The 67860-nt window shown below is 53.9% G+C and overlaps 4 protein-coding genes across 6 annotated transcripts; 2 read left to right on the forward strand and 2 right to left on the reverse strand.

Annotated features, from left to right (window-relative positions):
- Positions 1-3247: 3247 nt before the first annotated feature.
- Positions 3248-14971, forward strand: LRRC59 (leucine rich repeat containing 59). Its single transcript, XM_035026872.1, has 7 exons — positions 3248-3555; positions 4691-4750; positions 6469-6627; positions 6832-6936; positions 10130-10202; positions 12202-12375; positions 13924-14971. Exons 1-7 carry the CDS (start codon positions 3451-3453, stop codon positions 14166-14168), a joined length of 921 nt encoding a protein of 306 aa, XP_034882763.1. The 5' UTR covers positions 3248-3450; the 3' UTR covers positions 14169-14971.
- Positions 14972-15391: 420 nt separating this feature from the next.
- Positions 15392-21584, reverse strand: EME1 (essential meiotic structure-specific endonuclease 1). 2 transcript variants are annotated; one of them, XM_035026870.1, is made up of 8 exons: positions 20793-21584; positions 20576-20703; positions 18414-18503; positions 18205-18326; positions 17899-18022; positions 17547-17662; positions 16595-16784; positions 15392-16376 (listed from the first exon to the last, which is right to left on the reverse strand). In XM_035026870.1, the coding sequence occupies exons 1-8, from the start codon at positions 21541-21543 to the stop codon at positions 16200-16202; spliced, it is 1698 nt and encodes a 565-aa protein (XP_034882761.1). In that variant the 5' UTR covers positions 21544-21584; the 3' UTR covers positions 15392-16199. The 2 variants fall into 2 exon arrangements, with proteins under 2 accessions (XP_034882761.1, XP_034882762.1); XM_035026871.1 differs by having other exon boundaries at positions 17899-18061.
- Positions 21585-22905: 1321 nt separating this feature from the next.
- Positions 22906-28302, forward strand: MRPL27 (mitochondrial ribosomal protein L27). The gene is made up of 4 exons (XM_035026874.1): positions 22906-22972; positions 25259-25390; positions 25843-25910; positions 27897-28302. Exons 1-4 carry the CDS (start codon positions 22933-22935, stop codon positions 28101-28103), a joined length of 447 nt encoding a protein of 148 aa, XP_034882765.1. The 5' UTR covers positions 22906-22932; the 3' UTR covers positions 28104-28302.
- A 5879-nt stretch (positions 28303-34181) lies between these two features.
- On the reverse strand, positions 34182-47757 carry XYLT2 (xylosyltransferase 2). Of its 2 annotated transcripts, none has more exons than XM_035026875.1 (11): positions 47623-47757; positions 40871-41363; positions 40415-40590; positions 39986-40188; positions 39522-39602; positions 39037-39253; positions 38772-38948; positions 38292-38554; positions 37817-38012; positions 36866-37199; positions 34182-35373 (listed from the first exon to the last, which is right to left on the reverse strand). In XM_035026875.1, the coding sequence occupies exons 1-11, from the start codon at positions 47755-47757 to the stop codon at positions 35051-35053; spliced, it is 2598 nt and encodes an 865-aa protein (XP_034882766.1). In that variant the 3' UTR covers positions 34182-35050. The 2 variants fall into 2 exon arrangements, with proteins under 2 accessions (XP_034882766.1, XP_034882767.1); XM_035026876.1 differs by lacking the exon at positions 47623-47757 and adding an exon at positions 46994-47215.
- Positions 47758-67860: the final 20103 nt, after the last annotated feature.

The raw sequence follows: 67860 nt of genomic DNA on the forward strand, positions 1-67860 counted from the left end.
AATCACAATTTGCTGGCAACTCAAAACTGAAAAACTTTATTTATTTATTTATTTATTTATTTATTTAATTTAAGGTTTTATTTATTTATTTGAGAGAGAGAGAGAGACAGTTTGAGAGGGAACACAAGCAGGAGGAGTGGGAGAGGGAGAAGCAGGTTCTCTTTAGGGAGCCCATTGTGGGGCTCCATCATCCCAGGACCCCGGGATCACGACCTGATTGGCCCTGCAGCCCAGGGCCAGTCTATTGTTCCCAAGGAAAACCTGCCCACAGATGACAGGCTCCACTTTCTCATCAAGCTGCCTTAGGGATGTAAGACAACAACAACAGCAGCAGCAACAACCAAAAACCTTTCTCAGAGTGAACAGCTGCTGTCAATTGCTCACTCTTCCACCCCACTTCCTGGGCTGTGACTCTGCCCATCTGCATCTGACCCATTCTTCCAAGCCCGACTTAAATGCCGCCTCCTCCATGGTGCCTTACTGCTCCCTTCCTTCCTCCAGGCTCTTTTTCTCCACCATGCTGGGTATGACCCACGTGTCGTGAAATACATTCACCTACTTACCACGACTGTCTTTAAATAGCTAAGTAGTTGACCTCTCTGAGCCTCAGTTACTTTCTTTGAAAAACCGAAATAATGTCTGCCTTATAAGGCTGTTGTGAGTTAAAAGAAATAACATATGTAAATCATAGCCCTGGACAGAATGCTCTTAAATATGTAAGTCTGATGTTATCATTCTCAAACACGTACCCACCCCGCAGCCCTGTACATTTACACAGGTTTTGTCTGTATGTGGTAGGGCCCTTATCCTTTCTACTTTATATAATAATTACTTGTGTTGATTGTAGGTCCCTTGGAGGCAGGGATGAGAGGGTGTAGTGAGAACAAACCGGATTTGGAATCAAAAGATTTGGGTCTGCCCCTATGGGACTGAGGACAAGTTACTTCTCCCTGAGTTTCTTCCTTAATAAAAAAGAAACAACAGGGGCCTCTGGCAGGCTCAGTCAGTTAAGGGGTTAAGCGTCGGGCTCTTGATTTTGGCTCAGGTCAGTCATGATCTCAGGGTCGTGAGATCCAGCCCCCCCTTCAGATTCTCTGCCCCCACCAACTCACATGAGTGCATGTTCTCTCTAAAAAAGGGAGAGAGAGAACAATAAAATGAGCTGTATAGTCTTTTTGTGTACTTTATCACAGTGAGATAATGGATGCTCAAGGGCTTTAGAGATTGCCAAGTGCTAATGTGTAATTATACAATTGCCTTGTCTGGTTCCCAGAAGCCTGGCACAGTGCCTTGTTGGGGGTGGGAGGGGTGTGCACAAGGATTTGTGAAATGAATATGTCATGGCACTGACTTCATTTGGTCTTCACAGTTGCTCTCTGAGATAAGCTTTGATGTGCCCATTTTAAAGATGAGCAAACTGAGGTGTGAAGTGTGTAAAGTGCTTCACTTGTTCGTTCATTCATTCATTCAGCAGACTTTTGAATGAGAACCACCATGCTTCAGACACTCAGACCCTGGGGATACAAAGACAAAACCTCTCCCTCACAGTCCGAGGACAGACACATAAAGATAAGTATAACACAAGGCAAGTTGTGAATTATGGCTAATATTTATCAGGTACTTACTAAATGCCAGTCACTACAGTAAGCTCGGTAAGCTCATTCAGTCCTCCCCAGACTCTCCCAGCTAGGTACCATTACTATGCACATTTCTCATCTATCCATGCCTAAATACGGCATGGTGATTGCTTAAGCTTTCGTAAACAGCAACTGGCAGAGCCAGAGGCCCCACCTTAGCCACCTAGCTCTAGCACCTCTGAGAGTAAGGTAGCGTGTGGGACATTATCAGAGTCCCAAGGAGGGAGCCCTAACTAGCTCTGGGTTTTCTGCTGGGGAGGTTTCCTGAAGGACTAGAAATGAGCTAAACAGAGGTGCATTGGGAAGCAAGGCCATCCCAGAAGAGAGAAAGGTGTGGAGGCTGATGTAGGAAAGACCTTCGGTTCAAAGCCAGCGGCCAAGAAAGAATCCTTGAGACATCTCTGGCACAAAAAGGTGGTTTTATTAAAGCACAGGGGCAAGACCCGTGGGCAGGAAGAGCTGCCCCGGGGTCACGAGGACTGGCCCATTATATACTTTCAAGTTGGGAGGGGGGTTAAGGATAGCCTAAGTCTCTAAGGAATTTTGGAAGCAAGGTTTCCAGGACCTTGAGGGGGCTAGCTATTGTTGGGAAAAGGTCATTTATTACTGTCTAATAAAACCTTAGTCATGAGACCCTTCAGATGTATATCAGTGAGTCATATGCTTGGGGGATGATTGCCAACATGTATCTTATAGGGGTAGAGATAAAGTTTCCAAAAGGAATTTTTATATGTCGAAGTAGACTTACAGGATCCTGGGGCGGCGGCGGGATCAGGCTTGCTTTGCCCTTAGCAAGGTATTAACATGGAGGCAGCTGAGTTCCAAGAGCAATGTCACTCTGCCTGTTTTAAGGACTTATCAGTGGGTTGTAGGTAGTAAGGAAATTTAATAATTTTTCTTCTGCCTTTGTTTCCTACATCAGAGGCCACCTAATGGAAGTCTACGCAGCATCCCAGGCTGGGAGGGACTGGGGTTTGTGAGGAGACTGCAGAAGCAGGCATGGACCAGTCTAGAAAGGAGAGTGGTCCATATTCTAGAGGTAGCCAGAAGTTGAAGGGTTTGAAGCAGAGGAAAGACTTGGTTAGATTTTTAGAACGGTCATTCGGGCAGCTGGGTAGAGATGGATGGCAGGGAGAGAGACTCAGAGTAATCCAGGCGCGAGGTGATGGCCACCTGGACAAGGGCTGGAGCAGGGAAGAGGAGATAAGATTCAGAGGCTGAATTTTCGGGGTGATGATCATTTGGGGATTAAGTAAAGAGGACCGGAGCAATTTTGAAAGACGTGCAGTTTTGGCTCCTAATCAACGAGAATGGGGGTGATCTGATGAAGTCAGTTTGGGATGCAATCCAGGACTCCTGGCGCCCAGTCCCGTGCCCTTTCCCCTCCTGGCGCTGCCAGCGACGGTGACGCACCCCGGCGCCACTGGGGAAAAACGGCCGCTCAGCCGGGTGACCGAACTCGCAACTTTGAACCCCACCCTTCCGGAGGTGGCGGCCACTGCAGTGTGCCCTCCTCGGCGCCAGATGGCGCTCCCCTACACGCCCTGGACGCTCTGGCCCCGCCCTTCTCAGTGGCCGCGGAAGGTGACGTGGACACGGAAGTGGTCGTCGTCGCGGCGGCACCAGTGGGAGCTGGGCGCGGGGCTCAGAGTGCAGCGGGCGGTCGGGCAGACGGCGGCGTCTTGCACCTGCGGCGGCGGCGGACGCGGGCGTTGTCGGTTGGGTGCGAGTCCACTGAGCCGACGAGCGGCTTCTCCGCCCCTCTCCTGCCCGTCGGAGGCCCCGGAGCCGGGACCGCTCGGCCGGCGTCACCATGACCAAGGCCGGTAGCAAGGGCGGGAACCTCCGCGACAAGCTGGACGGCAACGAGCTGGACCTGAGCCTCAGCGACCTGAACGAGGTCCCGGTCAAGGAGCTGGTCAGTAGAGCCCCACGAGGCCCAGGTCCTCGCCCCAGACTGGCGCAGGCCCTTGTGCGGGCCGCCTCCTTTCGCACGCCTCAGTTTCCAGAGCTTAAAACTGGGTGGGAGGAGTGGGACTAAGTTCGCGGGAAGCCCACCTCTGCCCCCAGTTTTCTTCCGGGGATGTACACGTGTCACTTTGGCGCAGTTCCAGCAGATGAGAAGGTGCTGCTTGTTCGACCCTGAGCTTTTTACGAGTCAGGAGTGAATCTCCCCTCCTATCTGGGGGGGGGGGCTTTCACAGCGCTCACCTCCGTGTTTGACTCAAAGTAGGCGCCCGCGGAGTGGTTGCTGGCTGTTTGGAGAATGAATGAGTAAATGAATGAATGACTCCCCTGAGAAGTAGGCCTCTGGGCAGACCTGGGTGTGGCCCGGAACCTTGCATTTCTTGGAAGCTGGCAGTCCCAGCCAGCTGTCCTGGCCCCTGGGGCGTCCTTCCGTGAAGACTGTGCAGTGTCACTGCTTGGTTGGCAAGGGCTCTTCCCAACTCAGCTTAAACTGGCTGGAATCCAGTTGCTGCTGCCCACCGCCCCCTCGCCCCAACCATTCCCAAACTCCCAGCCAGGAAACAGGCCTGAGGTCCCAGGAAGATTACACAACTAGTTTGTTGCCAAAGTGGAGTTAGATCATAGCCCCTGCTTTTCCCACCAGGTTTCCTACCGGCACACTAGGGTCACTTTGGGTGCCCTACCTTTTCCTGCCTTTAATGGATTACATTTGCCTTTGGCACTTGGCTCTGTAGTGCGGAGGTTAGAACAGACTTCCAGTTCATATTCCAGTTCCATTGCTGAAGAGCTGTGTCCCTGCCCTTGGCAAGCCAGTTAACCTTTATACCCATAGATTTCCTCATTTATAAAATGGTGATAATAGTTCCCATTTTACAGGGCTGTGAGGATTAAGATTGTAATGTAATATACTTGGTAGGTAGTAAATGTTGGTGCATGCAGCTGTTATATTATTATTACTACTATTATATTCCAGTGCTAATTTTTAAAGGCCTTCCTAATTGTGGGAATTCTCTCTGGAAAATGCTTCATGTCACTGAATCATTCCATGTGTTGATTTGACATTTTGTTCTCATTCCTTTTCCTAGGCTGCCCTCCCGAAGGCCACCATACTGGATCTGTCCTGCAATAAACTGACTAGTCTACCGGTAAGATTGGCAGGCGAGCACACTTCCTTCTAGAGCCCTGATCCTTCTTGTTTAAGGGAGTTATGTCTTAAGAGCCGTGATTTCAGGACAGGCCGCAGACAAGCTATAACTGAATGGGAGTATGCTGGGGGAGGGGTGGGGTGGTTTATCTCAGCAAGAAGGGAAGCACAGTAGAGGCTTCATTCTTTAGAACAGTGGGAAAGTCAGGCCATGAAAAACTAAAGTCGGGGCACCTGGGTGGCTCAGTCGTTAAGCGTCTGCCTTCGGCTCAGGTCATGATCCCAGGGTCTTGGGATTGAGCCCAGCATCAGGCTCCCTGCTCAGCAGGGATCCTGCTTCTCTGTCTCGCTCTGCCTCTCCCATACGCTGTTCTTTCTCTCAATAAAATCTTTGGAAAAAAAAAAAGTCAACAGAATGCTGGCTGAATCACTTATTGGGGTCATCTTTTTTTCTGCCTTATTTCATTCCTTTGGAAAAATAGTTTACCTCCTTATCGTGTAGAGGAGAGTAGAGGCCATTCTGTACGTTCCTCTGCATTCCAGGGAGAAAGCTGTTTATGAACAGCTTCCTTGTGTATCTTTTGATGAGGAACAGGAAAAAAAATGTGGCTTTTGGGGACTACTGTATCATTGTTCTCCCAACCCTTGAATTACTTTGCGACACTTTTTTGTTCACATCCGGCCTGTGGTCAGATCCTTTTGATTTTTCTTCCATAACTTCTCCCAGTTCTCCTTCTCCATTATATGCTTTGCTATGTCTTCAGTCTGCAGTCCTTTACCTTCGTAGGCCCCGGAGTGGTTCAGCCCTTCAGCCCCTTCTGGGTGATGGCAGGTCTGGGCTCCAGAGCAGCGCGCCTTCACTGTCAGGCCTGAGTCTGTTGCTGCCGTTGTGTTTACCAGCGATCACTCTGGCCGTGTCACTCCCTGCCCGGCTCCCCTGGGCTCTGCTCGGGGATCGGGTCTCAGAAGTTGGCAGTTTCTTCATTGGGTCATTAGTCTGTTCCCCTGTCAGTATTCCCCTGGACCTCATTCTCTCTAGCATCTTCTCGAAGCTCAGCAAGAACCGTTTCTCATTATGAAAAAGCATCCGAGATCCCACTGCTTCTAGGAGGCATTTCATGTCTAGTGAAAGTGTGGTGGCAGGTGCTTGCCGCCCGCCGTGCGTGCTGTCGGTAGTCATGCAGCGGCCTTCAGTGCGCTTTTCAGTCTGAATGTGTTCAGTTGTTCGTGCCTTCCTCGGCAGTGCCGGTCCGCTGGCGGTTACAGGTCCCCTGAGAGCGTGAGCAGGGCCTCTGCGCTGAGGTGGGAGCAACACTATAGACGGGTGCTGTGCTAGGTGCTGCAAAGAACAGAGAAGAAGACTGAGTACTTGAGGGGCGTTCGACCTTTTTAGGGAAGCGGATGGTCATGCTGCGCTTTGAGCGCTCCTGAGAAGGGAGAGCCTGGGGTGCCATGGGGGGGCCGGACGGGCCCCTAGTCCCTGCAGGAGCAATGTGGAGGTCGGGTTGGAGGGCGCACAGAGCATGAGGGAACACACACACACTTTGTGCCTCCTTTGCGCCACTCCGGACGCATCTCACTACGTAGAGCGGAAGTGCTGGGGGTCGGTTGCATCTCCTTCCAGGTGGAAGAGCAGGTGGCGGGTAGGGTCAGGGTTAACCTGCATCATCACTCCGAGCTGTGAGCCCGGGGTTTAGGTGTTCCCTGTCTTGGTCCCAGGCGGATTTCTGCGGCCTCACACACCTGGTGAAGCTGGACCTGAGTAAGAATAAACTGCAGCAACTGCCGGCCGACTTTGGCCGTCTGGTCAACCTCCAGCACCTGGATCTCCTCAACAACAGGCTGGTGACCCTGCCCGTCAGCTTTGCTCAGCTCAAGGTAACGGTTCAGGAACTAGTGTTTCGTGTCAGGCGAGGCCGAGGGCCCAGGGACGGGTGGAGCACGGCCGTGAGTGGCTGGCACGAACACCACCTTGGGGGTGCTGCCTCGGAAGGCTGGGGCTTTCTTCCCACTCATTTGGTTCACCTTGAGGGCCTCTGTGTGAACCTGGGCTTGACCAGCCTCTCTGTCCTCTCTCTTCAGAGCCTGAAGTGGCTGGACCTAAAGGATAACCCGCTGGATCCTGCCCTGGCCAAAGTGGCAGGGGATTGCCTGGACGAGAAGCAGTGTAAGCAGTGTGCCAACAAGGTAAGCACGAAGTTCCCCGGGGTCTCCTCCACACGGTCACACGGTCCTCTGGGACTCGCCTCTGCGTCCTCTTGTTTTTCCCTCCCAGGGCACACACCTCACCTGTTTGAGGTTTCCAGCACTAGGGTCTCAGTGGAATATGGCTGCTATTAGCCTGTCAGGCAGAGGGACCTTTGTTTCTGTGCTGACTTTACAAGTAGGAGAACGGTACTAGCTTCTCTACTGCGGAACTTCTGTTCTTAAGAAACCGGGATCTCGGGGTGCCTGCGCGGCTCAGTCAGTTAAGCGGCAGCCTTCGGCTCAGGTCATGATCCCAGGGTCCTGGGATCGAGTCCCGCATCGGGCTCCCTGCTCCTTGGGGAGCTTCTCCCCTGCTTGTTCGCTCTTTCTCACTCGAATAAATAAATAAATAAAATCTTAAAGAAAGAAACCGGGACCTTGCTTAATCCAGCATTACACCATTGACAGTTCTTTAAATGGGACAGGATTATCTGAGTCACAGTTATTGTAGGAATTTTGATAATAAGTGTCGTTAATATTCATAAGCTTATATACCTATAAGCAGACACATCCTGGGCAGATCTGACATTTGATTTCAGTCAAGTCATCTGATGTAGGAGCGAGGAACTAAAGGCAGAATGGAAGGCAGGCGTTGCCAACAGCCCTGAAGATGCCTCGCACTGCTTTATTTTTTTTTTTTTCTTAAGGATTTCTATTTTATTTTTAGAGAATGTGTGTGAGAGGGGAGGGGCAGAGGCAGAGAGAGAGAATCCCAAGCAGGCTCCACACTGAGTGCAGAGTCCAATGTAAGGCTCAGCCTCACGACCCTGAGCTCACGACCTGAGCCAAAATCAAGAGTCGGACGCTTAACCAGTTGAGCCCCCCCCAGGTGCCCCATGCCTCGCACTGCATCTCTCCAGCGCCAGCCATGGTCACTTTTTCCCTCCAGCTTTAGAACAGCTGAGCGCCAGATGGCTTACTTGGCCATGTTTAGGAGGCATGATGAACAGAAAGGACTCGAAATGCTTTAACTTCAAATGCTAGAATTACTGGAAGTGAAATGTGGGCATGGTGGGTCTCTATGTGAATCTCGGGGATAATGGCTTTTCTTATCATTAGTTCTGAGCTTCTTAGAAAGTCTCATCATGTGTCTCACCTGTTGTCACAGGAGACCAGGGACAGGGTCACTGCAGCCCGGTAGCCACGGCAACAGCTTACCCTTAGCTGCGAACAGTACAAATGATGAGTGAAGGCCCCGTGCTCTAGGTGTGCTGTCTGTTCTGAAGAATGGCAGGAGTTCTGACCAACCACCCTTCCTTTGTCCTGCGTGCTTTATGCCTCACCTCATGATCCTCATAACCCTGGGAAGTAGAGCTCCCTTCTATGTCTCTGACACAAGAAACGCTCACCATGCACACACTTTTCATTTATCCATGTATTCATTCAACTAATAATATGTTAAACCATGTGAAATTGCTGATATCCCACAAAGATCATTTTTAATTGAGCACCAAGATCTTTAGTATTAGCATATAGCTTCCAGACAGAGCTCCAGGTAGCCCACAGCATTGTGGGTGTGGTCACTGAAGCCATGCTCCCTGACTCTGTGGCCCAACGTGGTCTCCTGAGTGCAGCGTGCAGCACACCGTTAGGCGTCGTAGTGGAGTGGCTTGGGCCAGCCAGGATGAGGTCACTTGTCTCCAGGAGTTAGCTTAGACCTCACCAGCTCTGACCTTGTGTGGGTGCATAGGTCAGTTGCAGTAACTGATAAGCTTGGTACAGAGTACAGCCCCTTTTAAAAATAATTTGTTAGCTGGACAGTATTAAGTGCTTACTGTAGGCTGTGGCCTGGCACAGGTGGACAAAATCTGCCCTCCGGGGCTCCCAGTCCAGATTAGACGAGTCACTCCCATTTCTGAGCTTGCTGTGTTATCACGTAACTCCTGATGTATTGGAGCCCGGGTGAAAAGGGATGTCTCTTAAACCTCTCGGCTCTTTATTTAGCCACCTGTACACCCCTTAAAATCACCGGAATGGTTGGTGTTTATTTAGTATTTGGAGTTCAGAGTGAGATGGGGACTTCGAACTTGGACTGCCTCCCAACATCAGGCTTGACCTTCCAACAGATCCTGCACTCCTTGTTGAGTGGCCGTTGTTTAGTGAGCTTGACTCCCTTCCAAGAGGTTGCAGCAGGTTCAAGGCCCAGGACAGGGTTCCTCGTGCCTTCAAAGCAGGCTCTTGCAGGGAGCCCGAGAGGTTAAGTCACTTGCTAAGGTCACACACTTAGGAAGTGGTAGAGTCAGGATTGTGCTGGGCTCTAAGCTCTCACTCTGTCCTCTACATCCAAGGGATACCAGCTTCTAAAGGTACAAACAAACCTAAAAAATAAAAGTCTTTTACCTTCTCCCCTCACTGTGCCCATAGTGAGAATCTCTGGGGCTCTCGGAGTCAGAGGCCATCCGTGACTGAGTGGATGAGGATTGAGGGGCTCTGGGCGCCAGGCTTTGTCTGCTGGGTGGGCCGAAGGCTGCTTCCCTTCCTCCTAGAGGCTACCTTGCTCTGTGTGCTGATGTGAGTGGGACAGGCTCTGGCCCCGGAGCTCAGAAGACCGTAGCTCTGAGCTGTGCTACTTTGGAGCCATGTGATGGGGACAAATCAACCCCCCCGCCCCCAGCCTTGGCTTTTTGCCTCTTGAGATGGGGAGCCAGGCAGTCGTTCATCAAAAATGTATTGAGTGTCTAGCCGGCAGATGGGACAGCCGTCTCCCCCCTTAGGGAACCTAGTGTTGTGACCGAGAGAGTAAGCCGCCTCCTGAGGACAGAGAGGGGCGGCACTTGCATAAGGTAGCCAAGGGAGCGAGGGCGGGGAGCCTTGGGGGACAATGCTGTCCCTGCTCGTCATCAGAGCTGCTGGGGATGGCGCGTGTGATGGTAACTTACACACTCCAGTTGGCAGCACGTTTCACAGATGTGTCTGCTCACAGCTTTACTGACCTGGGCTCGAATGACCCATCTCCCACTAAGGCCGGCGTCGTGAGTTAAGAGACAGGGACGGGATTGCCTCCCTTAACTGTGCGTTGCGTGGGGCTGCACCAGCCTGAAAAGAGCAGGGGGAGCCTTGGAGCCTCCCTAGTGGACGTGCGCCCCGTGGCGCCCCCTGCTCCGGGCACTTCAGCACCCTTCTCCCTCCGCAGGTGTTACAGCACATGAAAGCCATGCAGGCCGATCAGGAGCGAGAGAGGCAGCGGCGGCTGGAAGTAGAACGAGGTACGTGCCATCCCTCCTCCCGCCGTCTTCCCATCCTTCCCAGGCCGCTGACTCCCATGTGGCAGGAGCTGGGGTCCGTGGAAGCAGCGGGGAGCCGTGGGGCGGTGTATGGCCTCATCTCTGTCCGACGGGTTTGTCTCTGATCCCCAGCTCCAGAGGCCTACAGCCTGCTGGGAGGGTTAAGAGGCATCGGAATTTAAGCATGGCCAAGACAGTCCCCTTCAAGCCCTCCCAGGGGCCCCCAGTAATAGGCAGTCCCCATTCCTGCACTTACTCAAGCCTGAAATTGGAAAGATGGCCAGCAAGTCCTGTGTGTGATGCTCCCTCCCCTCCGGGCCGCCCCGTGACTCAGCCTCCATGCTGTAGCCGGCCCTGGCGCCTCCCCGCTCCGTGGCCTGTCTCCACACTCATGCCCCCTCCACGGCAGCCATGGACATGTTCTTAAAACAGAAGTCAGTTATGCTGCTATTTACTTAAAACACTCTAATGGCTTCTGATGGAACTTAGGATGAAATTCAGACTTCATTCGGTCGCCGACAAGGCCCGCCGTGGCCCCAGCCTGCTTGCTTCCTCCGCTCTGTCCCACACGCCGGGGAGAGAATGCTGGTAACTCCAGCCGCATGAGCCTCTGCTGTTGCTCGAGCACACCAAGGCCGCTCTCGCTTCAGGGGCTGTGCCTGGTTGCTTTTCCCTCAGGTCCTTACACGGCTGGGTTCGTGTGCTTCCTCATGTCTGCTCACATGTTGCCTTAGCGTTACCATAACCCCTTCAGAACCACCCTGACTTGGGTTGCCGTCTCGCCTGTCACTCCATCACAACCTCTCTTACTCTCTCCATGGCACACATCATTGTCTTCTTTACTCTTTGTTCATTTGTCTCTAGAAAGCTTTAGGCGCTGGAACCTGACTTGTCTTCACCGCTGGATCCCGAGCACTTAGAACAAGGCTTGGTGCACAGCAGGCGCTTGTTGGGGGCTGACTTCTGAGCCCCCAATGCTGGAGGACTCCCGGGGTTGGGGAGGGATGGGCATAGTCCTGGTCCTGGGCGAACCCTGAGATGGAGCCTAGTGACACCAGGCCCTTATACATGTGTGTCCCCTGTGATGCCGTGTTTCCTTGGACCACGGCTGCTTGACTTCCTGCTGCCACGGGCTCTCTCCAGGCTGGGTGTAATGCGCCCTTGGCGTTCTCAGTGCCCAGCTGGAACTTGGAGCTTGTTTGTGCATAGAAAAACAGTGGAAAGCTCCAGTACTTAGCGTACTGCTCTTCAGCTACATTATGGGTCAGATAGGGTTTTAAGCCCTAAAAGGACGTTTAACTCCCTAATTTGTGGCATTCTGGCTTTGGAAAAATATACTTCATGCTTCCAGATATCTCATTTGGAAGTGCATTTTTGGAAGCCAGTGATTTGTAAGTTGGGTACTGGATGTGAATGCACTTGAACTGTGACTCCTCGCAGATTCCTGAGGTGAAGTGTAGAGATTACCCTCTGACAAATTATTAGTCTTGCTTTCTCAGGAAAACATTTCCATCTTCTCTCACTGTGAACTTGAGCACTCACTTCCTCTTCTTCCTTGCCCTTCCCATGCCACGTTCCTTTCTGAGTCTTGGGAAGGTAGGAATCCCATAGAATCCACACCCCCGCTGTCTCTTCTCTCGACAGCCTAGTTGTAGAAGGTGGTCACTCGCTGTGCTTTCTGAATCCTGCGGCTCATCACCTGTGCCCCTTATTACATCACCCTAATCTCTGCTGCCCGGGGCTCGGGACCCTTTAATCCATTCAGCACACCCTGAGAGCAGCTTATTGTGTCTGAGGGAGGGCTTACCTCTCCGAGAGCAGAGAGACCGCCGTTTCCTCTTAATACAGCTTACATGACCTGTGGCATAAGGGAAGGGAGGCCAAACCCAAGCTTTTAGTTCCTTGGGGAAGCCCTCTTGCAGGTTGGCGGGGGGGGGGTGGTGTGCGGTGAGAAGTCATTTTGGGGTGCATTTTCCTGCAGAGGCCGAGAAGAAGCGGGAGGCCAAGCAGCGAGCTAAGGAGGCTCAGGAGCGGGAGCTGCGGAAGCGGGAGAAGGCGGAAGAGAAGGAGCGCCGGAGGAAGGAGTACGACGCCCTCAAATCAGCCAGGCGGGAGCAGGAGAAGAAGCCCAGGAAGGAGACGAATCAGGCCCCGAGTACGTGTTGGCAGCCGCAGGGTTCCAGCTGGGGTGCAGCGGGGGCCGCTGTGGTCACATACAGCTCCCTAGGGCCCGGGAGGAGCTTGGAGGGTGCGTAGGGACTGGGGGGCCGTCCTGGGGAGCGGGCGCGGGGCTGCTCTGTCGCTCCAGAGCCGCGAAGGGGCGTGCCGCCGTTCAGGCAGATGCAGCTGGGAGCGCTCCTGCAGGAGGGAGCTGCCCTTCTTGTCAGGGTCAGATGCTAAAATCGCGACAAGGCGGAGACATTGCCCTTAAAAGTCCCTCAGTCGCCTGTGCCGCGCACGTGGGCTTTCTGAGCGCCCGGCACCGTCCCAGGGACGCTGGCACTGCCTCTCCTGCTCTCTCTAGGTCGGAACAGAGCGCGCGCCCCTTGCTTGAATGCCAGAGGAATCCTCTGGCCGCAGGCTGTATAAAAGCCACACCAGTGTCCAGCTGTTTGTGTGGTGAGGCGGCTCCGTGTGCAGGGGCGGGTCGCCTGGCCTCTGGGTCAGCAGGGGCCCCCGGGGGAGAGGCAGCTGGGAGGCCAAGGAGCTCCGTTGGGTGGGCGGACGCCTGGGGCCCTGCTGCTCGCGCTTGCTGGCCTTGAGCCAGCCGCCTACCACCTTTTTGTTTCCTTGTGTAAAACGAGGATCGGACCTCCTTATGGGGTAGCATTAAGCGAGAAAATCTACGTGACGGGATCGTGCAGTTCTTGGCGTGTGGGCACTCCGTCAAGTTTTTTTTAAAGTTTTGTCTAAAAAGATCCCAGAAACAATTTTTAAAAAAAATTAGGAACGTAACATATATATTCATTCCCGAGAACAAGCAGAGTTCCGTATATGTATCAGAAAATGGTGGTCACCTGTGAACCCCCCCGCCCCCGCCCCCCAGCGGCAGTCACTGTTGACAGGATGCTAGCTTACCTTCCCGGGTTGTCTTTAAGATTGATTTACCTGAGAGAGTGGGTGAGTGAGCGCACGCACAAGCAGGAGGGGCAGAGGGGGAGAGAGAAACTCAAGCAGCCTCCGCACTGAGGGTGGACCCGATGCGAGGCTCGATCCCATGACCCCGAGATCATGACCTGAGCAGAAACCAAGAGCCGGACGCTAAACTGACTGCGCCGCCCGGGTGGCCCTGGGGTTTCTGTTACGTGCATCTTCTATGATAATAAGAACACAAACAACAGTAGCAGAGCTCCGGCCTGTTTTGCCAAATGGGCAGCACGCTCCCTGTGCTCCGTGCCCCCTGAACAGCCTGTCCCCTGCCCCCGAGGGGCCCTGGGGCCCGCGAGCTGCGTGAGGCACCTGAGTGAGTCCCCGTTCCGAGCGCGCTCCCTGGAGACCCACTGGGGAGGCTTTCGGCTTTGGTCTGTGCATCATCGGGGCGTATGAGCGCCCGGGTATTCTTAAAACGTTCCGGGGCCTGGGGGTCTTCGTTCGAGAAGGGGGTGTGAGCAGGTGTGCACAGGGAGGCGAGCACCCGCCGGGTAGAGCGTGCGCCACCTCAGACCGAGCGAACCTCTCTGTGCGTCGTGCCCTGTCCCCGCAGAACCGAAGGCCGGGCCGCGGCCCCGCAAGCCGCCCCCGCGGAGGCCCAGCAGGACGTGGGCCGTGCTGAAGCTGCTGCTGCTGTTGCTGCTGTGCGCGGCGGGCGGGCTGCTGGCCTGTCGGGTGCCCGAGCTGCGGCGGCAGCCCCTCTGCGCCGGCGTCAACGCCGTCTACGACAGCGCGCTCCGCGGCCTGCGCGGCCACCACATCCTGCAGTGGGTGCTGCGGGCCGACTCGCAGCAGTGAGCTTGTCCTCGACGCCCGCCGCCTCCCGGCCCTGGAGCCTGGATTCCTATGGAATTGGGTTCTGCGGGACACAGCCTGTTTGCGGCGCCAGACCTGCCTGCCATCCTCAAGCGGCTGCCGACCGGTACTTGAGATCCCCTCTTCTGGGACTGCTTTGTTCCTTAGCCAGGGCTCCCGGGCGGGGGAAGGCGAAGCGGGAGGTGGGCCGGTTACCTGCATGCCTAAAGGAACAGGCTTGGGGTGGGCAGAGGGAAAAACAGCCTTTTCCAGTCGTTACACAAAGCTGTGTAAAGGCAAGGCTCGTTCCTACTAAACGGTCAGGTCAGCTGTCACTACATTTATACTTTTGTATGTCACAAACCCTTTCTTTCATTCCTCCCTGCGTAGCCAGGGCAGATCAGGAGGCAGTGTGGTATTGGGGACTAAGGGAACACCATACTCAGCAAATCTAGCCTAAATTGGGGGGTGGGGGGGTATACCTATTTTCTTAAGGACCTCAGACATTTTAATGACCATATAAAATCTTAGGCTGTGAAAGGGACTTCAGGACCATACAGTCCAATATAATACGTGCAGACAGGGAAACTGAGGCCTTCCATGACTTGCCTACGGTCTCCCAGCTAGTTTGAGGCACAACTAGACTCTCACTCCAGTGTCCTCTTTCCATCATTTTTGCTTCTTTAACAACGTCTGGAGAGACCAGAACTCACAGCGGAACTGAGCGTCTCTCAGCTGGGGTGCAGACTCTTGGACGGTAGGCAGCTTCGTGTCCCACAGATAGAATTCCCCCAGCCATGAGGGTCCGGGGCAACTCCTGCAGAGTCCTGCCCCCGCTCACGTGGCTGTCACCAAACGGGCCGGGCTCCTCGGCTGTGTTAGAGCATTCACTCCCTGATTGCCAGTAAACGAGGTGGACTGTTGCGAAGCTGTTCTGTCTGTGACAGCTGTCAGTCGGTGTGACAAACTCAGAGGCAGCCTGCAAACTCAGGTTTCGTAGAACCGGTGGTTTGGCATTGTTTGGGTCTAGACCCAGAACCACCCCCGCAATGAAGGAAAACAAGTAGCACCATGGAGTTTAAGCATTGCGTTTATGAACGGCTAGCACGGACGGGGGCAGGACTGTCTGTTCTGTCTGCCAGATGAAGCCACTTCTTGCTCTGTGGCCTCCCGTGGCCTCCTGCTTTCACAGAAGCCAGAGGAAGGGATAAGACATGGTCGTCATGGTGCTCCTTCACTGAAAACTCCCCATTGCAAGCTTCTTGTCTCTCCCTTAGGAGAGCAAGAACCTGTCACGATTCAGAGACAGAGTGGGGTCCAGCTTTCAGCCTTAGTGGCTCATTTGGATAGGACAGCCACTCGTGACTGTCCTCATACTAGAAGAGCGACCTGTTCCTTTCTCCCCCACAGACAGCTCTGCTGCTAAGGCCCACACCTTACTCAGAATCACTACATATTCCTTCGTCTTCCTCCAAGTTCCAGAGCCATTGGTACAAATGCTTTATTGAAACTAAATACATAGTATGTGAGATGAGATTAAGAGGATAGGGAAGTCAGCACAGGGATCAGACCCACATGCAGGGGGCTGGCTGAGGCGGCCTCCGTGGGTGAGAGGGAGGCAGGGCACGGCCAGCCCCATCTGGCCAGCCCGCTGAGGGAAGTTCACTCCTGATCTCGAGATCTGAAGCTGAGGTTCTTCTGGATTTCTACAATTATTAAATATGTGTCTGAGTGGTCTGTCTTTGTTGCTTCGTGTTTTGAGGGCTGCTGGGGTAGGGCGATTTGTGCACGGCAGCGGAGTTTCGCTGGGAGAGGGACACTGAATGCTTGTGCAGGTGAACGCAAGTATCTCAGCTGTCTGTCCCAAGTTGGCAGGGAGACTTCTACAGATACTGACACCCAGGAAGGAGTCTGTGGTGAGCCCGACCCAGGCTTGTGCTTCGGGAGGCGCTCCCAGCCTCTTCCTGTGGTCCTCTTCCGAGCTGGGTGAGGTGGAAATCTCCAGCTTTTCATCCTGGTCCCCCAGGGCTGGCATCAGTCTGCACTGTCTAAAGAGAGATCTGGCTGCAGAGCAGTCATCTGAAGGTAGATGCGCCTGGAGAGCTCTGGTCCGACCCGGCGGGAGGTGGCGGTCACGCCTTCCCCACGACGCACCTGTATGTCTGCAAGCAGATTCTGGCGTTCTTGCTCCGAGAGACACCGTCTGTAAGCCTGAAAGTGGCAGATGACCTCTCAATACTGTACTACCCAGGGTCACCCCTGTCCATCAATAAGGGGGCAGTGAGCTTGGGTGGGGGGGTGAGAACCCGTGTCCTCTGTTCACTGATCTCGGCAGGCCTGTACTGCTGACTACCAGTGCCCTCGCGGAAACTGCCTGGGAGCCCACTAAAGCCACAGGGTGCTGGGGGATGACTGCTGGAGCAGCCTACCTGGACCAGAAGTTGGGGGGAGGGATAGGTGTCCACAATGGCGCTGGCCATTTCCAGGCTGACTCGGTTCAGCTGCTGAATCTGTCTCCTCCAGACCAGCGCGAGTCCCCTGCCCGCGCGGTCCACCTTTGCCCCTCCAGCCCAGTCACTCTCCAGGCAGAAGGAGAAACTAGTTTGGTCTCGAAGCTTCCTGTGAACAGCAGTTGAAGAGCTGTGAGTCACTCGTCACTCCCATCTGTCCCCTTCCCTGGGAACTTAAAAACCCTCCCTCCACAGACCTCACGGGCGCCTATTTGGGTGCTCACTTTGTCCCCAAGCAGTGCTAGTTGCTAGTTCCCTTAAAAATGATATCTAGTCCTTCTCATTAAGAGAGAAGTTGCCAGAAAAGTACCAGATTGCTTCCGATGTTGACATTGGGTTGTATGGACCAGAGAGGCAGTGTGCATGGGGATAGCCACTAGGGACTGGCTGTCAGGCAATCTGGGAGGAGTCTGGTTCCACTTTTAACTTGCTAGGAGCTCAGACAAGGCAGTCTTCAGGCCTCTGTTCCCTTGGGTAGAAAATGAGGGACTTGGACTGGACTGAGGTCCCCTACTATTTTAAATTCAGACCACGAACACTCCCAAAGCTAAGTAGCCTAAAAGTTTGTTTTATGAGGGCTTATGACATCGTGACCTGACCTGGGACGGATCTTGGTAACCTGGCTCACTGGTGACCCAGCACCAGCCTGGAGAACATGAACTTACAGAGCAGCTACTGCAGAACGTTTTAAAGGGACTGGGGTTGAGGGCTCCTCACGAGCATCCCCAGCATGAGGTTGGCTCCGTCCACCACCAGCCTCACAGACAAGGGGCTGGCGGCAGAGTTCAGGGGAAAAGGACACGTGTGGGGACCAGAGCCACCACACGGCACAAGGCCCAGCAGTGGAGCCGAGACTTGCTGGGGCACTCACTTGAAGGGCGCCTCAGCCACAGCCTTCGTAAACGCGCATGCGAAGTCGGCCAGCTCTTTCCAGCTCTGCACCGTTCGGGCCTGGGCTTGTGTGTACAGCTGCAGATCCACCAAGGCCTAGAGACCCAAAGGCAGGACGGGTTGGAGGGGTGGAGGGAGACTTGGCTGAGGTTCCTCTCTCATGCCCGCCAAACCTGCACCCCAGCCCCTTGACTCCCTGTTTAGCCCCTTCTTTTTTACTCAGTGCCAAGGCAGAAAGGCGTGTCCGGCGGGCACTTTGCTCCTGATCTAGAGCAAATCGGGTTCAATGAGAGTGGGAGCCCAGCCTGACTCAGGCAACACGAAGTTCTTACCTCTTCCACGTCTACCCTGGACACCATGCACCCTGTGTTGGCCTCTGGTCGTCTCTGCTTCTTCTCCTTGGCCTGTTCCCTATCTGCCACTCCCTGCTTCCTTCTTCTTGGAGGGTTCGGAGCACTGGAACCGGGGAGGAAATCAGACAGCAGCAGCTCCAGGCTGAGCTCGGGCAGAACAGGGGTGAGAAGACCCGACCAGAGCATAGGGCTTGTAAGGGGGGGGGGACCCAGATGTGGGATGAGTAAGGTCACCTCTGGTGGAGCTGCCCCTTTTCATGCTAAGTCTTGAGGACCAATTCAAACCTGAAGCGTTTCTCCTGATCCACAATCACCAGTGACAGAGCTTTCCCAGCTGCCCTTGCTGTGGCGTCAGTCACAAAGCTCCGCAGCGTCTCCTTCCCCTTCTCAGTGCCGCCCACACTTCCCTGTGTGAAGGGCAGACACTGCGTTAACGTTCGTTCCCTAGGCTCGGCCCCCGTCCCATGCCTTAGCGCCCAGCCTGCTCTGCCCACCTGCTTGAAGTTCTGGACCATGGACACAAACGCCTCTGCCGGGAGCAGCGCCAGGACCGTTGGTTCCTCCACCCAGTCTTCCTGTCCATCCTGCCAAAGGACCCGGAACCCAGCACAGGGAGGCAGGTCAGCAGGTGCTCAGCACCTGTGAGAGAGACCCAGGCCTTCGGGGTGAATGAACGCACCCACACCAGCCGAGCCCATTTTTGCATTATTTTTTTCTTCTGGAATGAAGCCAGGTGGCAAGAAACGATAACCCATGACCCCTTCCCTCCCCAGTCCTCAACTGTTCAACCTTGGTGAACCACGTCTCAGAGGCGGTGAAGAAGAGGAGTTGAAATGGGCTGAGAACTGCCAATGTTTCTGTACGCTCTGGATAGGGGAATGGAGGGAAAGGAAAATTCCAGAGGGTTTTGTGCAAATAAGTACTTGGCCTTTGAGGGCAGGGGCTGACTGGGAGCTGAGTGGCTCTTACAGACAGATGGGAGCCACGAGGGGAGCTGCCGCCTGGGAGGGCCCATCCTCTGCACCATCGCCACAGGGCGGCCTCCCGCGAGACACTCCTGCAGCGGTCGGAGTGACGGAGCCCTGGGAGCAGTGCTCGTGGGGAGGCTTTTCTCACTGGGTCCCTGTAAGCCAACGCCAAGACCCATAACACAGCCAAGTGTAGCGGGAGGAGCGCTGGCCTCTAGTTCCTGCTCCGCCACCAATCGGCTGTGACCCTTCACAAAGCTTTCAACTTCTCCCGCCCGGCTCCCCGCCTGTGACGTGGGGTGACAGCTCCCTCTGTGTAGGGGGCCTGCCACGGGCATGGGAGTGAGAATGTGGAAGCACCTTGAAAAGTCACTGCAATTTGAATATAAAGATTTGCTAATCCCCTGAATTAAAAAGTGTGCAGTTGCCATAAATTACTGAGAAAATTATGAGATCCAAATGAGAGGGGAACAATTTTGTTTTAAGCAGGCTCCATGCCCAACGTGGGGCTTGAACTCATGACCCTGAGGTCACGAGTCTCACACTCTACCAAATGAACCAGCCAGGCGCCCCAAGAGAGGAAAAAATCTTAATGTTTCTGCAAATGTGGACTATTTTGGATTCGCAGATAAGAGGAGCGGAAGGCACAGGAGCTGTAGAAACCTCAGGAGCCTGGGCCAAGGAAGGAACATTTGCTGTGTGCCCTACTGTGTGCTTGGGGCTTGGTTATCTCAGTCCCCATGACACAGGGCACCCAAAGGGATACAACAGTGTCAGTGTTTCACAGATGAGGCACAAAGAAATGAAATAATTTGCCCAGGGTCATAGCAATAAAGCTCTGGGGCCTGAAATTCAAGCACAAGCCCACCTATTCCCAAAGCCCAGTGTCAGAAATCCCATGCAGATATCTTCCTTCTGCCCCGCGGGTCCACTCTCCCCCTTCCCGCTCTGCTCTCTGCAGAAGACCACATCACCAGGCCCTCTGGTGCAAATGGCCAAATGGGAATGGTGGGTGGGAAACCCAACAGGAGACTGGAGAAGGGAAGGGAAGGAGGGAGGGAGGAGTGAAGTCGAGCTATTTCCCTGGCTCCCTCGAAATGGGTCACTTAGGGTTTGCTATGTTCCTCTATGGGAGGGCAAGCTTCTCTCAAGGGGGTCCTCTCTACATTTCTCTCTCCTTCTGGATTCTGGGAACGACTTCCTCCCCTCATCCCTTCAGGCCTAGGCATGGTAACAAATATGCAGGGGTCCTCAAGCAGGACCGATTTTTCCCCACAAGGGACGTGTGGCAACATCTGGACATTTTCGATTGTCAGGACTGGAGAGGGGGGTGCTACCGGCATTAAGTGGGCAGAGGCTAGGGAGGCTGCTCGACCTTCTACAGTGCACAGGACAGCCCCTCACAACAGAGAACTCTCCGATTTGAAATGCCGACTACACCCGAGGTGGAGAATCCCTGAGTTAGTGGTGTCATTACCGTGAGGTGCTGTGTCATCCCTTGTAGTTGCCCTGTACCCTGCCCACGCTTTAGAACACTGTTCTTTTCTTACATCTTCCTCAAAATTATCCTCAGTTGAGCGTGCCAGCTGATTTCCTGCTGGGACCCTGATTAAAATTCTTTAGAATGAAAGCGCATTTATCGGGGAGCTCGAAGCGGGGAGGAGAGACATCAGCCAGAAAACCGCTACCTCGGATGGTGCAGCCCTTCTCCTCCAGGTGATGCTGCAGGGCACGGCCTGTGCCTCGATCACACAGCGGCACTCCATGGACTGCAGGGCTCCGAGGAGCTGGCCTCCCCCTTCCGTCTGCAAAAGCACTGCAACAGATGACGAGAGAGGGGCGGTCAGGGGCTGGCCCAGAAAGCGGGCACCCCAGCTCGGGAAGAAGACACAATGCTAGGAGGACCTGGATCCAGCCCCACGACGACGTGCTTTAAGCATTCCTCGGGCCTCTGAGCTTTCAGCCTATTAACCGGGGCTGCCTTCTCCGTCCTCTCCTGTTGTCTCCGCGGCTGGCATCCCTGCAAGCCTCTCTGGACCTTCTGGCTATGCTTGGTTCTCTTCTGAAGTGGGGGGACCTCAGCATTTGTTTTGGTTACGGTCCAGCTGCCGTTCGGGACAGGGCAGGTAGCTTTGAAGGCAGGAAGCTGATGGCGTGGATTGTCTCCCACAGGGTCCTTGTTAGTTGATGCATGTCTCTCTGAGGTTTCATGGAGGGGAAGATCAGGGACCTTTGGAAAGGGTTGGTTTTCCCAGTCACGTGATGCTCCTGCACTATTTTGGTGATCCCATAGACTTTTAACTGGGGAGCTAGAATCCTCAGGGCTCAGTTGCTTGCGGGTCAAAAACTTACAGGTAAGCCTCTCAGCCAGGGGAGCTAATTCTTCCTCATCCTCACTTTCACTGCTTAGCACCCTGACTGGCTCTGTTTGTGTGACCGGTTCAGCCGTGTCTCGGATAGGTGGTACATCTTTCAACCTTGGTGATGGACGACAGGAGGCCTCAGAATCTGAGGTGTCAACCACAATGATTTTTGCCTCCCTCTGAGGCTGCCTCCTCTTTGTTGAAGATGGTTCCTTCTTCAGGAAGGCAAATGTTGGCAACTCTTCCGACTCACTCTCACTGGAATCCAGTGCCAGTGATGACTTTAGAGCCATCAATACGTGCTGTCAAATTAATCCCCTGAAAGGAAAAGAGATGAGATGCAGACTGTAGCACTGAACTCAGTCCATTAGACATGTTCTGTGGCCAAACTATGGAAATACATACAATATAGAAACAGAAAAACAGGATACTGTCCCAACACATTCAATCTGGAACTCAGCTGTCTGTAGTCTAACAGGACTCCTCAAATCCCTTCTAGGTCATGGTGACCTAGAAACAAAGTGGAGATTACTATCGGAAAATGTTAATGCAGTAGTAACAAGACTCAACACCACCCCCTTGTTGATCTCTGCATTTGAAATGCAGATGTCAAGTCATCCTTTCTCTAAAATTTGAGATAACATTCACATACCATAAACTTCTCTTTCAAGTGTACAGTTCAGTAGTTTTTAGTATATTCACAAAACTGTGCATCACTAATTCCAGAATATTCTCATCACCCCAAAAAGAAATCCCATAGCCATTAAGCAGTCACTGTTCACTTCCCCGTCCCCCAGCTCCTGACAACCACAAATCTACTTGTTTTTTATGGATTTGCCTGTTCTGGATAGTTAGTACAAACAATCATACAGCATGTGGTCCTTTGTGACTGCCTCCTTTCACTTAGCATGTTTCTTAGGGTTCGTTTATGTTGTGGCGCGTGTCAGTATTTCATGGCTTTTTATGGCTGAATAACATTCCACTGCATAGATCTGCCACAATTTGTTTCTCTGTTGAGCACTGACGGATATTTGGTTTCCGGGTTTTGCCCATTATGAATAATGCTGCCATGAACATTCACGTCCAGGTTTTTGTGGGGACAGGTTTTCAATTCTGTTGCATGTATACCTGGAAGTGCAACTGCTGGGTCGTGTACAAGAATCACTCTTCGAATAAAGGTTCACTAACACTGTAGGTGTGACCCCGGATGGGCCGCGTAACCTCCCTGAGCCTCGCTTTCCAACATAGTAAAACAGAGATGATAACAACACCTACTTCATAAGATTGTGCGAAGTAACTGAAATCGTGCCTCTACAGCGCTTAGCACAGCACGCAGCCGATAGTAAGCCCTCTCGGTAAAGGACGCTGAAAGTCTAGGGAGGGACCTCCTCTGAGTCCGCTCCCTGCACCTCGCCAGAGTCCGGCAAACCGAGGTTGCCTGCCAGGCCGGTCCGGCGCGTCCTCACCGCGCGGCGGAGCCCCGGACACCCTGGTTACCGAGGCCCTGCCGGGCGGCGCTCAAAACTCCGGCCCCAACCCGCCGCCCGCCGCCCGCCGCCCGCCGCGCCAGCTCTCACCTGTGACTCTTCGCGCCACTCTTTCAACTGCAGCGCAGGCCCCGGAAGCAGATCGCCCGGTAGCGGAAGCAGATTTCTGAGACCGGAAGCGAGTGGACGGCAAACATGGCGTCGGTGGCGCTGGCGCTAAGGACGCGGGCGGCTGGTAACGGGACGCCGTGGCTGTTGCGGGGCGAGGGGTGCAGGCGGAGCGGGGACCCTGCCGGGAGCCTGAGGGTGGAGGCCGTTCCCCGCGGAGGCCCCTAGGCGCCGAGCCGGGAGAGCGCGGGGGGCCCTCGAGCTTTGAGGGGCAGCTGTCACTGACCACGTCGGGCGCCCGGCCTTGGGTGGTGGTTCGAGGAGCATGTGTCCTTCCTTTGCCCCGCGCGCAGGTACAGCTTCCCTAGCTTTTGGTGACGTGGGCACGCCGCTTCCACTCCGTGGATCCTTTCATCTATAAATACTGGCACGCTGGAGCTCAGAAAGTTAACAGATTAAAGTCTTTGTGCCAGACAGTGCAGTTAGGTGTTGGGGATCTCAGCAGAGATGAAGACAGTCTCTATCTCTCGGGCCGGTTCTTTCTAGTGGAAAAGCCAAAAATAAGCACAGAAACAACATGGTTGTAAATTGTGCTGTTAAAGAAAGCAAAAATGTGTGTTTGCTGTCTTTTGGGGGGTTGGTGGTCAGGGAAGCCCTTCAAGGAGGTAACATCTAAGTTAAGACCTAAAGGATGACGGGAGGCCTAGCCCTGGTAGAGAATGAGGGGCAAGAGAGTGACATAAGCCAGTTTTCCATGTTGAGAAGCAAACCATTGCGCTTAGGTGAATTTAAAAGGGGGTAGGAGTGGAAAGGAGGAAAACAGATGGGAAGCTGTAATAGTAGTCCTGATGAGACATGATTTAGCCAAGATGCTAGTGTCAGTGAACTTGGGGGAAATGGGTGGTTTTAAGATCAGTTTTGGAGATAAAACTCAGAGTTTGCTCGTGAGCTGGGTATGTGAGATGAGCAAAGGAAAGTGATCTGCAATGACTCTGATTTCTGCCCAAGCAACTGCATAGTTGGTAGCATCCTTTACTCTGAGGTGGAGGATGGGGAGTAGGCTGAAGGGCAAAGATTTGTGAAAGAGATAGTGTAGATAAAACAAAAGCCCCACTCCTCAGCTTAATAAGTTAGAGGATGAACAAATGAATAGATTTAAAGGTAGATAGATCTTGGTGCTGGGCATTTAACATGTCTTTCTAAGCATTTATTTCTGGTCCTTTGTCCCAGCTACTCTCTATCATTAAAACTTCAGAAACCTGGGGGCGCCTGGGTGGCTCAGTCGTTGGGCGTCTGCCTTCGGCTCGGGTCATGATCTCAGGGTCCTGGGATCAATCCCCGCATCGGGCTCCCTGCTCCATGGGGAGCCTGCTTCTCCCTCTCCCACTCCCCCTGCTTGTGTTCCCTCTCTCGCTGTGTCTCTCTCTCTGTCAAATAAATAAATAAAATCTTAAAACAAGACAAAAAACAAAAAAAAACTTCAGAAACCTGGTTTCAGGAACTCTGAACTTGTAGGCTCTGGAGACTCACAGGGCTTCTCTAAAGATTCTGGCATAACCCTGATTAACCAGGGCTGTGTCTGGAGACCTGAAAGCAAGGACTGCCAGCCCTGTGCTTGTCATATAGCAAGTGGCTTCCAACTTAGTTAGATGAATTTTAGTTCACTCTCCTTTTGAAAAGAAATGCCATTGAGCATTTTGGAATGAGTATGGAGAGGTCAGGTTGTCAAGGGCAGGGCGTCAGTCTTCTTGGTCAGGACACGTACTGGGTGGGCTTGCTGATGAAAGAGTCCAGCCTTCTGAAATAGCTAAGAGCCTGTGGGAGCTACCCTCCGAGAAGCTGCCCTTTTTGTTTACGAGTATTTGGTGTGCAGGGGATGGGTGAATGGTTGAGAACGTGGTGGATGACGCCAAAGCAGGACCCTCTCTCTGGGTGTCCTATTGCTGGGCTCTGTGGTCCAGCCCCTCCACAGTGTCTGGAGCCTTGAGGACATGTGGTGAGTGAGGCTGAAACCAGCAGCTCTGTGGTGTCCTCTCGCTGGCTTATATTTCCTGTGGTGTTTGTTTCTCTTCAACAGGACTGAATGTGTCAGGACCCAGGGCACATGGTGTTTATTTTCTTTCCGTGAATATTTCACTGCCCACCGCCTCCCCAGGCCACACACACACTTCTCATGCAGGGCATACGCCCTGGACAATACAAGGAATGACTTGTCCCCTGCCTTGGAGAAGGCCAAGGACTTTCAGACACTCCCTGAAAACCACCAACACAGTCAGGTGGCATTTCTGCTCACGTATCTTCCTCACCTCCCCCGCCACTACCCCCGCCACCTCTCAGCTTACCAAATGGCCCATCGAGGCAGAGAAAGAGTGATTGGGAGCCTCTCTGAACAACATTTCTGTTCCGTCTGCAGGTACAGCCCTGCTGAGCCCCCCTCAGGCTGCGTCTCTTGCCATCAGATATGCATCCAAGAAGACAGGTGGCAGCTCCAAAAACCTGGGTGGAAAGTCACCAGGCAAACGCTTTGGCCTCAAGAAAATGGAGGGTGAGCGTGTGCCTTGGCTTCCATTTTCCAGCTGCACCCTCCCTTGCTGTCCCTGGCATCCTTTGCAGAACAGGAAGACTGTGCCCCCTCCTGGGCCTGTACTCTCCGCTTAGCTCGCCAGAGCACTTGGCTCCAGATTACAGATGCAGAGAAGACCTGAGGCAGGGAGGGGGTCCTGAGGAAGAGCAGATAGGTGTGAACCTGGGCCATGTGATTGGAGAGAAGAGTGTGGAGACTGGGGGGGGGGGGGGCAGGGGGGGGGACTGGCAGAGGGAGATGGGGGCTGCTTGTGTCCGAGCATGTAGGAATTGGCTTTGTCCAGGGTCAGGCTTAGAGGTTGGTGTGCAGCGTCTGGGCCAGGAAATCGAGGGCCGGTATGTTTTTTCAGCAGTTTGCTGTGCTGCCCCATCACTGGGGCCCACAGTCAGTGTGCTTATGGACTTTTCTTCTAGGTCACTATGTCCATGCTGGCAACATCCTTGCGACTCAGCGCCACTTCCGTTGGCACCCAGGCGCCCATGTGAGTTCCTCTGTGGCCCTTTCCCCTTTTTTCTTTCCCAGGACCACCTCTCTCTGTTCCTAAGCATGGTAGTGATCATAAAACAGTTGTGTTTATGGGATGCTTAGCAAATGCCAAGCATCATTTTGCTTCCTGGGCCTGCATTGTCTCGTTTCATCCTTAGCCCATCCCCATGATGCACTAGGTATCACTAGGTATCCATTTTCGAGGTAGGATGCCAGAGACTTAGGGAGTGGAGGGGGCCACATGGCAGAGCTGGGGTTCGTGCTGGGGCTGCCTGCCTCCCAGTCACTGTGCTTTGCCTTGTGGAGCATCAGCCTGGTTCTCTTGGGTCTCCTTTCTAACCCCACCTGTTAGAGGAGGAGATGCCTAGTGATTTGAGATACTTTTTGAATCTTGGGAAACTAATTTCAGTGTATTCCTTTTTCCTTCTTGCTAATCCTCTTTTGCATAAAATTGTTATCAGATGGCTGAAAGATAGTTTGAATTTAATAAAATAGAATTCAGTGTATGTGCCAGAAACTAGGTCCATATCAGGCAGGGATTTCAGTTTTCGGCAAGTTGGGATTACTTTCTGAGGTAGGAAGGTTCTTTGTTAACACAGATCTGTACCGTACTCTTTTTTTTTTTTTTAAGATTTATTTATTAGAGAGAGTCTGAGCTCCCAGCTGAGCTTGGAGCCTGTCTTGGAGGCCCGATCTCACAACCCCAAGACCATGACCTGAGCCAGAAATAAGAGTGGGATGCTTAACTGACTGAGCCACCCAGGCACCCCCGTACTGTACTCTTCACATTATCTTAAATGTTAGTTTAGTTTCGTTTGTAATCAGTCCCCTCACCGCCCCTTTTTTGGCCATTTTAGTAGGCATATAAAGACTGATACTAGCCAATAATTAGGTCAGAAATGCTAGTTTACATGCGAATGGATTGCATTCGTGGTAGCTTTGTCTCTTAGGACTTGAGGCCCTGGCTGTGTGCCTGTGGTAACCCTGGGCACTAACTCAAATAGCGGCTGCAGTAGTAAAAGCTGACGTGTTTTGAGCTAAGCAGTATTCTAAGCTCTTTATGATTAACTCACTTAATCTTTGAGGGGGGCCCCATAAAAGTAGTTAATATTATCCCCATTTTGCAGATGAGAAAACGGAGACACAGTGAAGTAATGCAGCTTGCCCAGGCCACACGACAGTAGGCAGTGGTGCTGGGATTTGAACCCGGCATCCTGGCTCCAGAGCCCGTTCCTTTAATCAGAGAAATATTGAATAATGCTCTATTGCCTGGGTAAAAGTTGCCCCACATCCAATCTCAAGTTCTAAAGGAAAAATGCTAAAATATATGCAGTTCACAAACTGTATGCGCAACATGTAGTTTATTCTCCGCTCATAGTTTTCATCGAGAGCAGTTAGAAATGGTAGCTGCTTCACAGGGTGAGGACTAAAGGGGTCAGGGGAGCACTGCCTGCACAGGCAGGCGCTGTGAAAGGACTGGTGCCTGTCACTATGATTGCTGTTCTGTTAGATGATGTATTACCATAGGGCTTTGGTCCATACTTTCCTTAGAGCCTAAACTTCAGAGGTCACTATGTAGGACGAAACTATGTCAAGCTCATGTTTACTATGACAACTCCAGTGTTTTTTAATTTTAAGTGAGGCCGGCTCCCAGGGGGCAGTGCTTAGGGGCATCTTCCTGGGCCTGGTTTGGGGATCTGTCCGGTGTGGTGCCCGGCCAGCCGCACAGACATGGGTCTAGAGACCAGCCTTCAGGGACTGAGCACCCGCGAGGATTGGCTGTTGGAGTTTTCTTTTCCCTCTTCTGTTACAGAGTCCTAGATGCCAAGGAGGTGCCAGGCAGCAGGAAAGGGAACCCGAGATAGAGCTTTCTGATCCCCCCCTTGGTCCCAGAGCCTGAATCCTTATGAGAAGTTTATCCCAAAGCCCTGGGATGGACCTCCCGGCTGTGGGTCCAGCTGACCAGGTCTTTGTGTTGCAGGTGGGGCTGGGGAAGAAGAAGTACCTGTATGCTCTGGAGGAAGGGGTAGTCCGCTACACAAAGGAGGTCTACGTGCCCAGTCCCAGCAACGCAGAGGATGTGGATCTGGTCACCAGGCTGCCCAAGGGTGCTGTGCTCTATAAGACTTTTGTCCACGTGGTTCCTGCCAAGCCTGAGGGCACCTTCAAACTGGTAGCTATGCTGTGAACTCCTGGTTGAGGCCATTGGTTGGAGCCTGGAGCCCAGGTGACAGGAGAGGGTGACAGCAGAAGTCAAGGGTCGGGACAACAGGGCCTCCTGAGGAAGTCTGCTTGGCGGTGATTGTGGAAGTCTCTGAAGTGACTGGCTGGGAAGCCTTTTGGGAGACTTGACCTGGGGCCAGAAATAAAGTTTGCTGGAGTCATGAGCCTGTGCTGTGTGGGGATAAACCTGGCCGGGGCTCCTTACACGTTTATTGGTCCTTAGCCACGTTCGGTGGTGCACACGAGGAACAACCGCAGAGCAGGAAAGAGAGCTGTCAGAGTGAGGAAATGACAGGAAGGGAGTGTGTGTGAGGAGGGGATTGCTTTAACACCATCTCCCCGAGGGGAAGGAAGAGGAGAACCACCCCCCCACCCCCCATCCCTTGTCCGGAGGGGTCCTGGGAGGAGTGGATGGGAGGGGCTACAGAGGAAGCAACAAGGTCATGTCCTCTCCTGGAGCCACATTTGGAGGGAGCTGGGGCTGTAGCCGCTGGAATGGCCACATGGTGGACCCCCCCATGGATCCGGCCTAGAGAGGCCAGGTGGACCCAGGTCCTTTCATTGATGTGGCAAAATGAGTGACAAACGGGCTTCTTTCCGCACACCCACCTCACATCCTTTTCTGGTTCTTGGTTTATCTCAAACCATAAAGAGCCTCCGAGGATCTGGCTTTAGGAATACTCAGTCTGGGCCTAGAGTGGGCTGGGACAGGCCTTCATTGTCAATCCAGCCCAAGACCTTCAAGCTTAGCTTCCAGTGGAAGGGCCAGGAAGAAAGCCTCAGCTGGGGCAGAGGGCCGCCTGGCCTTTGGAGGTAGGCGGTTTGGGCTACAGCCATAGGGGGGCTTGTAGAGTCCAGTGGCTTCCAAGACTCTGCCCTGCAGCCAGGAGCTTCAGGGATTGGGGGCACAGAAGCCCCACAGCTCGCGAGATCTGCCTTGAACTTGGCACTTTGTTCTCTCAGGGCATGACCCCGGATTCTCCACATGCAGATCCTTGGCAGAGGTGACCCAGGGTTTCACCCCACTTCTTGTGGGGTCTCATGTACCAAGGCCCCAGCTGGGAAGATTGCTGGGGGCGTCTCTGTCAGCTCAGCACTGTCCCTGCCAGGCCTCTGGAGAAGCTCGAAGGGGCAGGATGCAAGAGGTTCCCTCCTATACAGCGGCGTTGTCCTGAGCAGAGCGGGGCCGGGGGGCTGCTGCTTCATGGGGTGGGCAATCAAAGCCACAGTTGGGTGATGGTGCAGGCAGTGACTTTACGGCCTCATAGCTTGGTGGCAACTGAGGGGTGGGGAGGAAGGCATTAGCCATTCCCTGACACCCCAGCCTCTCTCCACCTGCCCATACGTACACGCACTTTCTTCGGGCTTCGGCCTTCTGTGCCTCCTCTCCCCCAGTGATGTTCCTTCCTGGAAACAAGTTGAGCCCTAGAGCCGTTGGCTCCGTGGAAACCTGCAGAAGCCTGTTCTGAATCCCAGGGCAGGCCCCCCTGGGCTGGGGTCCGCTGTCCTTCCCTCCACCCAAAGAGGTGAAGTGGGACTTCCTTTCAAATCCTGGGGCTCTCCCCATCAGTGGCCCTTTCCTCCTCGTGGTCTGAGGGGCTCTAACTGGGCATTATGTGTAAGAGTAATACGAAAATAGCTCACTTCTCCAAGGCTAGGAATGCTAAACATTCACCTCTCTGCAGGCCCAGATCCCGAAGCGCTGTGCAATCAGCTGGTGAACCTGTTTCTGCTGGTCCTTCTTTCCAGTATTCTCCTAGCTGGGCAGGCGAGCCAGCTGCCACAGGGGCTGGCTCCCTTGCCCCTTAGGGGATAGTGCTGTGACCAAGATAAGCCGAGGGGACCAGGCAGGCACACACGACCCTTTGGCTTCCATTTGGACCTTCTTCCCCAGGGTGAGCCCAAGATTAGGGTATCACACGCTCTCCTTTCCCAGAAGTCTCTAGGCATCATCCCATCTTCCCCCTAGCCACCCTGAGGCCCTGGCCTGGCTTCAGGCCCGCAGTACACAGCTCTCCACTGACTCTGGGGTGGCAACCCCAAGGGTCCTCCGTCACTTGCATCCCCTGGGAATCTCAGCAGCTTTCCACTGCCTGGACCTCGCTGGGGTCTCCTATGGTGCAGAAGCAGGGAGGGGGGCAGTCCTGGGGAGCATGAAGGATGACAAAGTGAAGCTCCAGATTCAGGGTCAGCAAGCAAGAGAGCAGAGCCCAGCCTCTTCTGTCCCTGTGTCGCTCTCCCCAACCCCTTTGGTTCTCTCCAGCGGGCCCAAGGCACAGAGCTCGCTCCTTAGCATTTCTGAGATGCACTCAGTGTAGAGGTACCACTCCTCTCTGGCCCCAGCTTCTCAGGCAGTCTGGCAGCCAGCTCTGATGCCCTTTTGGGGGAGAGTCAGAGAAAACCTCCTCCTGTGCCCACCTCTCCATCCTCTCTGTCTGGTGCCCAGAATTGTGTGTGGGGGGGGGGAAGGGGGGGAATCAAAGCATGGGGAGGTTGCAGGTCGGACAATTCCTTTTGCTTTCTGTACCCAGGCTCCCACATGGTGTCCCGTCCCTGGGGAGAGGCCTGCCGGTATGGTAGCCACCACCCCCTCTCCCTCTGGGCTCAGTGCTCTGGGCTCTTCCCTGGGAGAGGGTGAGCCTCCAGCTGCTTGGAGAGCTGGGATAAGACCATTGTCCTCACCATCAGCTCCCAGCACCGGGTCCCCATTAACAATAACAATCACCAGGCAGGACGCTGGCAAGGACCTTATTAACCCTTTCCACACTGCTGCCCTGGCCCCGAGGGAACCCAGGCTGGAAGGGGCAGAGTCCAGAGAGTAGGTCCTGAAGACCCTTTCCTTCCTGAACAGTTGCTCTTCCCGAGCCAGAGAGCAGGTGCCCTTTGGCTGGGGCTGGGGAAGGGGGGCGGCAGCAGGGGAAGGGTTGTTGGGCAGGGGTGCTTACGTATTGGCTGGGGCTCTGGAACAAGAGGCAGGAGCGGGGAGCCTGGCCGCGCTGGGGCTCACGCTGGTACTGCAGCAGCTGCAGGATGGCCACGATGAACACCAGGGACGAAACTACCCTCCCCCCAGACGCACAGTCAAGGGCCCAGCCCGCACCTGGCATGTATGGGCCCATCTCACCTCCCCACGTTGGAATCGCACTCCAAAGTTTAGGTAGGATTGACGGGTCTAGCTAGCATCAGCCTGACATGCAGGGGAAACTGAGGTGCGGGCGGTTCCCTTTCTGCTGTGGCACCAACCCCCCGCGGCAGACTTACATAGGAGGGCAGTATGGCTTTATCCTGTCCCTTCAGTCCAGGAAAGTGCGGTGTGTAGGGAGTTTAGAGAGGGACAAACTTAGGGGAGGGGGAAGGAACTTGTGGCAGGCTAGGCACCCTTAGAAGCGACGGGTCTGAGGGGCCCGGGGAGGACCCCAGGGCCTGGACTCAGCCCCTTCTCCGCTCTCCCAGAGCTCTACGGGCAAGGGCCCAGCCAAACACACCGTTCTTCCCAAATGGTTTGCTCCAGGTGACCCTACAGATGAAGAGGCTGGGCTTCCGGCCCACAGCGCAGGGTCAAGGGTACATCTGATCCAACCCCGGGGCTCAGGACAGCAGCAGGGACTCAGAGCTATGGCTAGGAGGCTACCGTCCACGGTGATCCCTGCACGCAGAACCGCAGTGGCAGAGGGGTGCCAAGACAGGGCATCAGCCTTGAGCCACCTTGAAGACAGCCAGCAGGGCCACCCCCCAACCCAGGAACCCTGGCCCAGAGGAGCGACTGCATTCAGAGCCAGCTTGTCGGTGCCGTGCCATGATCCCGTGTCCTACAGAGGGCACTCCCCTCTCCGGGCCTGGCGGCCATGAAGGTCCCTCTACGACTTTCAGAAGAGGTTGGCGGGACTGGGCTCAGCGTCTGGTATACCCATCGGCCAGCCTGGAGGCTCCAACTCGCCCAAACCTCTGCACTTCCCACTTCCAGACCACCTCCCAGCGACTCTGCCCCGCCACTTCCCATTGGCCCAGGTAACGGGGCTCAAGATGCCAATTGGCTGTCTTCTGCTCCTGGCTCCCGCCTCTAAGGGAACAGAGGTGTCCAAGGTTGCCCTGGAAACTGGGCGCGCGGGCCACAAAATACAAAAGACTCTGCCCAGGCTCTTCCCCTCCCTCCAAAGGAATTATTGCGCAGCCCAGGGGGTCCAGCCTGCCCCAGCCAACCCCCACCCCAACCCCACATCCCGCCTGCCCTGAATCCTGATCTTGACCCCAGGGGCCCAGCCGGGGGAGGATTTCAAAGCCTCAAAGAGCCCAAACCTCCAGGCTGAGCTAACCCTCCAGAAAGGCAGCAGAGAAGCTGCGCTCGCTCTGGCCTCCATGGCTTGCACAGGGGAGAGGCCGGGGGAGGAGGGCCTCCACCGCCAAAACTGCCTTCTGAACCGGCCACGGGTTCTGGAGCCAGGAGCCTGGTCCAGGTCCTGCAATGCTTCCAACTCAGGAGGTCAACCCAGGCCTGCCGGAGAAGTGCGGATGGAGCTGCCCTGCAAATTAGTATCTCCTGGGGGGGGGGGGGGGGGGGGGGGAGGCTTTGGACCCATGCCTTCGCTGGGCTCCCACCTCACACCAATGAACTCAGAACCCTCAGTCAGGATGCCCAGCCACTGGGCTAAACGTGCAAACTCAGAACGCTCACGGCAGGGCACGGTCATGAGTAATAAGTAACCAGGGCCTGGTGTAATGCGGTGAGCGTGGCAGGGCTGAAACAGAGCGCATGCCCCGCTGAGGTCAAAAAACAAAGACTCTGGAAACTGTTGTGCTAACCTAACGACAGCCCGGGTGAACCTTGCCAGTTGCACGGCGAGTCCTCAGCCAGCAGAGTCTGAATGCTCTGACCATTCCTGCCTGGGTGGAACATGCTGGACCCAGTTAGCAAATTTTTCTTTTTATCGACCTCAGAGTTGATGTAAAAAAAAAAAAAAAAAAAATTCTAGACTCGGAGGGAGAGTTTCAGAGATTGACAAAAATAGCAGCCAGAAAAATGTCATCCTAGCCCCTCGCCCGAGCACTGTTCCCCGGGAGTTGGTTCTGTCAGCTCCTCGCTGGTGACCTGCCCTCAGGAGGGCAGGGGGTGGTGAGAGCGCCATGCAGGCCCCCTGCCCTCCTCGGGAGCTTGCTGCCGCCACCTGAGGGCTGTGACTTCGGGCTCATCATTTCGGTTTCCTGATGTGCCAGATGCCCATCATAGGAGCGCCTGCCCCACAGGGTTGTAAGGATTCAATGAGATGCCGCGCCTAGGGTCCACCCGCGGGCTGAACGCACCACCCCACCGCCCTTCCTGGTGGTCAGGGGCGCCCTCTGCTGGCCACTAGGAAAACTGGACATGTGGCAGTCTAGGCAGGAATGAGCCCTTTGTTCCCCAAGCGGAGCTGAGCAGGCCGGCGTGACCCGCCCAGGGAAGGATTTTAAAGGCCTGAGAAACCCTCGCTCCCACATTAAGTAAGGTGTGAAGGGCTGATACGGAGCCCTGGCTGCATTGGAGGAAGGTGGGACAAGCCTTTCCAGCAGGCCCTCCCAGGGCCTAGGGCGGTGGCCAGGGCCCCCTGCCACTGTTACTCTTGCCCCTAAAGCTCCAACGGTAACTACCAGGCTGGGGCTGGGGCTGCCTCCATTCTGGAAGGTGCTCCATACGTCAGAGCGGGGCAGGAGAGTGAGGAGGGCTTGTGGGATGGGCCCTAGTGATGCCCAAAGCAAACAAACCAGCTTCCCGTGGAAGGGCCGGGTCAGGACCCTCGAGAACTGAACTGGCTCTCGCGCTGGCCTCCTGGGTGGCAATGAGCAAGTGTCCAAGCCTCTCTGGGCCTGTCTGGCCCTCAGAAAAAGAGGGAGCTGCTTTAGATGGGTTCTTGCATCCTTTCTGGTTCTTGGGTTCTAAACCGTTCCCACTCGAGGGAAATGAAACCTCCACTTTCTCAGGGCTGCCAGAGAACACCGGCGAAGACACTGGGGAGAAGGACCAACAGCGCTGGCTTCCCGACACCCAGGAGGAAAGACACAGAGGCTCCACTTAGAGAGATAGAGATATATTTCTTCTGTTGCATATTTCAGACTTCACACGGAGCTTTCAGGCACAATGCTGCTCTAGGTTCTTCGGAGAGTCCTGCCAAGAGTCTTCTTCCCACACTGCTCGCGACGGCTCGCCCCTCCAGGGCGGAAGCCCAGGCCCGGCGTGCAGTTCTGGGTGCCTGGGAGACTCTGCATTGGTCTCAGCAGGCCCTGACGCCCTGCCTTGCCCATCGAGGGGCCGGACATGCTGGAAGGCCCTAGAGCCGGCCCCACCCCTTTCTTCTACGGCCCCCTGGCTACAAGAGGAGAGGCGATCCCGCTAGAGTCCAGCTCTGCAGAGCTCCCCCAAATCACCTGGTCTCTGGGCCTGAGAGCCTGGCCCGGCACTTGCACCCCCGTAGAGCCTCAGCCGTAGGCACCACAGGCCCAGGCTGGGGGAACGAGGCCCCGGAGAGTGAGGCAGGCCCAGCCGCCTCCGGAGCGACAGCAGATGGGCTCGTCAGGGCCCTGCTCCCCAGAGCCATGGCCCACTTCCTGGGGCTGCTCTGAGCCCTATTGCACAGTTTTCATTTCCAGTTCTTCCCTCTACTACCCATTAAAAACAAACAAAAAAAACCCCCCAAAACAACAAGAAACCTAGAAGGGAAAGTGGGGAAGAGCGGGGCGTGGAAGCTGGAGCCCTTCTCCCCACATTCCTGCCCACCTCTGGTCCCCAGCAGAACCGTCGGCAGTGAGGACCACGCCCCCTTCCCTGCCGTCTGCGCGGGCTCGGGATGGCTAGCATGGCCTGCGTGTGCCTCTGGTTCTCGTCCCTCCGCTGTCTGTAAGTGCAATTCCCCGGGTCCTCTGGACGCACTGGCTGGGGCCCTGCTACCTGAGTCGCCCGTCCGCTTTGACGGGCCCCAGCTCTGATTTGGGGTCAGGGAACACGGAGCTCCAGCTGGTCAGTCTGCAGAGCTCCAGGGACGGGCAGGCGGAGGGGCCCATGGTGCACAGTCCGGCCACAGACCAGAAGCCACTCAGCTCCCCATCTGTCCAGGCCTCAAGTGCCGGGCCTGTGAGCTCCGCGTGCCGGCGGGCGGCCTCCTCCGCGGGCTCAGGCTGAGGCAGGTTCAGGATGCCGCTGAGGCCCTGGAAACTCTGCTCCATGTACTCGTTGTGGGGCGGCCCGGCGTGCAGCCAGCTGGCATCATCTGGGGGTATGGAACAGGTGGTAAAGGCCAGCCCCTGGGATTCGGGTCTGGGCACCCCAGCGTCTGTCCCCATTCTACCGGGGAGTCACATCTCGCTGAGTGACCTGTGACCTTGCGCTAATCCACAGAACTTTCTGTGCCTGTAAAACTGTTCGTTTTTACCAAGTCAAGACCGTAATCTCTGAATTCCCACCTTGAGGATTCAGAACAGTGGGATCAAGGCACTTTGGAAGATAACGTAACTTGCCCATAATGGTCTGGTCTCTGTCCCCGTGCCCCTTCTCAGCCACCCCCAGGGGTTCCCAGAGCCATCAGAGGCCCCACCCTCGGGCCCTCAGCTGTGGGACCCTGTGCGCTTGGCTAGCCAGCCCTTCCCACCACCCCTTACCTCCTACCCCCTAGACCCTCTGTTCCCCCCATGCACCAGATGCCTGTGGGGTTTGTCTCCTCAGCTTAGAACAGCCCTCTCTGTCTATAAAATTCCAGCTCCTCAGGGCTCAGCTCCAATACCGGCCTGCTGGAGAGCTGACCTCCACCTGTCCCAATCTCCTGCATCAGGCTCAGAGTCCCCGGGGAGCAGGGGTATGGCTTCTCTGCTCGGGATCTGCCGCAGCCCCCCTAGTACCCCATCCTTCTCTGGGTTACTCCTGATCTTCTCTGTGGTAAGATGTAGCCAGAGAAAGGAAACATCACCTACCTATTGAGCACCTACTGCGTACAAACCATGTTTACCCACATACTCATCTCTAATATTTCCCAGGGGGTAGTTGTACTAGGCCTCTCTTGAGGGAACCTGAAGCCCATGCCTGTGTCCAGAGCCTGCTCCCTTAGCCTCAGCCGACTGTGAGCTGGGCCATGGGATCCTGCCCACCCAGCAACACGGCGGACTGGGTGGCCCATCAAATCTGCTGCCCCAAGACTGAGGAACCTGGGGACCAAGAGGCCCTGGTCAGTCTCCAGTGCACGGAGAGACCAAGTATCATGTATTGAGAAGCCAGAGCCTGGGGCTGATACACAGACAGGGGACAGGTAGCCCCACAGAGACAACAGAGAAAGGACCTCTGGTTCCCGGGGTACAAGGGGGGGGGGACCAGAGACATTTCCTGGGTTCTGGGGGACAGCCCTACATTCTTCCAATAATTTCCCCATTTTACTTGAGCTGGTTTGAGTTGACTTGTGTTCCACACACCCCGGAGGCCTCCAATCGTTCTATCCCTCCCACTTTACACGTAGTAAGACCGGGGCTCAGAAGGCCAATAACCTGCCAAGGATAAAGGCCCAACTAAAGTGTCAGAGGCACATCCTAAAGCCAAATCCACCTGACCACAAAGCTTACCTCACTACCCTACCGCAGTGTGGGGACACTAAGGGACAGACCACCCAGGCCCCAACCCTGCCCCTTCCCCTTGAGGGTCAGCTCTGATGGTCAGCCTCTTGGGACCGGTCACCTGCTTGGCGAATCCTATTCTGGTTTCTGGGCCTAGATCCTTACCTTTCCTGAGAGGTAGTTTGCGGTTGAAGGTCAAGGGCAGCACGAGGAAACGGGTCTCACCCAGGGGTTCCCAGAACTGAAGCAGTCGAACAGTCCAGGCCCCTGGCCGCAGGGGCCGGCTCAGTGGGGGCTTGTACTGCGTGACCTCGGTGTCCGCGTCTACCGCGATGTCGTACGACGTGGCCACCACGTAGGTGGGGTCAATCCACACCACAGTGGCTGTGAGGTTGGGGCCCCGGGCCCAGCGCTGCATGGCCACAGGCTCATCCAGCGGCCCCAGCAACCCCCCAAAGTTCCGGAAAAGACGCTCTTTGGGGTCCCACTCGGTGCCGACCTGTAGGGAGGGAGGCAGCTGGGCAGGAGCCTGGGGGGCAAGTCCTCTCTACTCTGGTGCTGCCTCTAACTCTCTGTGTGACCTCGGACCAGTCACTCTATCTTTCTGGGCCTCAGTTTCCCCATTTTGCAGAATGAAGGGCTTGGACTAGGATTTCTCTAAGATCTTTCTCCGCCCTGAGCTTTGTTCTAGGCTCCTGCTGTGGCTTGCTCGGTCGTGGTGGGGGCAGTAAGGCAGAGACGAGGTTTGCGGCCCTGCCCAGAGACCCTCCCCACACGAAGCCACGGCCTCTGAGAAAGAGCCGACACTCCAAAGCCTAATGGAATATCAAAGTCCCTCTAGAAGAAAACCACTGCAGTTTCGAAGACGGGGCTTGCGTTGTAGAGTAACTTCGGGCCCCTCCCTGCTCACTGCACGTGCACCCCACGGGGGAGGTGCTCCTCAGCGTGCGCCCGCCGGGCAGACACCGGCTCCGTTGCGGGGGAGGAAGGGCCCGTGAACCCAGTCCTGAAAGGCCTGACCCAGTCCTTATCCCTCCCTTGGTGTCTGTCCCCCTCTTCCCACTACCCTGAGTCTTGCTGGGGGTCAGGAGAAAGCAAGGGGAGGACCTGTCCCACCTCTAAACTCTGGAGCCGGCTGGCCTGGTCACTGCGCCCCAACAGCTTCAGCGACCCCTGGGGCATCAGCCACATCTCAAGCGTCTCTGCCGGCCCCTGGGCTGAGGGCTGCACCGCCTGCGTCACCAGGTAGCCCTGGAAATGGTCGTCATAGAAATACAGGTGCACGCTGGACGGCAAGCCCCGGGGCTCAAACCTAAGAAGGTGCCGGCAGGGAGAAAGGGAGATGCCATCAGCACACCCGACTTGGCCTGGAGTCCCAGGGAGGGGGGCTCTGGGGCTCTGGGGAATCCCATCCCCAGGTGCGGCCTTTGCCCCAAATCTCACACCCGCAGCACCTATGGGCCTGGCTCTTGCTCTGTTTTATTTGCCTCTTCCCCTGCTTGGGACTGGGGGCTCCCGGGGGCGGGGCGGACTCTTCCTGACCGGCCTCCCCACACGTGGAGGGCTGCGACAGGTCAGAAGGGGGTCTCACCTGCAGAGCAGGGTGGCCAGCGGGGGCGCCGTGGCGGCAGCGTGGCGCAGGCTGAGGCGGGCGAAGGCGGTGTACGCGGTGAGCGTGACGTCACTGAGCCCACTGGGGCCATCGGCCGCGTCGTACGTGTTCTCCCAGTAGGCCTTGAGGGCCGGCGTGCCCGGCGGGTAGCTGCCATACAGGTGGGCATCCAGGATCTCCAGGACCTCCTGGTTCACGGTCGACTCGAACTTCCGGGCGAAGAAGGTGGGTCTGGAGACTTGCTGGAGCGGGAGAGGCAACAGGGCTGAAGGGGCCTGGAGGTCTCGGGCGGCGTGGCTCGGGTCGGGGGGGCCCCCCCTGCTGCCGGCGAAGCCCCGGGAACGGCTACAGGGGAAGCCCCCTCCCCCCAAGATTCTCTGGTGGGGGCTCAGCCTGAGTCCCTTCTGCCCCCGAAAGCACAGAGAGAAGGGCCGGCGGGGGGCGGGGGGCGGGGGGCACCTGCAGCCGGAGGGCGTCCCGCGGCTTGAAGTCGTTGGGCGAGCAGCCACACCAGTCCACGACATGCTTGTACTGACACCTGCAGCCCAGCCTGCGGTTCCAGTTGGTGACCCGCAGGTTGTTGTCCACCAGGCTCTCGCAGGCCGGGCTGTTCTCCAGCACCGTGTGGAAGAAGGACTGCGGGGGGCGGGGCCGGGGGTGAGCCGTGGGCGCCCCGGCCCGCAGCCTCCCCGGCCTCGCGGAGCGGGGGGCCCCGGGCACCCACCTCGGCGGGGAGCAGCGTGTACGTGTAGAACTGGCGCAGCTGGGCCACCAGCGGGTCGTCCGTGTACACCACGTACTCCACGAAGCTGCGCGTCAGCACGAACCAGTCCGAGCCGCCGTCCACCACGATGCCCGCTGGGATCTGCCGCTCGCCCAGCCGCCACATGTGCGAGTCGCACTCGTGGAAGAGCCGGTCCAGGCCCTGTTTCTTGATGAACCTGCGGGGGGCGGGGGCAGACGGGCCATGATGAGGGTTGTGGGGGGCGGGGGCAGACGGGCCACGATGAGGGTTGTGGGGGGGGGGAGGCAGACGGGGCACGATGAGGGTCATGGGCGGGGGGGGGCAGATGGGCCACAATGAGTGTCGTGGGGGGCAGGGGGCAGGCTCTCTCCTGCGCCCAGGGACCAGCATGCTTCAACCTGGGCGTGGTTGGGAGGCTCTGCAACCCGGCCATGTGTGGGAGGGGCTGCAATGAGACCCCTCACCTGGAGTTGTCCCGGCCATGTGACTTGAGGAAGTTCTTGTCCCGGTTCTTGGACAGGAAAGCCACCAGCTCCTCGTTTGTCCTGGAGAGGGGAAGGGGCATGGGCAGCGTGTCTAAGGGGACTGGCTCGGGCTCAGGCCACACTCCCCATCCCGGCACCCTCTGCCTTCACCCTCTGCTGCTCCCTGCCTCACAGAGAGCTGCCCTGCCCCTGGATGATGCTCTGTGGTGGCGGGCACCCACAGCTTTCCTCTGCCCCTTGCCCTCTGACCGTACACCCCAGCTCCAGGCCTCTGCCTGCTCCCTAGTCTCTTGTCACTCTCAATTCTGACATCACCTTCCACCAGCCCCTCCCCTAACCCATGGCTGTGGTCCAGGGACCAGAATGAGGCCTGGGGGGAAGGGAAGGAGTCGATCAGGCCCCTCCCACCCCAAGGACCAAGGATTCAGAGCACCGCCCCGTACCTGGTTGGGTAGTCGGTGGCACTGAGGTTGATGAAGAAGTCCCATGCCCAGCCGGGCACCTCCAGCAGGTCCTGCATGCTCCGCAGATACATCCGCAGCAGGCTGGCCCCGCCCCAGATGGTGACCATGCGCCAGGGTGTCACCCGCACGTTCTCGTACTGCCGGGCCAGCTCCACCACCTCACGGTGCAGGTAGTTGAAGCGCTGCGGGGGAGGTGGGGGGGTACTCAGCAGCCGCAGGGTACCCCCCCCAGCATTACAACCTCCCCACCCCACCCCTAGGACAAGTGACATGGAATGGAGAGACCACAGGGCAGGGCTCCAGCTCTAACCGGGGGCCACCCGAGCAGATCAGAGAGCCTGGCTATAGGTGACCGGCTGGGTCTTGGTGCGACTCACTCAGATCCCTGTGTTGTCCCCCCAACAGTACCTTGTCTACGTGGATGTAAAAGAAATGCTGCTCGTGGTAGACAGCCTTGAGCAGACGCTTCAGCTGGCGGACGGCACGGCCATGAACCACCAGCATGTAGGCGATTCGGACTGGGGGGCCATCCGCGGGCTGCTGGGCCTGGACCTCGTCCCACTGGATGCCGGGGCTCATCTTCCCTGAGAGGAGAGAACAGGGCCATCAGTGAGGCCCCGCCCCAGGCCACAGGCGGGGGGTGAGCCAGGAGGATGGACTGCCTGCCTTCCAAAGGAAGGACCTCGGACTGGGAGCCTGACGCTCCCGGGGCCCGGCTCCGCCTCGGCCGCCCAGTGCGCTTTATCACCGGCGCCGCCAGGGAGGTGGGCCCCGAGAGCTTCCTCCCCTGGGAAACGAGGGTGAAGCGCCCTGCTGCGCCACCCGCCCGGGGCTGCCCCGCCTCCGCCTGTCTCCTCCTCTTACCAGCCAGCTGGCAGCGCCGGGGCACAGCCTTGGGCATGAGGCTCCCGGCCTGGTGCAGGCACACCACGTTGGCAATCTCCTGCTGGCACTGCTTGGAGCTGGCCCGGGCCAGTGCAGACAGCGCATCCTTGCCCACGATCTCGCACTTGGGGGTGAAGCCGTTGTCCGTGGGCTGGGGGGCGCCCTCCACGCTCCCCGTGTCTCCGTGCGGTGGGAAGCCAGCCGCCCCGACCAGCGCCTCCCCGGCCGCCGCCCCGCTCCGGTTCTGGCGGCCTGGGGCCTCCGGGGCTGGGGCCGGCGGGATGCGGCGGCTGGCTCTGTGCCGGCTGGTGGCCGCCCGTACCACCTTGGCCACGGGCACGCCGGGGCTCTCGGCGCGACCCCGCCAGCGCCCATGCCTTCTGCCCGCGCTGCCCCGCCGCCCGGCCGAACTGTCCGTGTCCTTAGAGCCCTCGCCGGGGTCCAGCGGCCGTGGCTTCCTCTGCCTTCCTTTCTGTAAAACACAGTCAGACACAGGTCATGGGGACAGTCGCTCTCCTCCTGCTGGTTGGCTCCCTGCTGGCCTCGGGCCTAGAAGGCGCTGCCTCACCCTCCACCCCGTGGCGGCCGTTCTCCAGGAGCACCTCCGCAGGGAGGCCTCCCCGAGCAGCCGGCCGAGGAAGTGCCACCCTGTCCGGGCGGCCGTGGCAGCCACACCCCCAGTGCTCACACCACAGGGCACCACGTCCCCTCTGTGCTTTGGAAGCAGATGCCGCTCTCTTTTGCAGCAAATAACGAACATGAACGTCACAAAAGAAGGGCATGGAGACCCTGCAGAGGACACAAGAGTCCCTCCCCCTTCACCCCGCCGGGGCCTGGCTGGGAAGAGACAGAAGGAAAGCGTTCTGCCAGCCAGGGCACTTCTTCTGTGCAGAAGGGCGGAGGCTGCGAGAGTAAAGGGGCCTGGCCTGGTGGGGAGCACAGAGGGGAAGCCTGGGACCCCAATACTGGTGGGCTTCTCTGGGAGGCAGAGACCAAGACGGAGTCAGAGCGCATGACTTGCACTGGGTTGACACCCATGGACGACGCAGGGGGGTCGGCAGGCCAAGCCATCAGCCGGCCAAGCAGGCCTGCCCCCCGTGTTAGACAGGACAGAAGGAAGAGCTTCGGACAACCGTGCAGCTCGGAGAGAGCCCTGGCCAGCTGCTGGGAAGGGCGCAGTCACCGGCTGGAAGGCTGAGGCAGCCACAGCTGGGGGCTGGCACCTGCCGCTCCCCACGCTCCTCACGGCCAGCCGGTTCTCTCTAGAAGGGAAATCACGGCTGCCACACCCTGCTTCCCGGCTCCCCTGCCTCTTCTCAAACCAGGCGCTTCCCTAGATGGTCCGGTCACACCCAAAAGGCATGTGTACCCACCCTCTTCTCCAGCCCTCCCTGTCCCCCCTCCTCGGCGCCCCTCTCTGCTGGGCCAAATCCCACCCATCCTTCAAGAGCCAGCTCCGAGTCCCCTCCTGCGAACCGTCCCATTTGCCCCGAAGGGGAACACAGGGGAGGGACCGTCACGCCAGCCCCATGTCCCCGAGTCCGGCGGAGTAGCTGGAACCCTGAGGACGCGTGGCTCGTGTCTGGTGGCCGAGGCATGAAAAGAGCATGAGGCGCCGTGTGACCGCTCTCCTGGCTGCCTGCCTTCTCTGAGCAGGTCCCTCAGCGATGAAATGGGAGGGAGGTGCAAGCATCAGTGAGAGAGAGTGTGAGCTAGTGTGCTGGACGGAGCTGTCTCCACCAGCCATCTGCCGCGCCCTCGCTGTCGACTCCTCTGTGGGTCTCCCCGGCCACTCACCACGGGCCACAGGCCACGGGCCTTTTCTGGCCTGGCCTCTCGACAGACAGCATGACCTGCTGGGCCACAGCTGCCCTCCTGGGGCTTCCACTGCCTCCCTGGCCGCTCCTCCTCAGTCTTCTTGGCCCACCCTCCATTTTCTCCCAAGACCACCCTGGGGCCCTTCCTCAGCCTCACTTCCTGGGCAACCTCGAGCAGCCTCTGAACTCCAGCCACTCTCAGGTGTCTCTACCTGGCCCGGACTACTCCCTTGAACCTTCAGGTGTTTAACTGCCTGCCTGCCCCCTTGGTATCTCCCTCGGGAGCCTAACAGACCTCTGGAACCCACAAGTCCAAAAGTGAGCTCCTCCTCTTCCTCCCCAACCTGCCCCTATGTCAGTCTCCCCGTCCTGCTAACGGTGACCCCCTCCTTCCAGTCATTCAGGCCGAAACCTTTGCAGAGTCATCTTTGACTCTAGTTTTCCTCATACCCTGCATCGATCCCTCAGCAGTAAGCCCTGCTGGGGCCACCTTCACGTTATGTCCAGAGGCTGACTACCTCTCACGGCCACCCCTGCCCAGCGTCCATGGTCCCCCTGCTCCTCCTCTGGTTCCCAAATGGTCTGTTCCCCTCCTCACACACAGCAGCCAGTGTGTTCCCATTAAAACAAGCCCCACCTCACCACCCCTCTGCTCCAAACTGCCCACGGCCTCCCCTCCGAGGGCGAAACCCACAGGCCCTCCAAGAACCCACACAGGCTGCGTGCCCCGGGTCTAGCCGCGCCCCTGCCACCCCTCCCTTTCCGACCTCATCTGCTGCTAACCTCAGGCTCACTCTCCTCCAGCCACAGTGGCCTTCTCGGTGTCCCTCCAGGCCATGGGCCACACACTGTCCCCTGTGCCTGGAATGCCCTCCCCAGATGTCCCCACTGCTATGCCTTGCCCCCTTCAATTCTCTGCTCAGATGGCATCTTCTCAGCAAGGCCCACCCTGACGCACTGGATGCAAACTCCAGCTTCCCTCATCCTCCGCATCACTTTCCCCACAGTGCTTACTTCCTTCTCGCAGGCTAGAATGTATTTATTTCTTTTGTGTTATCCTGTGTCTCTCCACTCACAAGGATGTAATGGCCACGAGGACCCGGCTTTTGTTGTGTTGTTCACTAATGCATTCCAAGAACCCAGAAGAATGTCTGGCAATGGGAGAAATGGCAATAAATATTTGTGGAATGAATGAATGAATGAGTGTAAGGCTCTTGGTATGAGCTCAGCATTTGATAGGATGCTAATATCCTCGTTATTATTATTTCTACTATTGTTACTACCACTGGAAAAGGATTAGGAAAGAGTCAAGTGTGAAGTCAGAAGAGGCGCCAAGGCCCTTAGACACTGCGAACTCTATTGGGTTGAGTTTTCCCTGCCCCTGCCCTCCCCTCCCCTCCCCATCAGAGCACAGCAAGCACCCCCCCTGTCAGGCTGACAGCTACCTTAGGGCCAGAGGCCCACTCCTCCACCCAAGCACCCACACCCTCTGTGCACGGCACCCAGCCAGCCCTCTGATCTCTTGAGAGCTGCCTGATGAGAGCTGGGGGCATCTATGCCCATCTGAGGAGACACTATAAGGGGGAGGGCAGGGTGGGAGGAGGCAGCAGACCTCAGTCCACACCCACACTGGGGAGGGCGCCCTGGACCGGGCAGCCCCCAGGAAAGGTGAGCTGAGTGTATGTCAAGCAGGTAGCGTCTGACCTGGCAACACAGCGGACAGAGAAAGACATTCTCAAGCTTAGGTGGACAGAGATGGCGGGGCCGCTGTGGGCGCTCGGGGTGGAAGCCAGTACCAGCGAGTCAGGAAGTCAGTCAAGAGGGCAGGGCGTGGGGCACACGGCCAGGCTGGCTGCGGTGGGGGACAGGATGCGGGAGGAGATGGGCAGGCTGGTGCCCTGCACTGCAGTAGGGAGCCGGCCGACTCTGAGAAGGTCAATCCCAGGGGAAGCTGGGGGACCTGGAGGCAGCAGTGAGGAACAGGGGGTGGTCCCTGGTGGAGAGTCAGCCCCCACCTCTGCCCCCTCCCACCAATGTCCACAGGGGCATCAGCAGGGCCCCAAACTTGTGCCCCCAAGGGGACTTTCCCCAGTAGCCCTGAGGTCAGGGTGCCCTTTGATTCCTGAGGGTGGGGACTGGCCCTCTGACCTCTGGCCTGGATGCATTCTGGCCTTGGAGGTCCCCCTTCCCCACTGAGAAGGCATTCAAGTCCTCTGCCACTTCCAGAGAACACAGAATCGCTTCCCCCACACCCCACCACCTTCAGACATTTCAGAATGTGTTTAAAGTAAGTGGTGAGACCATGTTTGTGAAAGCTTTTAAAACCATAAAGTGGCTCTTTGGATGTTAATGGTCAGCCCTGGTCTCCACTCCAGCCCCTCCATAGATGGGCAGAGTGTGCGTCTGAAATGCACATCTGATCCCACTGCCCTCCCCCGACCCCGCTTCACTTGCAACAGCATCCGAGCCCCTTCTTAGGGTCTCTAGGATGCACCCCGGACTAACTCTTGAACCTTCTTCTGGGGAACGCGCCACACCCTCCCTCCCATTCCCCGAAGACACCCAGCCACGCCCACTCTCCGCAGGCTGCCCAAACTCTGTCCACTTCTCCCCAGGATGACTGGCTTCTTCAGTGCACAGGCCACTTCCTGACAAAGCCTTCCCCGACCCCCCAGCTCCACCAACCCCCTTGATACGGAGTTTCCTTTCCACTGTCAGTCTCTCCCTGCCCACTGTCTGCCCTCCAGCCCCTGGACCTTGTCTACTTTATTTCTGTATCCCCAGTCTTAGCACAGAGCCCACTACGAAGTACAAGTTAACCATCGTTTGTTGACTGACTGAATGATGGACTGGATGAATGAATCCCTACGCCCAGTGTGCAGGGCTGAGATCATATTATTTCCTGGCGGCACAGCATGTGCCAGGAACTCCTGCAAATACTTCATGGGCATCATTTTCACTTAATCTTCACGATGGCCCAGTGAGAGAGATGCTATGAGTACCCCCTCTTGAGGGGGTACACTACTGAGGACTCAGCAGGAGGTTAGGTGATGCTCCTGTGGTTTCACCACAACTTGGCAGCAGTGCCGGAAGTGGACCCGGGACGGGGAGGTGGGCTGGTCGGACTTGGGCGCCCACCTTCCTAGGCATTATGCCCCGCTGCCTGGCAACCCCCGGCTCTGGCGAGGGGGCTGCTGAAGGGGCCCAAGCACCAATGGCGGCCTGGACTGCACAACCTTTAGGTCGACCTAATCGAGGATGTCTCCCATCCCAGTCCAGTAAAGCCCTATCGGCTTCTGCCAGGAACCTGAGTGTATGTCAAGCATACACTTGGGGAGGTGGGATCCCAACTATTCTACTGCCCCAGTTCTCCACCCCAGGCTGTGGGCACAACAGCAGGGATTTGAGGCCTGGACAATCTCTCGGCCTCTTCAGAGACTCACAGAGCCATCAACTGGGGGCCGCTGGTTTCTGTGAAGCCCCAGCTGCTATGCCATGGCCCTCCCCAGAGCGGTCACCAGCCTCTGCTCGCACACTCCAGGGTCGGAGGGCTCCCTAACTACCTCGGAGAACGTCTCATCTGCCCAGTCTTCTCACACTGACCCCAAAACACTCTTTCTCCTCCTCCTCCTTACTGGTCCACACAGAACAAGCTCACTCCCTTCGGATGTCACAGAGCCAGCCTCCTCCCGACCCCACTCAGCACCTTTTGGAGTTATGGTCCCACATGACTCTGTTACAGCTCCCTCCCCATGCCAGCCTCTTGGTTCCCCCCAAAAAGGAATGGGCAGCCCTTATCCCAGTTTCCACAACAGGCCTTCCAAAGCGCCCAGATGTAGGAGGGCTAAGTGGACTTGGAGGCTCCCTTGGCCTTCGCACTTCCACGTGGAGAGGCCCAAGAGGACAGGGCAAGCAGAGCGACGGACTCCCAGCCCTAGAGGCACCAGAACCGAGGGGGTGGGGGGAGCGCAGAGAAGCCCTGCGCTCTGGCCCACGACTTAGGGCCAGGGTTTGGCTTACCTCCTGGACCTTCCAGGATGGCCCCAGGCCCCACTGGACCCTTCCTGACCACCCTGGGAGGGGACGTGTCAGGGCCTCCAGCTGAAACCAGCCAAGAGTGAGTGACACTCTCAGGGCAGGGACCTGGGTACTGAGCTGGACAGGTTTGTCCCTGCTCCGGGCCTGAGGCTCTGCTAAACCAGCTGATGCTGTCCCCATTCCCTAAGAGCTAGAGGCCCTCCCCACCCCGCTCCCCCCCATTCCCTAATGTCCTGAGGCCACTCACCTGCTCACCTCCCCCGGCCATCTCCTCCGGAAGACCCACAGCTTTCTTCAGACCCCAGGTTAGGAAAGCCACGCCTGGGGGACACTCCAGTCCTCTCCCTCGGGGTCACTCCCTGCTCCCTCGGTTGCCGTACTGAGTTCCAGCCCCGGGCTCCACTTCTCCACTGGCAGCTGCCACTCAAGCGCAGCTGGGCGCGGATGCCCGGGGTCCCTTGGCCCCGCTCCTCCGCCCACGACGCGCACACCCCCGCCCCCTCCCAACTTCAGAAAGTTTGGCCTGGGGCTCCCCACCTCCGAGCAGGCTCGGGCCCGGCCCCGCCTCCCGGTCCTGCTCCCCGCGCCTGACCTTCATAGCTCCCCGGGCCGGAGACCACCCCACCAAGACCCGCTCCTCCCGCCCGGGCCCCCTGCGCGCCCGCGGCCCGGGCCTCCGGGTCACGCACCGCCCCCGCGCGCAGTCCGTGGGAAAGGGGCACCAGGGCTCCGACGCCCTGCTCCCGGCGGCCGCCCGCGCCAGCACGCACGCGGCCCGTGCCCCACTTCCCCGGCCGGGGCCGCCCGCAGCCCCGCCAGGACCCCGCGCGCCCCCGCGCCCGGCCTGCCCGCCCGCCCGCCCGGCCGTCGGAGCACCTCGCCCGGCTCGTCCTCCTCCAGGCCGCTGAAGCTCCACACCACCAGGCCCTGCAGCAGCAGGATGGCCAACGCCGTGGCGATCGCCAGCTTGTAGCGCCGCACCAGCTTCTGCACCCGCGCGCTCGCCACCATCTTCCTGCCCGGGACGCGGGGTGCGCGCCCAGCCCTGCAACCCGGGCGCGGGCGCGCGCCTGGGCGCGGACCGAGCCGGCTCCCCCCCCCAAGGAGGCGGGCCGGGCGCGCGCCGGGGCGGGGCGGGTCTGGGGGCGGGGCCCACGGGTCCGAAATGCCGCGCCCCGCGGGCTGGGGGCGGAGCCTGGGGGCGGAGCCTGGGCCCGCAGCGCCGCCCGCCCCGGCCGCGCCGGGTCCGCCTGCCTGGCGGTGCCTTTCCTGTCTCCGTCCGCGGCCCGCCCCTGCGTGCGCTCACCTAGTCCTGGACGGCAAGCCCATTGTACCCGCCGGTGGAGAGGTCGAGCGTCCGACCTCGCGCTGGCCGCCTGGTGTCGCGCGGGGTGGGGCAACTCAGCCCCATGCTGATTAGCTCTCTGCCCAGGGCGCGCAGAGAATGCTAGAACTCCCAGAAACGCCGAGATGGGAGAGATTGTGTAAGTGCGACAGGCCCCTGCTTAAAAACCCTGGAGGCCGCACCAACAGGGCAAAGTGTAACCCCCTTGCCTTGCACCCGAGGCCCCGCACAAAGCCTCGTTTCCTCTCGCCTCTTTTCAGCCTAAGGATCTTAAGGCCTCTCCTCGAGCCGTGGTTCCCAAATTCTAGGGTGCATCGGAAGCACCAGGAGGACTTGATAAAACAGATTGCCGCTCCCCACCCCCGGAGTTTCTGCTTTGGTAGGTCGGGAGTGGCGCCCCGAGAATTAGGATTTTCAACAAGTTCCCAGGTGATGCCGATGCTGCTAGTCTGGGACTACACTTGGAGAACCATTAGACCTTTGCATATCTGTTTTCTTTGCCAAGTGCTAGCAGCTGTTCCCCGCCTCCGTCCTCTTCTCCATCAATGGCATCCCTCCCACCAAGTGCTTCCCCGGCACTGTGCAGTTGAGCACGAACTACATAGCTAGTTGTGATTTCTCTGGGGTCACGCCTTACTCACTTTTGAATCCTTGACCTGACATTGGACACCCAACAGAGCTCAGTAAATGTTGCAAACGAAAGAGGAAGTGAAGCCCAAGTTGCTGTTTTAGCAGCTGACCCTAACCGTTTCTGAGGGTCTGGCATGTTCCAGCACCGCGTAGACAAGATCTGAACACCGGCAGCCCTCGCCTGAACCTGGCAGTTCACGGAGAGAGGGACGAGAAGCGGGAAAGCAGTACCCACAAAAGCAAGGTTCATGGCCAACGGATGAAGCCAAGCACCATGAGAACGAAGCAATAAAAAGAGCAAAACCAAGACTGAAGATTTAAAATAAAGACATTAAGATCCACGACAGAGCAGTCTGGAAAAAGAAATGGTTAATTTTTTTTTTTTCCTGAAAACAATATTAAAGGGGTTTGGAAGTTGCCAGGCCATAAACCCGGTGAGGGAATTCTAAGCTGTGATGAGTACAGGGGATCCAGTTATTTGATGGCACTTAAATAAAACCTCTTTTAATCATCTCTGGCCCCTTTGGTATTTGTAATCATTCCATTCTTAAGCATTAGTTAAATGGGAGAATTGTAAACAATGTTTCAGATGACAGTTTGGCTACTTAAGAGAGCCTATACCTTAAGGATTTTGGAAAACATCAGTTGACATGCCAGCAATTGATATGTTAATTAAATATTGATCTTGTGTGCTCATTAAATCAGGTCCCCTAGGGACTTCTACCTGCCAATACGCCCTCCCCCCACTACACACACCCAATGAAAATAGCTTTATTTTCCACTGATTATTCATAAATAGTATATACTCATTGTGTAACATTTAAAACATAAAAAAAAATAAGGAATAAACTAAAAGTCACCTGTAATCCCATCCCCCCAGATAATCATCATTAATATTTTGGTGCATCCTTTCCCCCATCTCTTTATGTGTATATAATTTTGTATGGATGGGTCATATTACACACATGGCTTTTTAAATATTTTTAAGTGTTTTTCTCTCTTTATCCCCATGTTCCCAGCTTGGTTTACTTGCTTGGTTCTTTTTTCCCTCCTAACTTCCTTCCATCTTTCTCCTAATAATTCACACACGCGATAACATGCGCGCGCGCGCGTGTGTGCGCACACACACATTTTTTATTTGGGGTCATTATATTTATTTTTTTTTTAAGATTTATTTATTTATTTATTTTGAGAGAGAGAGAGAATGAGAGAGAACGCATGAGAGGGGGGAGGGTCAGAGGGAGAAGCAGGCTCCCTGCCGAGCAGGGAGCCCGATGCGGGACTCGATCCCGGGACTCCAGGATCACGACCCAAGCCGAAGGCAGTCGCTTAACCAACTGAGCCACCCAGGCGCCCCAGGGGTCATTATATTTAAAAGGTTGAATCATATTACATTCACTTTCTCCATCTTGCTTTTCTTCCTTAACCATAAATACATAGTAGAAAGTCCCCCAAGTCGGAGGAGACAGGTCTAACCCATTCTCTTTTTAATGGCTGCATAATATTCCACCCCTTCTTGAATGGGTATTCATGTGGATTCCAGCTTTTGCCACCACCACAGGCTGTAGTAAACCTGGTTCTATGCAAATCCCTGTGCACTGATGCTTTTATTTCTATGGTAGGGTTTTCCAGGCATGGGCTTACCGGGGAAAAGGGAATTTAAAATTTTAACAGCATTGCCAAATTGTTTTCCCAAAATGCTGTGACAGTTCGCATTTTCAACAGCAATGAACAAGCATATCGCTTTCCTGAACCCCTTCCAGCAGCAGGTATTACCACTGTTTTTAATTTTTGCTAATCTGATAGGTGAGAAGTGACCTCCTTGGTTTTTTTTTTTAAGATTTTATTTATTTTTAGAGAGAGAGCGCGCGTGTTCGAGCACGGGGAGGGGCAGAGGGAGAGAGAGAATCTCAAGCAGACTCCATGCTGAGCGAGGAGCCCCACATGGGGCTTGATCTCATGACCCATGAATCATGACCTCAGCTGAAATCACTAGTCGGGCGCTTAACTGACTACGCTATCCAGGCGCCCCTACATTTAAGTCTTAACCCACCTGGAATTTGTTTTGTGTATGGTATGAGGCAGAGGTGTGCAAGTCTTTTTTTTTTTTTTAAAGATTTTATTTTACTTATTTGACAGAGAGAGAGAGAGAGACAGCTAGAGAGGGAACACAAGCAGGGGGAGTGGGAGAGGGAGAAGCAGGCTCCCGGCCGAGCAGAGAGCCCGACGCGGGGCTCGAACCCAGGACCCTGGGATCATGACCTGAGCCGAAGGCAGACGCTTAACTGACTGAGCCACCCAGGCGCCCCAGGTGTGCAAGTCTTATTTAGCACTTGTGCCTGATCAATCTCTCAGTGCCCATTGAGATTTTACTATTTTTTGTAACACACATGTTACTGAGGTATAATATGCATAGATTGATTTCAGTTGGACCATAGAAAATGTGAGGTGCATCGCACCCCACTGTCTCCTCTTTTCTCCAGGTTCCCCGTATAACTTCCATTGTGCTTTTTTCCCCCTTTATTGTAGAGGATTCTTGAACATACAAAATGGCTCCTTAGAAAATCAGAACAGGAGAGCATTTTTTAAGTTTTAAGTGGGCAGCTTGTTAGGATATATTCTTTCTTGTGTGAAGGCTTTCTCCTTAGAGTCTTAGTTTTAGGAGCTATTTATGAGACATGGATGTTGAATGTTTTCAAATGCATTTTCAGCAGCTAGAGTCCAAACTTGGCTCAGTACCAGAGGGCATGCAGCCCCTGCAATAAAGCCTCGAGGCTGTGCCTCCAAGCATCTCCCCAGGCTCTGTCTTCTTGCCTTAATCTGGTTTCCGCTTCTCTGTCTGGTTCCTTGGATCGACACTTCAGTGGGCTGTCTGCTGGGCCTGGTGCTGGCCTCATCCCTAGATGCTACCTTTGGGACACCCTCTGCCAACCCGTGCCCAACCCAGCTCCGGATCCCTGGGCTTCTGCTTGTCAGGAAATAAGTTCCAACATCTATTGAAATGATTATATGGATTTTTCTAATGTGACCTGTTGAGATGATGGATTATTTAAAAAATAGTGTCAACATATTAAAACATCGTTGCATCTCTTGGAGTAAATGTAGCTAGGTCTTAGTAGATTGTTTTTTAAAAAATGGTAGTATAGGGTGAATTGGACTTGCTAAGTATTTTATTTGGGACTTTTGCATCTATGTTTATAACATAGATTGACCTACACCAGAGGCTGAAGACTGGTGACTCATGGGACTTGTTTATTTGAGCAGCGGAGGGCTTTGAAGTGTTTGGTTTTGAGTTCCTGATGTGGGAGTGCACACTCTCTAGTTCCTGTGGCTCCCACTTTCCCCGTCATTTCCCACCTAAGCGATGCCACCCATTTATATTACTTTCTGGCTTACAGTCACTTGTATTTGCAAACCCTGGTCCATGGTTTTCTTTAGTCTTTTTTTTTTTTTTTTTTTTTGGTAGATTTGAGAGTTATATCAGTTTACAACACAAATTGAAGACCATTCTTTCCTTATTCTGTGTTTGAAATAATTTATACAACAATAGACACTGCTATTCCTTAAACATTAGAAAAGCCTTGTCAGCAAAAGCATCTCAGTCAGCAAAAGCATCTAATCTAAGTCTTTAGGGAGCTAATTCTTTGATAACTTCTATTTTTTTAAAAAGATTTTATTTATTTGAGAGAGAGAGAATGAAAGAGAGAGAGCACGAGAGGGGGTAGGGTCAGAGGGAGAAGCAGACTCCCTGCTGAGCAGGGAGCCAGATGTGGGACTCAATCCCGGGACTCCAGGATCATGACCTGAGCCGAAGGCAGTCGCTTAACCAACTGAGCCACCCAGGCGCCCCTATTTTTTTTTCTCTTGGTTATTGGTCTATTCAGAATTTTGTGCTTTTTTTGGGAGGAGGTCAGTATTGTAATTTGTGAATCTTTTTTTTCTGGAAAAGAATTTAAACACACCACTATGTTTCTCTTATTTATTGTTCTCAGTTATTTTGTTTATATCTTATGTCAACAGTATGAATTGTTCCAAAAATGAACGGGCCACATCTCTTTTATTTTTCTGTTTAACCAATTGGGAGCCCAAATGCAGTATTTGCTTTTTCTTTGGTCTTCTGAGTTGTCTAAAAAGGCTAGGCTTCCACCCCCAAACCAAAGGAGAGCACTTTGGTTGGAACATTCTGCTTCTGCAAATCATTTGACTGCCACATGGAGTCACTGTAGGAAGCTGGTCAGTAATGAGAAGGTGCCCAGATGGGCTTTTCCTAGTTTGATCCACAACCCTGCCCAGACCACTAAGCGCAGACAAAATGCCCACTACTCGAACTCCCAGGGTTGTGGTTTCAATACTCATTTCTTGAATCCCCAAACTCTATCTGCCAGCATGTTTCCACTGTGAGAAGTAGAAGCTCCATCCCCCAGTGACTTTAACAAGAGGAAGGTTGGAAAGTTCTGGCTTTGACATACTCTCTATGTTCCAAACACATTGCAAGAGAGAAAAAATATAAACAGGCTTAAAAAAAACACACACACAACAGGATAAACATCTCAGTGGACAAGAAAGAGAACTCCCTGGAAACCACAGTGATAAGCAGGGCCAAAGCCAAGGGCCTATGGGGTAGTGAAGCTAAAATGTTGCACATGGAATAGCGGACAGAGTCAGACTCTCTGGCTGAAGCCAGGGACTGGAGTGAGACCCCTGATGTGTGAAAAAAGGCCAAAAAGAATGGCAACTGACTAGCTCTTAGGAACTATGGCCAAAACTGCAGGCCTGAGGTAAGAGCAGAGCAAACACAGCCTCACAGCCAAGAATTGGGTCAAGCCATCCCATAAGCCCATAAATGCAAGACCCCCAAATCAGTGAAGAGCACAAATTCATGGCTGCCATCACAAGACCAGTCCTGGACTCGTCTTATGGATGCAACCACAAAACTAAATCTACCAGACAAGAAAGAAGGGAGAGAAATACAGAGTATAAAGGAAAAGCAAAAACTCCCAGCCATAATGAGCCTATAAACCAAAATTCCAAAGCACATGAAGAAATTAAATGCTAAATAAACCCACCAACTCAATGTCTGAAATATGCACTCAGATGAAATTCATTTTTTTTTTTTTGGATTAATTTGGTAAAGACTTGAAAATAAGGATGCTCAAAGAGATAAATGAGGACATCATTCAGCAAACAAGAAATTATGAAACAATGCAGATGAAAATAAACTGAACATATAGAAATGACATATAAGCAATTATAAATCTGAGAAAAATGTAGTCATGAAATAAAAACATCTCAAAAGTTGGGATAAATTTTAGGCTGGATATAGTTGAAGATGAAATTGGTGAATTGGAAGATAGTTCCGAAGGATGTACACAGAATACAGCAAGGAGAAACAGGAATTAAAATATAAAAGAAACAGTTCAAAGAGCAGGAGAATAGATCAGGAGCCTCCAATAGGACTTGCAAAAGAAAAGAATGAAGAAAATGGCAGGGAAATCATATTGAAGATATGATAGCTGAGATTATTCCAGAATTGAAGAAAAAATTCATAACATACAATAGAGATTTTATTTTGTATCCAGTCTGATCATCCATACCTTCCTAAGTGTATTTAAGCCATTCACATTTATTGCTATTAATGATTTATTTGGACTTTCTTCTGCTATTATACTATATTTGCTGCTCACCATCCATTTTCTCCACATTTTTTTCTCCTTTCCTACCTCCTGTTGAATGGAGAAAATCTTATGTTTTCCTTTTCTCTCCTAGCAGGACCACGCTTGGTACTGTTTTTGTCAACTTACTTAATGCTTTCTGTTTTTTTATATCGTCTTGTGTTTTTTTTAAATATTTTATTCATTTATTTGAGAGAGAGAGAGCACGAGCAGGGGGCAGAGGGAGAAGTAGCTCCCCGCTGAGCCAGGAGCCTGAGCGGGACTAGATCCCAGGACCCCGAGACCATGACCTGAGCCAAAGGCAGACGCCCAACCGACTGAGCCACCCAGGCAACCCTCGTCTTGTGTTTTAATTGCCTTCTACTCACCCCACTGGTGAAGGAGGGATTCCTGACCTAGGGTTATGGGCATGGCCGAACACAAGATACCTAATACTGGGCAGTTTATTCGTCCCATATACTCACTGCCCAGGGAAGGGGGGGAACAGTGCACTGTGCAGCGTCATAGGGGGGTTGCGTTCAGGAACAGAATGTACAAACAGGCTGTGAGGGGCAGGCTTTACAGTATCAAAGGCTGTGATAACCCCTGGTTTTCATGGGAGGCTATTATTGGCTTGTTTGAATAATTACTCAGGCTAGCAAGGAACTGGAACCTGTTCCTCAGGAATAAGCAGGACCTACACTCGGTACCATTGATAAGGAGGGTTCTTTGGCTGGGGGACCTTATCTGGAGGAGCGAAGTAAGGACAGGAACGTGTGGTCAGGCCCTCCTAATGTCGCCACATGTCAAGGCAGCGCTTGATAATGTTGTTAATTTTCTAAGTGCCATATAGACTGTTTGCTTACTATGATGCTCAATAATTTAGGAAAGAATTAGAATTCTTTATTAATTCTACTCGTGTTTACCTTAAGGGTTTTCAGATGTCTTTGGTGTGATAGTTAATTATAATAGTCTGCAGAGAACTATAATTTTTACTCCCTGTTGTGGAAAATCAGTCTGCCCCCATTCATTCCCACTTTTTCTTAACTTCATCTGGAATTATAAACTTTGTAATTTAAAAAAATATTCTATTTGTTTATTTGTCAGAAAGAGAGAGAGAGAGAGCACAAGCAGGGGGAGTGGCAGGCAGAGGCAGGGAGCCTGACGCGGGGCTCCATCCCAGGACCCTGAGATCATGACCTGATCCGAAGGCAGACGCTTAACCAACTGAGCCACCCAGGCGCCTCCAGTTTGAAACTATTAAAAAAAAAATTTAGAGTAATGCATGTGTCTTGACTTCATGTAACATAACTTTATAGGTTAAGTTTAATGCCCCTTATTTATGAAGATCATTTTTAAAATGAGATTAACAATTTCAAAAGCAAAGCATATTTATTGCAACAAATCAGTTCAAAAGTGTTTCAGGGGGTGCCTGGGTGGTTCAGTCATCAAGTGTCTGCCTTTGGCTCAGGTCACGATCCCAGGGTCCTGGGATCGAGCCCCACATCAGGCTCCCTGCTCTGTGGGAAGCCTGCTTCTCCCTCTCCCACACCCCCTGCTTGTGTTCCCTCTCTCGCTGTTTCTCTCTGTCAAATAAATAAATAAAATCTTAAAAAAAATTTTTTTTAAAACGTGTTTCAGGACAGCCAGTGATCTTCCTTTCTCTCCCCCTGCCCCCACCCTTTAGAATTAAGCAGCTTTTTGTTTGTTTGTTTTTTTAATTCCAGTTAGTTAACATACAGTGAAATATTAGTTTCAGCTGTACAATATAGTGATTCAACACTTCCATGCATCACCCAGTGCTCACCTTGAAAAGTCCACTCCTGGGGCGCCTGGGTGGCTCAGTCAGTTAAGCATCTGCCTTAGGCTCGGGTCATGATCCCAGGGTCCTGGGATCGAGCCCCATGTAGGGCTTCTTGATCAGTAGGGAGCCTGTTTCTCCCTCTCCCTCTGCTATCCTCCCCCTGCTTGTGCTCTCTCTCTCTCTCTCTCTCAAATAAATAAATAAATAAAATTTTTTAAAAAAAGAAAGAAAAGTGCACTCCCCAATCTCCCCATCCACCTCCTTCTGGTAACCATCAGTTTGTTCTCTTAAAAGTCTGTTTCTTGGCTTGTCTCTCTCTCTCTCTTTTTCCCCTTTGCTCATTTGTTTTGTTTCTTAAATTCCACATATAAGTGAAATCATATGGTATTTGTCTTTCTCTGACTTATTTCACTTAGCATGATACTCTTCAGCTCCATCCATGTCATTGCAAATGGCAAGATTTCATTCTTTTTTCATGGCCAAATAATATAGAATTAACCAGCTCTGACAGTTTGCTTTGCTCCCTCCATATTTTTCTCTCTGCTCTTATAAATACATGCAGACGTAAACCCTGAATAGGTCCCCCTCTACGTTGTACAGAAATGGGATCATACAGAAATTATTCAACTACTTGCTGTTTAAAATCATTTTATCACAGACACAGTTCTAGGTTTATTTAATCATGGACACTCTTCCAGGTTAATACATACATAGCTGGTTTATTAGAAATAGCTACATGATGTGTACTACTTTAGTATGGATGTACCATCATTTATTAAACTTTAACTGGTTAGCTGATGTGTTGGTCATTGCTGGTTATTTTGTCATTACACATACTGCTGTAAGAAGCATCTTAGTTCATACAACCTTCCATACTATTTGTCTTTACTTTTGTGTATAGATTTGCAAGAGTGAAATGACTATGTACATTTCAATTTTTAAAAGATATTGCCAGAAGATTGCAATATATGAATCCTTCTGAGAATATATGAAAGTTCTCCTTTTCCTAGCCCTCAAAGCAAATGCTTCAAGGTGGATTTTTTTCTCATTCATGAGTTTTTGCATGTGATTTCTTTTTTTTTTTTTTTTTTTGTAGTGTCCTAGCATACACTTTCAAGAGGAGTATGTGATTTATTCAAGGACAGTACTCGGGAGGGATTATTTTTTAAAACAACTTCCACACCTAAGAAGGTCTTTTTGTTCCCTTCATTCATGAACGACAATATGGCTTTTCCTTTAGGTGTGTCTAGATCAGTGTATTTCAAACCCAGGTCACAACTCACTCAATTTAATAGATTGTGACTGCATTTTATTTTATTCTATTTTTTAAAGATTTTATTTATTTATTTGACAGAGAGACAGCGAGAGAGGGAACACAAGCGGGGGAGGTGAGAGAGAGGGGAGCAGGCTTCCCGCTGAGCAGGGAGCCCCATGTGGGGCTCGATCTCAGGACCCTGGGACCATGACCTGAGCCGAAGGCAGTCACTTCAACTGAGCCACCCAGATGCCCCTGTGACTGCATTTTAAAAAGCATGAAATGGGGCGCCTGGGTGGCTCAGTCATTAAGCGTCTGCCTTCGGCTCAGGTCATGATCCCAGGGTCCTGGGATTGAGTCCCACATCGGGCTCCCTCCTCGAGGGGAAGCCTTCTTCTCCCTCTCCCACTCCCACTGCTTGTTCCTGCTCTCACTATCTCTGTCTCTGTCAAATAAATAAATAAAATATTTTAAAAAAATAAAAAAATAAAAAGCATGGAATGATGTAGGCAAGAATAGAAAATACCGACATGCTTTGTAGGTAATTTTTGCATCATGAAAATCTGAAGATCTAAGTAAGAGGTAGACTTAAAATTTTTGTATCATCTATCTATCTATCAGTTACAAAGTAAAATGTATTTTTTTAAAAGATTCATTTATCTATTTTAGAGAGAGAGAGTGTGTGCGTGCACAAGTTGGGGGAGGGGCAGAGGAAGGAAGGGGAGAGAATTCCAAGCCGACTCCCCATGGAGCATGGAGCCTGAAGAGGGACTAGAGGTGGGGGCGGGGGACAGTGTCTGCCCCACTCCTCAGAGGAATATCTTCTCTCATTTGGTGACTGGGGCTCGGTTCCTTCTCAGTGTTTCCTGGGCTGCTCTGTGCCTGCAATAGTCGGCTTGGCCCTGCAGGGGGCAGTGTATCAGGCACTGCCTGCCAAGTCCGTCCAGGTCAAGCGTCCACCACTAGGGAGCCCACTGGTCTAAGGAGCCAAAGCCACTCTCTGCAGTCCGCTTTGTCAGTGATAAACCTGGCATTCTGAGCTCCAGTTGTCTAATTCCGTGACCTATTTCTCCAATGCGAGGAAGGGAAGAAAGGGATGCTTTTTGTTTTCTTTTCTTTCCTTTTTTTTTGCCTATCCAACAATGACTCGAATCAAGAAGGAAATAAGCCACGTTCAGTGGGAGGTTGGTAAGAGTTCCCGCCTGAATCTTTCTCAGAGGGTCATCAGGTTCAGACCAAAGGAATCCAGGAAAATGGACAGAGACCACAGCGAGAATGATCGTGTCAGACACGGTGCAGCCCAGGAGGCATGGGAGAAAGCAGGAGCTGAGTAGCCACTGCTGGATGAATGAGTGACATCTCCACGGATGAACCCTTAGAAAAGGAAAAAAAATGAAGTTTTATTATTTTTAAATTCTCAAGAAGACGTAACCATTGCAAATAAGTTAATCAAAAGTTTGGGGGAATTCCTGGAAACATGGTAGCATGCTTTTCTGCTTCAGAGAGCCCCCAGCTGCTCCTCAGGGCTTCTGGGTAGCTGTACCCAGGTGTGACCAGCCGGGTCACACTTGGGGTGGTCGAGAAGCTGTGGGCATGCAGAGGTGAGAGGGAAGCTCAGGGGCACACCCGCACCCCACCATCTCTCGGGGAGGGCACCCCCTGCGTAGCCAGCATCCCCTACCTTGTCCTGGGCACGTGGCCCCTGTCCGAGGGGGTAGCAGGCTGGCTTCTCTCATGATGCAGACTGCACGGGGTGCAGTCTGACCGAAAGTTCTGGTTTCCTCGCTGTGGATGGCTAGTTTCCAGGGCTGATGCAAGTCTTCCCCCTTTTCTGGTGGCCATTTCAGGAGTGTTCTGTTGGGACAGGAGGAGGGGAGAGGCTGAGAACAGTATCCAGACAGCAGTGTCTACGCCACGCTCCTGCCAGGAATTCCCAGCCAAGGTTTACTCAGTTCCTCATAATTCTTATGTGCATTTGAATGCTTGAAAACAAGAAAACTCAGTGTTTTCCTATTCTTAACGTCCTACATTCCAAGCTTTTTGGATCCTTTCCCCCTAGTTACTGTGATAGGCTTTTCTCATGAGTCAGACACTGGGGACAGAGGCTTCGGCGGGTAAATAGCACTGGATGGACGAGACCCGGGCCTGCTCGGCCTCCGCACGGCGGGCCAGCTGTTGCCTGGTGAGCACTACCTCATCTTTAAGTGCAGCTCACAGTCCCCCTTCGGTCCTCCTCTTCCTGGGCCCTCCCCCTTCTCCGAGCCGAAGTGGCCTCATGCGCCCCCCCTTCCCGTGCACTTAGCGTGCCCGCTGGTGCATTTGCTGGGCACGTGGACCACTCTTGGCCTATTCTGATTTTCAAAGGTTTCCTCCTCCCCTTTGATTTCTGATTGCGAAAACACTGCAAGGAGTCATCTTCTGTGCTTTTAACATTTTAAATATCCTCACAGAGAGGCCAAGACAGCTGAGGCTGTTGCGCACGCGGGGTGGGGGGCGGATAATGCAGGTGAGGAGCGCTTCGTGGACAGGAAGGCGCCTGGCGGTGCCGCGGCGGGGCGGCCTGCACGGCCTCGAGGCCTCCTGAACCCTTGCTGGCCGGAGCTGACAAAACTGCCTTCTGAAAGGTTGTGGTGGGCGTTTGGATGTCCCTTCGCCCGGAGGCTGAACACGAGGAGGAGACTCGAGTTGCGTGGATGGACAGCGCTGGGGACCAGACCGACTCCCGAACACAAAGTAAGTGGTCCGCCTCCAAACGTCAGTGGGGTGTGTTTGTGCAGAGACCTCAGTTTACAGACTCAGAAGCTTCTCTGAATGGATTGCAGTGGTCTGTGCCTTGTGATGTGTGTGTGTTGTTCACGCACTCACGGATGGGGGGAGGCGTCGAGGCTCCGAGGAAGCTCCCGCAGGCCTGACCCTGACTGACTTTGGCTAAAAAGAACCTGGCCTGGATCTGACAGGACTTAACTTGGACCAGACCACTGATGCTTCATACTGTGGTCTTCAGCCCTCAGTGATCATTGGGAAATGGCCTGATGTTGGGGAGTTCTGCCTGGTTTGGTGGGGGCTAAGGCTAGACCAAACCCCTGTGGGGTGTTTTCCCTGAGGAGGGTCAGCGGTTCCACCACCCGGCGTGCCAGGAAGAGCTAGAAGCCATCATAAAATACCAGGGCTCCTGAGGTGGGCCTGAAACTGGGAGGAAGGAAACCCCCTCCTCTCTCTGGGCTCGGTGGTGATTGGACCAGGACTCCACGTAGGGAGGCTCTTTGCCATTCAACATCAAGTGGATCTTCCTCGAGCACCTACTCTTTGCCAGGCACCACTCTAAGTGTTGGGATACAGTGGTGAATGGCACCAAGTCCTTGCTCTCGGGGCGCTTACAGTCTACTGAAGAGAGACAGATGATCCACAAGCCAGCATAAAGAAGACTGCTTCAGAGAGTGACAGATGCTGTGAGGACCATGTAGTGGGCAGAGGTGACAATGAGGGAATGGGTGGCTACCGTAGACGGTGTGCTCAGAGGAGGCCTCCCAGAGCAGCATTCAGAAAGGAGGTAAAGGTCAGAAGCAGCCAGCTGGGCAAAGACCCTGGAGGGGTGACCCAGGACAAGCAGATGTCCTGCAGTGGGAGCAAGGTTGGTGCGTTCTTGGAACAGAATGAAAGCGCAAGGAGTTGTGGGCTGATGGGCAAGGGGAGGAACTGAGGTAGCGGTGGAGGCCGAGGCCAGATCATGTACTGGAGGGCCGTTTCCCTGCCCACAGCAGCCAGCAGGGGGTCCGAGAGCTTCGAGGCCCTGGAGAATGGGCCCCGTGTCATCGAGGGGCAGTAGAAAGTGTGTATCCTGCAGGTCTTCTCTCCCCCTCACTCTTGCAGTAAAGTGTTTACAAGGTGGAACCTAGTCTCCTACTGTTGTGTTGAACTCCTGGAAGGGTCTGGGCCGGTGCTGGGGATGGAGAGGGTTGGCCCGTGGGAAGGCCGGACTGCCTCTGGCTGAGGGGACGGGAGCTGGCTCCCCGGGGACTTGTCCTCCTTTTGTGGGCCCCACGTGCTGAGGCCAGGGCATGCCGATCACCTGTGGCAGGCGCATCCTCCTGGCTGGGCGTCCTAGGCGAGCGCAGCCGGGCTGCGGGACTGGAGGGCTGGGGGCCCCGTGGGCTCTTTGGTCTGAAATGATACACACAGGGGTGTGGGCTTTTGTGCTGAAGGAGGAGGCAGGAGGGCCTCTTGGATTCACTTTTTTTCATTCTTTCTACAAAGTTTCTTGAGTATCTATTATGCACTAGGTACTATTCTGAGCACTAAAGATACAATGGTGAATAAAATAAGCAAAAAATACGTGCTCTTGTGGAGCTTACATTCCTGTGTGTGTCTGTGTGTCTTTGCTTGAGTGTGCACGTGCACACACACACACACACACAACGTGGAAAAAAATCCAGGAGAGAGGAAGTGAGAGAGGAGAAGGGAGGGAACGGAGAGGCCCATGTCCCCTGACCCAGCCTTAGGAACTGGTTTAGAACCTCGATGGTGACAGGCGCAGGGCGGGAAGCTGCAGGATATGGGGAGACGGCACACGCCTCTGTCCCTCTGGGACCTCGGGTGACAGGATGTGGTGTGGAGCTGTGGAGGGGCCGTTCTCCCTCTCCTCCTCCGCCTCCGGGTCTCCCCAAGCCTTGGCGCTTCCCAGCCTGATGGCTCTGGGCGCCCCAGCAAAGACCAGCCGGCAGGGGGCAAGGCCTCCCGGCTGCAGAGTTCTGGAAGCAGATGCAGTGCGGGGCCCAGCTTCCAGGAGACATGTGGGCAGTGGCTGGCTGGGGAGGAGGCTCAGACAGGGAGGCTTGTCCTTGGGCACAGAGCAGTCCCTCACTCAGAGACACTGGGGAGGGGGTGGCTGGGCATCTGGGGTGCTGCAAGCCAGAGCAAAGAGCTTTTGTGGTTTGGACATTAGTGATAATTTGTACCCACAGGCTATTGAGGCCAGGGGCCGGGGGGGGGGCCCGAGAACTGTGGGCGCCCCTTCAAACCGACATTCTCTAAACACATTAATTGTAGATGGGGAGAAACAGATGCTCTGTCAATAAAATCTGTATCTGAATTCCTTAACGTTAAAAACGAGAGACGTATGCCTCTATCTGCCACATGCTCTTTTCCGAACCATTCAGACCATGCGTTGGGAGGCATATTAAACTGTTTAAATATTAGACAATAAAATAAATCTCACCTCCTGGGTAAGCAGCCTTCCCCTCGCGTGATTCGGTTTCATAATTTCAGCTGACTGCAGCTGCTGTCTTCGGGGAAGTACATCGGAGCCATCCGGTGTCGAGTTGGTGCTGAGCCGAGGCTGCACCTTGAAATTTACGTGTTGGAAGAAATACGTCACAGAAATGGTTTGGGGCTGATGGACAGGATTTTAAAATTTGTGCCAAGGGCGTTGCCCACTCTGGCAGGAGTGGGGATCCTTTAGATCCTGCCTCTAAGGTGTGGGGTCTCTGGTGGACATCTGAGTTAGCTGACACTGCTTTTCTGATTAAGGCCAAGGGGTTCCCCCTCCACCCCCCACCCCACCCCCAGCAACTGCCATGCTGGCCTCCCTCTGAAACTGGCCCTACCAGGAGACATTGGGTTATATTCAGACATAATTAGTACCAGGTTAAGCTAAAGGTAAGTATAACCCTTCACATTTGGGAAGATGAGAAAGAAAAACCCTCTCATGAGACAATCAACCCTAGAGTCCGAGACTCAAGAATGGTTCAGAAAAGTTACTCCATTTTTAAAAAATATTTTATTTTATTTTATTTTTTTAAAGATTTTATTTATTGATTTGACAGAGAGATAGCGAGAGCAGGAACACAAGCAGGGGGAGTGGGAGAGCGAGAAGCAGGCTTCCTGCCGAGCAGGGAGCCCGATGTGGGACTCGATCCCAGGACCCTGGGATCATGACCTGAGCCAAAGGCAGACACTTAACAACTGAGCCACCCAGGCGCCCTAAAAAATATTTTATTTATTCATTTATCAGAGAGAAAGAGAGAGAGAGAGCACAAGCAGGGGGAGCAACAGAGGGAGAGGGAGAAGCAGGCTCTCCGCCGAGCAGGGAGCCCGATGCGGGACTCGATCCCAGGACCGTGGGATCATGACCTGAGCTGAAAGCAGACGCTTAACCGACTGAGACACCCAGGCGTCCCAAGTTACTCTATTTTTTGTGGAGCTCATCCTCTCTGGTTTCTCCTTATTCTTTTCCTCCCGTCCCAGCCCCCGCCCCAACCAGTCCCGGGCCATTTTATTTTATCCATGTGCTTCCCCATTCCAGGATCTCCATCAGATGGTTCTTTCTGGTTTTTCTCTTAATGGAAGTGGAGGTGGTTTGTGTGTGAGGGCGAGGGTTTTAGTTCCCTCTGAGCAAAACTCTGAGCAGTGGAACAATCCTTTCTCTGGCTACAGGGGATCACTTCTTGCAGGGGACTTCACTGAGTGATTCTGCTAATGAAGTATCTGTCACCTCTCTCTGTCTTACCAAAGTACTTTCTTGTATATCCTAGCTTGGCACAGGGCCTAAAGCAGGGGGTGCCCTCCCTTGGGGCTTCAGAAGAGAAAACCCTGACCCGCCACCTAAGGAAACACTACTGAATGGCTGTAGATGTCCTAAAGAGAAACAGGGAGAGGTAATGAACATCCTGCTTGAAAGTGTCCAAATGGAAGCTGGTTAATTACTTTTCTGGTGAGAGATTGGACGCAATGATCTCTCAGCTCTGTCCTAGAAGTAAGAATCTAGGGACATTTTTCTTGGCCACTTGTTTCCCAAACAAACCTGTCTCTGTACTGGGCATCTGCTGTTTCTGCCTCCCACTGCCCTCTTTCCCTTCTCTCTGGCCTGAGAAGGATTGGCTTCACCCCAGCCCCCGTGTGGCTCTCGGTGATCACATTAACGAGTGCTAGAAAATTTTCATACCTTGTGCCCCCTCCCATGGGTCCATTCACATGCCTTTCCCAAGACCTCCTTTTTCCCAATCTTCGAATGCTCCTCCTTCTAGGTCCCTGACCGACCAGCAAAACCATGTGCCACTCCCCGACCCCCCTGCCCCGGAATCCACATATATCCCTACTTCCTGCCACTTCTTTGTGCACAAAGTGGATGACCAGATGTACCACCTGAAGGTCTGCCCATGGGGAGGATTTCTCCTCTCTGCAATTCCAGCGCCACCCCTGAGCAGAGCTCTAGGGCAGCCCTAGTCCTTTGTGGCTTTCCCCCACACGCCAAGCCAACTCATCCATGAACCGAACATTGTCTTTTTCTTCTCCCGTCAGCTGGCTGTAAGCCCATGGCCTCCACCCCAAGGTGGCTATGGATGTGGTAGAAGCAGGAGGCATGGATCTAACAGTGGTGGATGCCAGAGGGTCAGACTGGGGAACTAAATGGGAGAAATGATGAGACCATCCTTTAGGTCTTGAAGGGTGACACTCATCTCTGCCATTGCCCCAATGAGACAGGATTATTGATTGGCTGCGGTGGGCTTCCCCTTCTCCTGCCTCCCTATCATGGCCCTTACTCCACAGGCCAAGGAACCAATGCCAGGATTCTGTCAACTCTCAGCTATGTCGATCCCAATTATATATTGAGAGGCCAGGAAGACACCTATTAGGTGGGTAGTCCACCTACCTGGTGGACCCAGTGTAAAGCTGGTCATGGGCTAGGACTACACTTATTACCTGACTTCCATGTCCTCCCTCTGCCAGGGGCCATGATGATGCCTCAGGCCCCTGGGTAAATGTCCACTTAGACTTTGTGTCCAAGAGTTCCCAAAATGTCTACGTAGTCCATTTTCCCCAGTGTATGATTTCTCAAGTAATCACCCAGGTTCTTCTTCTGGAAGGGTGGGGGGTGCTCACCTTACACGCATGCCAGGTGATGCTGGGTCCTTCTTCATTCAGGAGGTTCTAGGTCTTACCTTAGCCTGGGAACTGGACAAAGGATCATGACTTTTTATTAGGGTGGCTGATTATTTTTATTTTTAATTTTTTTTATGGTTATGTTAATCACCATACATTACATCATTAGTTTTTGGTGTAGTGTTCCATGATTCATTGTTTGTGCATAACACCCAGTGCTCCATGCAGAACATGCCCTTTTTAATACCCATCACCAGGCTAACCCATCCTCCCACCCCCCCTCCCCTCTAGAACCCTGTTTGTTTTTCAGAGTCCATCGTCTCTCATGGTTTGTCTCCCCCTCCGATTTCCCCCCCTTCATTCTTCCCCTCCCGCTACCTTTCTCTTTTTTTTTTTCTTAACATATATTGCATTATTTGTTTCAGAGGTACAGATCTGAGATTCAACAGTTTTGCACAATTCACAGCGCTTACCAGAGCACAGACCCTCCCCAGTGTCTATCACCCAGTCACCCCATCCCTCCCACCCCACCCCCCACTCCAGGAACCCTCAGTTTGTTTCCTGCGATTAAGAATTCCTCATATCAGTGAGATCATATGATACATGTCTTTCTCTGTTTGACTTATTTCACTCAACATAATACCCTCCAGTTCCAACCACGTCGTTGCAAAAGGCAAGATCTCATTCCTTTTGATGGCTGCATAATATTCCATTGTATATATATACCACCTCTTCTTTATCCATTCATCTGTCGATGGGCATCTTGGCTAACTCAGTGAAAGTTTTAACAATTGCAGCACTTCAGCCTGCTATGCTCCACCTTCCAGCTCCCAACTGGTGTTAGCATCTCCTTCCTAAAATCTTCCCTAGCCTCAACTATCACAGGTCTGGGGCCCTGGAAACAGATTCTGTGGTGGAGATTTTCATGTCAGAAATCGAGTGGGGTGTGGTCTCAGAAACGACAGTGGTCTCCGGAAACAGTAAGAGGGTAAACCAGGGAGGATTGAGCAGAGGAAGAAGGTGAACTGCCATAGGGTTGTAGCAGAGGGCTTAGCTGGTCCTGCAGCTGTCTCAAATTGAGGCAAGAGGACTTGGCATTGTACCCCCGCCCTGACCATTCATTGGGAGGCTGCATATTCCTGGGCGAGGCAGAGGATAGTACTTGGATGCGAGGTATCTGAGTGCTTACTAGGATGAAACAATGCCTCAGCTGTGAGCCATCACGGGTCAAGCCACCGGACAGCTGGGTGACTGAGTGCCCTGGTCCCGCAGTGGGGCGAGAGGTAGGGCTCTCAGTATTACAACCCCCAGGAGGGGAGAGGCAGAAAGATACCAGGTTCTTGGTGACATCCTTCGAGCTGCTGCATGGAACCTTGCCTGAAGTCACATTTACTTTGTACTTTTCAGTTAAACATGCAAGCAAATTCTCCTTTTAGTTTAAGCAAAGTGACTCGAGCTTTCTGTCACTCACAACGTAGAGCCGATCCGTGCTCTATGGATCCGCGTGCAAACACTAACAGCTTATTGCCTTTTTAGAAACCAGAAGCTAAGATTAAATTTTTGAATTGGAAAATTTATTAGTTAAAAAAAAAAGAGGTTTTGGTATAAATTCATGAGGATTCTTTCTTTCTTTCTTTCTTTTTTTTTTGGACTGCAGTGTTACCTGTACATGCTGTGGGAATTACTTATGGAAATATTTACAAACTTATACTGTAGTATAATTGGTGCTTGTTTGAGCACTTCATTAATATTTAATTTTGCACCATTTCTTGAACTAATTTATTGGCACATTTTCAGCATTCCACTGAGAGACTTAACATAAATCACATTAATAATAAATGGCATGAGAGCTTTTTATATTTCTTGTCTGAGCTATCATTTTAAACTAATTTTCTATGACAGGGCATTCTAAATGTACTATTGAAGATAAGACTTTCTTAATGTTTGCTTCAGCAGTTAACAGGAAATACAATGTGATTTTAATTACATTCATGTCTCGGATTCTGACACAGTGCTTTTTGGTATTAACTCTGTGAAGTGCACCTCTTCACAAAGGGCTTCAGCCATCCATGAAAAAACAGGCTTGCTCAGACAAGTGCTTGCAGCTAAAATGAAACCATAAAGCAAGGTCATCAGATGAAGCAAGAAGTTTCCTTGTGGGAACTGGGGCAAGACATGTTTGTCAGGGTGGCAAGGACCTAAATTCTTCCGGTGGCCGGTAATTCTGTGGTCAGGCTGTCATGCTGCATCTACTTCCTGGAGAGCCACCAAGTTAACTCTTTTAAGCAAGTCACATTTAAAAGGTAAGTCATTCAGGGCGCCTGGGTGGCTCAGTTGGTTAAGCGACTGCCTTCGGCTCAGGTCATGATCCTGGAGTCCCGGGATCGAGTCCCGCATCGGGCTCCCTGCTCGGCAGGGAGTCTGCTTCTCCCTCTCCCGCTCCCCCTTCTTGTGCTCTCTCTCTCTCACTCTCTCTCTCAAATAAATAAATAAAAAAAAATCTTTAAAGGTAAGTCATTCAGAAGTTTTATGTGGAAGACATAAGAGAGGA

The sequence above is a fragment of the Mirounga leonina genome, unplaced genomic scaffold, assembly GCF_011800145.1.
Source record: "Mirounga leonina isolate KUSES-001 unplaced genomic scaffold, KU_Mleo_1.0 Mir_200, whole genome shotgun sequence".
NCBI classification, from domain to species: domain Eukaryota; kingdom Metazoa; phylum Chordata; class Mammalia; order Carnivora; family Phocidae; genus Mirounga; species Mirounga leonina.

Coding starts and splice junctions, on each gene's coding strand:
- LRRC59 (XM_035026872.1), top strand. CDS start 3,451: ATGACCAAGGCCGGTAGCAAGGGCGGGAACCTCCGCGACAAGCTGGAC. Junction 3,556..4,690: donor AGGTCCCGGTCAAGGAGCTG/GTCAGTAGAGCC, acceptor TCCTTTTCCTAG/GCTGCCCTCCCGAAGGCCAC. Junction 12,376..13,923: donor GGAGACGAATCAGGCCCCGA/GTACGTGTTGGC, acceptor CTGTCCCCGCAG/AACCGAAGGCCGGGCCGCGG.
- EME1 (XM_035026871.1), bottom strand. CDS start 21,543: ATGGCTCTAAAGTCATCACTGGCACTGGATTCCAGTGAGAGTGAGTCG. Junction 18,504..20,575: donor GAAGGGCTGCACCATCCGAG/GTAGCGGTTTTC, acceptor GTCCTTTGGCAG/GATGGACAGGAAGACTGGGT. Junction 18,062..18,204: donor GATCAGGAGAAACGCTTCAG/GTTTGAATTGGT, acceptor GCCCGAGCTCAG/CCTGGAGCTGCTGCTGTCTG.
- MRPL27 (XM_035026874.1), top strand. CDS start 22,933: ATGGCGTCGGTGGCGCTGGCGCTAAGGACGCGGGCGGCTG. Junction 25,391..25,842: donor TGGCCTCAAGAAAATGGAGG/GTGAGCGTGTGC, acceptor CTTTTCTTCTAG/GTCACTATGTCCATGCTGGC. Junction 25,911..27,896: donor GTTGGCACCCAGGCGCCCAT/GTGAGTTCCTCT, acceptor TTTGTGTTGCAG/GTGGGGCTGGGGAAGAAGAA.
- XYLT2 (XM_035026875.1), bottom strand. CDS start 47,757: ATGGTGGCGAGCGCGCGGGTGCAGAAGCTGGTGCGGCGCTACAAGCTG. Junction 41,364..47,622: donor AGGAGGACGAGCCGGGCGAG/GTGCTCCGACGG, acceptor TGTGTTTTACAG/AAAGGAAGGCAGAGGAAGCC. Junction 40,591..40,870: donor CCGGCGCTGCCAGCTGGCTG/GTAAGAGGAGGA, acceptor CTCTCCTCTCAG/GGAAGATGAGCCCCGGCATC.